This window comes from Emys orbicularis, chromosome 21 (assembly GCF_028017835.1).
Source record: "Emys orbicularis isolate rEmyOrb1 chromosome 21, rEmyOrb1.hap1, whole genome shotgun sequence".
NCBI classification, from domain to species: domain Eukaryota; kingdom Metazoa; phylum Chordata; order Testudines; family Emydidae; genus Emys; species Emys orbicularis.
In genome coordinates, this window is record NC_088703.1 from 3461062 (window position 1) to 3531447 (window position 70386).

At 58.5% G+C, this 70386-nt stretch overlaps 2 protein-coding genes across 2 annotated transcripts; both read right to left on the reverse strand.

The window, feature by feature from the left end:
• Positions 1–19029: 19029 nt before the first annotated feature.
• Positions 19030–48268, reverse strand: LOC135893293 (uncharacterized). The gene is made up of 3 exons (XM_065421091.1): positions 47700–48268; positions 25626–25731; positions 19030–22809 (listed from the first exon to the last, which is right to left on the reverse strand). Exons 1-3 carry the CDS (start codon positions 48266–48268, stop codon positions 21970–21972), a joined length of 1515 nt encoding a protein of 504 aa, XP_065277163.1. The 3' UTR covers positions 19030–21969.
• A 1044-nt stretch (positions 48269–49312) lies between these two features.
• On the reverse strand, positions 49313–49807 carry LOC135893258 (transmembrane protein 229B-like). The gene has a single exon (XM_065421059.1). The coding sequence runs from the start codon at positions 49805–49807 to the stop codon at positions 49313–49315; it is 495 nt and encodes a 164-aa protein (XP_065277131.1).
• Positions 49808–70386: the final 20579 nt, after the last annotated feature.

Below are 70386 nucleotides of genomic sequence, written 5' to 3' on the forward strand. Positions count from 1 at the left end.
GGGGCATCCCTTTGTCCCCCTCACTAGCTAGCTTCTCCCCGTCTGTGGTCGAGATCCTTGTGCAACCAGGCAGACTGCTTTCCTGGAAGGAAATCAAGAAGCAGGTCTACAGCGTGTGGGGCAGTTTGCCACCCTCTCTGATCGCCCTGATACAGCCTGGAGGATGCCCCTGGGTGACTCTCTGTCCCCAGCTCGGGTGATGTACAAACCTCCTCCTACGGCTGCTCTGTCCTGCATAACATGGCAGCAACTTATCGCTGCATGCCCCCGCTCACCCCGGAGGTGTCTGCGCCACGTTCCCTTTCTAGCCGGCTTTCGACACCTACGTTGCTCAGGCCTGATTCCTCTTTTTGTTTATCGCAGCCGCTTTTCAGCCCTTCGCAGATTGAGATACAGAGCTCGCATCTGGCCATTTGCCTGCCTGGTTCCCTTTTTGCTGGGTCAGCCAAACTAGCCATTTCGAAATCTCACCAGAACAGCCCGGCCTCGGGGTATAGGGATGGGACGTGCCAGGCCCGGTTGTGGGTCCATTACCCCTTTTATAAATTGACGTGTAACCTGGACACTTTTTGGTCCGTTAACAATTGTTCGGGTGAACTTTGATGTTGCTGCTTTAGTGAGCCACGTTTAATGTTCACTGAAGCCATGTTGTGCTTTAGTTGACTCCTATCTTTTGGGGGTACAGAGTGTAATTTTAGAGCATTTTTAATCGTTTTGAATGCGATTTTTATGGGAATAAAGGTGTTTTTCATGTCATCTCTTGCTCTCTCTCGTCCCAGCCTCTCTGGCAAACAGGGAACGTCTGATCCACTATCACAGCCCCGTCCTCTCGGCTGTTCCCGAGCACGGGGCAGGGGCAGTGCCTGGCATCTGCCCAGCAAGGCAATTTGGCTCAGAGCAATGTGAGCCGCTCGGTCAGAGGGTCAAGTTTGGGGAAGGAAATCAAAGTACAGGGACGCCCTCTGCTCCTGCCTCACTTGCATGCATTGCACACGCTCCCATCACATTAATACCGGGTGCCACTGTTTGCCTGGCAGCCATCCACCATCCCAGCACCTCCATCTATCTATCTATCTACATACACCGCATCTATCTATCTATCTATCTATCTATCTATCTATCTATCTATCTATCTATCTATCTATCTATCTATCTATCTATCTATCCCCTTACACCCCCTCTATCTATCTATCTATCTATCTATCTATCTATCTATCTATCTATACCCATACACCCCCTCTATCTATCTATCTATCTATCTATCTATCTATCTATCTATCTATCTATACCCATACACCCCCTCTATCTATCTATCTATCTATCTATCTATCTATCTATCTATCTATCTATCTATCTATACCCATACACCCCCTCTATCTATCTATCTATCTATCTATCTATCTATCTATCTATCTATCTATCTATCTATCTATCTATCTATACCCATACACCCCCTCTATCTATCTATCTATCTATCTATCTATCTATCTATCTATCTATCTATCTATCTATCTATACCCATACACCCCCTCTATCTATCTATCTATCTATCTATCTATCTATACCCATACACCCCCTCTATCTATCTATCTATCTATCTATCTATCTATCTATCTATCTATCTATCTATACCCATACACCCCATCTATCTATCTATCTATCTATCTATCTATCTATCTATCTATCTATCTATCTATCTATCCCCATACACCCCCTCTATCTATCTATCTATCTATCTATCTATCTATCTATCCCCATACACCCCATCTATCTATCTATCTATCTATCTATCTATCTATCTATTCTCTAAACACACTCACTTTTCTTTCTTTCTTTCTTTCTTTCTTTCTTTCTTTCTTTCTTTCTTTCTTTCTTTCTTTCTTTCTTTCTTTCTCACTCCCAGACAGCAGGTTTAAAACAAATAAAAGGAAGTATTTCTTCACACAACGCACAGTCAACCTGTGGAACTCCTTGCCAGAGGATGTTGTGAAGGCCAAGACCATAACAGGGTTAAAAAAAGAACTAAATTCATGGAGGATAGGTCCATCAATGGCTATTAGCCAGGATGGGCAGGGATGGTGTCCCTAGCCTCTGTTTGCCAGAAGCTGGGAATGGGCAACGGGGATGGATCATTTGATGATTCCCTGTTCTGTTCATTCCCTCTGGGGCACCTGGCATTGACCACTGTCAGAAAACAGGATCCTGGCTAGATGGACCTTTGGTCTGACCCAGTAGGGCCGTTCTTATGTTCTTATGTTCCCTCTTGCCCCAAATCTCTGTCTCGCCTTCCATGGTGCCAAAGTGAAGTTACTCAGGGGTACCTCAGCCCCCCAGCACTGGGTGAGGCTCAGAAATTCTGGGGATTTGGGCCCAAGCGGCGCCCCCAAAGTCCAGCCCTTTGGGATGGAGGAGCGAGCTGCACAGAGGAGGCCCTGGAGTTTGATGGGGCTCTTTTGCTAGCGACGTGTTCGAGTGGGAAATTTCACCTCCCGAGTGACAAGGCTAACATGCCCGCAGATCCAGCGGTTCTGGGCCACTCTCTTACCTGGCTGGCGAGTTTCACTCTGACTGGGGGGTTTACTTAGGAGTTAAACTCACCTGCCGTCTGGTCACGCTGAGGCCCAGCCAGCTGCAGATGTCTCCAGCCCTGCAGGAATGGCCAGACGGGCCGTGTCAATGGCAGAGGGCCTGTCATGAAGTGGCCATGGTGTGAGTGCTGAAGGACGTGAGATATGGGGCTGTCGGATGGGATGCTTCCCAGACCAGCTGGCAGGGTCCCTGTGGGAATATTGTTTGGAAGACGGTGCCCGAACTGTGCGGGAGCTTTGGAGGTAACAGAACCCAGGAGTTCTGGCTCCCAGCACCTCTCCCCCCTCCACCACCCTGCTCTAACCACTAGCCCCCACTCCCCTCCCAGAGCAGGGATAGAACCCAGGAGCCCTGGCTCCCAGCTCCCCCACTTTCTAACCACTAGACCCCTCCCAGAGCTGGGAACAGAACCCAGGCATCCTGGCTCCTAGTCCCCCTGCTCTAACCACTAGCCCCCACTCCCTTCCCAGCGTCAGCAATGGAACCCAGGCACCCTGACTGCCTGTGGGGCTCGTGTTTACCACCTGCTGACTCTTTCCAGGCCGGAGAAAGTGACGTGACCCTGTGTAAGTCCCCTGTGCAGAAACGTCTGCTGCACACCCCCCCGCGAGCGGCCTCCCCAGCTTCCCCTGTGCAATGGAAAGGGGAAGTGGCCCCCAGCTCTCTCTGCAGCAGCTTGTCACATTCAGTTCCTGTGGTGGCGCAACTGTAGGGGCCGGGCCAGGGCCAGGGCCAGGGCCACGGGGGGGGGGGGGGGGGGGCTTCTGCTTTCCTCCTCTAGGGAGGGAAACTGGGCTTGTCAGCAGACGGTAGGGGTGGGGGGTTGGAGGGGTGAGAGCTGCCTTGGCAAGGGAAGGAGACTGGCTGAGCTGCCGGCCTGTTTCATGCCAGCCCCACGGCACAGCTGGGGAGTGGGGCGGGTGGAGGCGCTCCTTGCTAGAGGATGATCTGCGGTGGGAAACTGCAGCTCCTGGCCTGGCCTGGCCAGGGGGACGGGACACAGGGACCGGCTGGGCCTGGGGGACACACAGAGACTGGCTGGGCCTGGGGGAGACGGGACACAAGGACCGGCTGGGCCAGGGGGACAAACAGAGACCGGCTGGGCCAGGGGGACACGCAGAGACCGGCTGGGCCTGGGGGAGATGGGACACAGGGACCAGCTGGGCTGGGCCAGGGGGACACACGGAGACCGGCTGGGCCTGGGGGAAACGGGACGCAGGGTCTGGCTGGGCCTCGGGGATGGGACGCAGGGATCGTCTGGGCCTGGCGGGACACACTGAGAGCGGCTGGGCCTCAGGGGGATGGGACACAGAGACTAGCTGGGCCAGGGGGAGACGGGACACAGGGACCGGCTGGGCTGGGCCAGGAGGACACACAGAGACTGGCTGGGCCTCAGGGGGATGGGACACAGGGACCGGCTGGGCCAGGGGGAGACGGGACGCAGGGACTGGCTGGGCCTCGGGGACAAGACGCAGGGACCGGCTGGGCCAGGGGGAGACGGGACGCAGGGACTGGCTGGGCCTCGGGGACAGGACGCAGGGATCGGCTGGGCCTGGGGGACACACTGAGACCGGCTGGGCCAGGGGGACACACAGAGACCGGCTGGGCCTCAGGGGGACAACATAGAGTCTAGCTAGCCAAGTGTGTGTGTGGGGGGGGGGGGGCGCTCCCAGCCATCCCCTGGACCCTCTCTGGTTCAGGGTACTTGTCCCACGCCAGCCTGGCTGTAGGGCTCTCCTTTGCAGCATAGAAGAAGGTTGAGCCTTCTGGGGGTGCCTTTAGCCCCCCACCCTGCTCCTGTGCCTATATTGCCTCCCTCTCTCACCCTGGACGCTGCTCAGTGCCATCTCCCACCTCCATGGGGCGCCTCTAGGTCGCCGGTTCGAACCCCATTGGGTGAGACGAGTCTAGCTGGGCTCAGCTTGGCTCCGAGTGTCCCTGCCACGCACAGGGAAAAAAAACTCAATTAGTGATCCCCAAGCAGAGGCGCAAATGGGCCACGGTCACAGACCTCCCCTCTCCTAGCTACTTCCACGGACCGTGGTGTCTGGGTGCCTCGCAATCTGGAAGTGGTTTATCCTCCCACCACCTTGTGGGGCAGGGCAGGGCCACTAACCCCATTGGCTAGGTGGGGAAACTGAGGCACCAAGAGGCGAAAGGTCTCTGTGGCTGGACAGAGCGCTGAACCTGAGCCAGATGACGGGACCCCCATCCTCCCTTCCCCAGTCCCCACTCGCTTCCCAGAGCTGGGGAGAGAACTCAGGACTTGTCACTTGCAGCCCCCCTGGCCTAAGCGCCCGGGAGCCCTCCCCACCCAGAGTGGGCTGAGTCTAACACAAGCCAACGACCGGGAGTTGACGCTGGACAAAGTCAGCCTGGAAATAAGGTGTCTGTTTTTAACGGGGAGGGTAATGAACCACTGACCAGGGGGTTGTGGTGGATTTTTCCACCACCGGCAAGTATTAAATCAAGACGGGTTGTTTTTTCCTAGGCGTTATTCTGGTCTGTGTTCTCCGGAGGTGTGTGTGCGTGTGGGCCCCTCTGGCCTTGTAATCTATAAAAAGCCGGGTCTTGGCTACCACCCGAAACGCTGTCCCCCCCCCCCCCCCCCGCCCCTTTCACCCTGGGGCCGTTCCCACACCGAGGACAGGCTGTGGGGTGTCAAAACCCCAAGAGAAATCCCCTCCTCGCAGGGCCCAGCGGCCGCCCTCCCCGGCCCAGCACTTTGTGGTGTCTATATTTGGCGCTGACTGGTGGTTTTTTTATGTTTCTATTGCAGATCATAGTGTGACGTTCCAGGTAGGAAACTCACGCGACTGTGGGGGTGGGGGGGTGTTACTGCGCCGCCGCCACGGGCGGGGAGGTTGGGGGCACTGGGATGGCTGTGGAGCCAATAGGGGGCAGTTGGGGGGGCCATTGTGTGGGGGGGTGCCCAACCCGCTGGGCTGCCTCACCCTCTGGCACACCCTGGTGGGAGGTCAACGCTGTTCTCCCGTGTGGGGAGGGGAGGGGTGGAGGCTGAGGATGGGGGCGGGGGTAGGGTGACCAGATGTTCCGATTTATTAGGGACAGTCCCGCTATTTGGGGCTTTTTCTTATATAGGCTCCTATTACGCCCCACCCCCGTCCCACTTTGTCACAGTTGCTGTCTGGTCAGCCTCGGTGCGGGTGTGAGAACACATCGGGGCCTTCCGCCCCGAACCTGCAGGAGGACCCCCTTCCCCCCACACACCCACCCCAGCGATGTGACGCACGCAGCCCTGGGCTTCCCCACTCCTGGCCCACTGGGACTGCTGAGTAGGATCCAGCCCCCCCCCGCTGCCGCATTTCCCATTCCCGCTCTCCTGCCCTCCCTCCCACGCAACTCCAGCCGGCCAGCCATAAAAGGCAATTCGAGGAACTGACACCGGCAGAGTCACTGCGTGGGGGGAGGAGGGGGGAGGACCAACGCAGTTCACAGCAAGCGGGGTGCCCTCCCCGCCCCCGCTGCAGAGACAGCATGGCCTCGCCCACACAGGCATGTCAGGACACCTGGGTTCCATTCCTGGCTCTACTGGCTGACCCCTCCAGGCAATTCACTTCTTCTCTGCCTCAGTTTCCCCACCCTTTGTCTCGCTAGACTGTTTGCTCGCTGGGGCGGGAGCTGTGCCTGGGCACCGTCGGGCACGACGGGGGTTCTGATCTCGATAAAAGGCTGCAGCCACAAAGGGAACGTTACCACGGAGTCAAAGTCCAACTGGCTGCGTGGATTTAAGGTTCTGAGGTTCAACCTTCAGAACAGTGGCAAGATCTGGAAGCTATTCTTATTAGCTGCATCTATGCTGCACCCTGCTGAAGTCTGAGCCTCACTCGGCATCATGTGGCAGTGTGTTCCACCGGCTAATTTGCACCGTGTTTAATTAAAAAAGCAGCAGGTCAAAGTCTGTGCTGGTTCAAACCGACGCAGCTCCTCTGACTCCGATTTCCACCAGCAGGGGCCCTGTATTTCTCACGATCAGCCCGTGTTCTTGTGTTACAGCAGGTGGGTAAATCATGAAAGACATTGTGTCTAAATCCCCTAGAGTGGGTTAAAAAGCCCAGGTGTAGCTGCCCAGGGATTGCGGCTCCCTCTGGGGTGGGGCCCAGCAGCTGATTAAAAAGCCGTGCGGCCTGTGCAGTCCAGGGAGTGACTGTTCAGAGCTGAGAGGCAGTCACCTCTGGTGTGGAACGCAGCACCAGGTTAGCGGCAGACAAGTTTAGGACAGGAAGTGAAGGAGAACCCTATATTCCACTTAAAGAGGATGTTGGGCCCAACACGAGACAGCATGTGGCCAGAAGCCAAGCATGCTCCTCTCTCGCCCCACCGGGGAACTGGTTCAGGAGTGATTCTGAAGGCAGAGCGCCCCCCACCCCCGATGGGAGCCACCCACCCTGCTTCCTGCAGGGTGGCGCCCCCCAGGGGCTGGGCTGGGCGCTGCGCTGACTTTGCGGGGAGAGCCCCTCTGTCCAAGCCCAGATGGGGCCTAACCCTGAATTCTAACAGGAGCATCACGCGGGGTTTTCTGAGCGTTACTTAATGTTGTGTCCCACCCGGGCAGGGCTGAGAGGAGCAGGCTGTGGGGAAAGAAAAACAGGCGAGGAGGGGAATGGGAAAGAAAGGAAGTAGACGAGGGAGAGGCCGGCGGGTGCCCAGAAGTGGCTGCAAGCGACTGGCTGCCCATGCCCGTTGCTGGCTCCGAGCCCCTGGCAGGGATGCGGCCTTGTGCCTCCTGCGTCACGGCTACGGACTCCCAGCCGCCTGTGGAATGCGGGCCGGGCGTCAAGGGCAGCTGGAGTGGTGCAGCGCAGAGCTCCTCGGGCAGGCAAACTGCTGGGGCGCTGACGCAGCCGGTGTCCCGCCGGGAGCTGCCGGCCCCAGGGGCCCTCTCTCTCCCCACACGCGCCTGTGTTGGCATGGAGGCCGGGCCCTCAGCTGAACAGAAGCGAGACGCTGGTTGGCGCTTGGGAAGGGACCGATTCACAGGAGGTGGAAACTGAGGCACAGAGAGGGGACGTCCTGGCTCCCAGCCCTCCTGCTCTAACCATTAGGTCCGGCTCCCCTCCCAGAGCCGGGACGAGAACCCAGGAGTCCTGGCTCCCAGCTCCCCAGTTCTCACCACTAGTCCCCACTCCCTGGCGTTAACCCTTTCCTGGCTGTCTCGCGTATTGCACAGGGAGCGAGGGCCCAGCCCAGCAGGATACTGTAGGGCCCGGAAGCTGAGGCGGGGAAGGAGCTAAACCAGCTGGGCAGGGACGCCTGGCCGGTCTCCGGGGCTACAGGCGCCCGTTGCCTGGTTACTGGAGACCGTTGCCCAGTGACACCCGATCTCCATCTCAACCGTCCATCGTAAACCCTCGCGTCAAATAACTGGGTTCCTGGCAAACAGCATGTGTCCTCGGCCACCCCCCCTCGCTCCGCTGCCCCAGCCCTGGGCGTGGTGGAGGCATCTGCTGGGGGCTCAGACCTAAGGAAGAACCAGGCAGGGGCTAGACATGCCCCCCTCCTTCCCCAGAGTGTGCCCCGACTTCTGGGGGCTGGGGAGATCTCGCCCTCGCCCCAGCTGTGCGTTGACCTCTCTGCCCGGCAGCCCGATGGCTTGGCCAGGCGGGGATGGGGGCTCGTGCCCACCTGTAGCCTAGGGCAGGCAGGGGAGGGGAGGGGTCAGGATAGAGTCCAGGACAGCCCTGGGCGGGGGGGTCACCTCTTAGTAGGGAGCTGGGGACATTCCATGGGGAGACATCAGCGCGCCCCAGAAACAGACAGAAAGACAGAGCCCCAGGAACCAGGATCGGGGCAGTAGCTCAGGGGGCAGGAAAAGGGGAAGGGGCCTTTCTCCTCTATGGGGTGCCAGCTCTCATCTGGCCCCAGGGCAGGGGACTGGCTGTCTCAGGGCGGGCGAGGAACGGGACATGGAGCCTTTCCCGTCTAGGGATTGTTGTCCCCCATCCAGCCCCAGGGCGGGGGGTGGGGGAGGGCTGGCTCGGGGCAGGGGGGCAGCAGGCAGCAGCTTTAATCCTCTGGGCCCTGGCTCCTTGCAGTCAGACGTGATCCAGAGCTGGTCCCACTGGAGAGCTGTTTGCCTGGAGGGGTGCAGAAAGCCCCGCCCCCCCGGTAAAGGGCAAGCATGTGCACCCAAAGGCCCCACAGTGCCGAGTTAGTCATCCCTGCATGGCTCAACCGCAGGCTAACCTCATAACGTGCTCCAAGCTCACACCTCCAGCAGCCTCTGCTCCGCTCCCTCCCCTCTGCCCTGAGAGGCCCCACTGGGTGCTTGGCTGCAGTGGGGCTACCTGCACTCCGGAGGATGGGGCAAAGCTGGCACAAGTAACAACAGCAGCAATGCCAGGGCGGCGTGGGGGGCAGGGGCACGGCCTAGCCCTGCCCGCCCCGTGGATCCACTGCTACGGTTACTCCACCTAGCTTTGATCTAGTGAGACACCAGGAGTCCTGATTCCCAGCACACGTCACCGCCCTCCCAGAGCTGGGGATAGAACCCAGGAGTCCTGGCTCCCAGCCCCCTGCTCTAACCACTACACTCCACTCCCCTTCCAGAACCGGGGATAGAACCCAGGAGACCTGGCTCCCAGCACCTCCCCCCAGCCCTGCACTAAATCTCTAGACTCCCTCCCCTCCCAGAGCTGGGGATAGAACCCAGGAGTCCTGGCTCCCAGCCCCCCTCCTCAAATCACTAGACCCCACTCCCCTCCCAGAACCGGGGATAGAACCCAGGAGACCTGGCTCCCAGCACCTCCCCCCAGCCAGGCGCTAAATCTGTAGACCCCCTCCCCTCCAAGAGCTAGGGATAGAACCCAGGAGTCCTGGCTCCTAGCCCCCCCTCCTCAAACCACTAAACCCCACTCTCCTCTCAGAACCGGGGATAGAACCCAGGAGTCCTGCCTGCCAGTCAAGTAGTCTAGTTAGATCGAAGCTAGTTCAAATATGTCTACATCTGGGCTGCAATCACACGCTTTGTAGACCGACCCACCAAGGTTTGACTCCTTCAAACAAGGGGCAGGTGGAAAAGGGCCAGGTTTTGAAAACCCTTCCCTCTGTCCCCACTCTTCTTGCTGCCCTGATCACTGAGCGAATAAGAGCGAGGATTTTATAATTCATTGCTTTCTTCTGATTCGTTTGGGTCTACCTGTATGCTAATGACTAGACTCCAATCTCATGCTTCAGGGCTTCATCCAGTCACCCATGTGGGTCAGGAAGAATTCTCTCCCCACCCCCATGATGCACAATTGGAACCTGGGGGCTTTCTCCCCTTCCTCTAAAGCATCAGAGATCGGCCACAGTTGGAGACAGGACACAGGGCAAGGCGGGCTGGGGGCAGTACAGAGAATTATTTTTCCTAGATGCCTGGCTGGTGGGTCTAGCTCATGCGCTCAGCATCCAACTGATCCCAGCTTTGTAGACAGGAGGGCTCAGATTAGCAGAGGCCTTGGGGGTGCGGTTGTGCTTTCCTCTGCAGGGGCACAGGTCGCCGGCTGGGATATCTTGCTTGAGCAATTCCTTGCCGTTGCAGGGACTTTGGGTGTCTGTCTCTCCTGCTCTCTGCCCGTGGCACAGAATAATTTGATCTCGGGGGGCCTGATATTCTTTGGTGGAACTGAAGTCCCTGGGCCCAACAGAGGGGGATTTGGGTGAAACCCCGAAGCGTGAGATTCGATTCAAGTCAGCGTGCTCCACGCGGCAGCGAATGAGTCAAATGAAAACAAGACAGGAATCTCGCACTAGCCTGCACTGCTCGAATGAGTCAGCCTCAAGAAAGGCAAAGAACAAGGTTACCAGCTGTCACTAAAAACTCAAAACTGCAGAACTGTGCCAAGTGCCGAGTGAGCTGCCAAGGGGGGGTGGGGGGCGTGGAGAGGGGTTGAAATCTAGGGCTGGGGCTACACTGCAGATTTCTGCCGGCGTGGCTGTGTTGGCCAGGGGTGCGCCGAGGCGGATGGAGGATGCCTGATGGAAGCCCCACTTGGAGATGCCGTTAAAACCGCACTGATGTAAGATGTTCACAGGGTCCCAGGACTTTTTAGGGGCCATCACACACGAGAGATGAAGGGGGCTGAGTGGAGACAGCGCTAGTGCAGGGGGGTTGGAGAACCGTCCAATACTCATTACCAACTGCCTTGCGGTGACCTCTGTAGCTTAGGGAGTGTTTCCCTACATAGGGCTGACAGGCAGGGGGATGCAGAGGCTGTTAAGGGGAAAACCCCAGGGTTGATCCAGACAAAGCCACAACAACCCTGCCCCAGACAGTTTACCAACTATATTGACCGAGCAAGGATTGGGTGGGGGGGACTGAGTGGCAGAGAGGGAAAGTGACTTGGCCAAGGTCGCACAGGGAGGCAGTGGCGGGACTAGAAACCAGCCCGCCTGAGCAATACGCCCATGCTGTGACCACAAGGCCAGACTGCATCTTAGCTTAAGTTTCGCTGTTTCCTGGGTCCTGCCTGCATGTTTTCCCCTACAAATAGCTGGCAGACCTGCACCGTTCCCCATCTAAAACCCGGCCTGGTTTGCAGCCTGGTTTTTTTCCCGTCAGCGTGCGTGGGCCCAGCTCTGCACCGCCTTGAGCTTTGGGCTGGCGGAAACACAAATTCAGATCCAAACTTTGTAGCTGGCTCTCGTCTTTAAAACCGGCTAGATCCAGAACCCAGGATCTCGGTCGGGGTCTGTGCAGCGCCTGGCACAATTGGAGCCCCGATCTCGGTCAGGGTCTGTGCAGCGCCTGGCACAACGGGGGCCTGATCTCGGTCGGGGTCTGTGCAGCGCCTGGCACAACGGGGGCCTGATCTCGGTCGGGGTCTGTGCAGCGCCTGGCACGACGGGGGCCTGATCTGGAGCCTGATCTGGAGGGGAGCTGGAAGCTGCCTCCCCCCTTCGCCCCAGGCTGTTTGTGTTCCCAAGGGGTGGGGCTGGGCCGCTGCAGGCTGAACCCAGGGACCCGTGTCTCTCATTTCCAAGAAAGACGCGATAGGCATCTTTCAGGGGCGGGGAGGAGGGAGCGCGGGCGTGAATCACCGTCACGGGCTCCGTGCCAGCGAGACGAGCGCAGCGGGCGGGGTGGGGCAGGCAGCCCGGAGCGATGAAACGTGCCCCGAGCAAGGGCTGAGACTGGTGTGAACTCGCTCCTGGCCTCGCGCCATGGACACCCTCGAGCAGAGATGGAGGCGTTTGGCAGCGCGCAGAAGCAAAGTGGGCCAAGGGTGCCCCCTGCTGGAGGAAAGGGGGCATTGCGCTGCTCTGTCAGGGGTGGTGCCTGGGGGGGTTCATTGACCCTTGTTTGGGGTGTCTGGGGAATGCGTGGCAAGGGCCTGATTTTCTCCTCACACGCATCTCCCTCCTGGTTTACCCCAGGGCGAGGGAAATGGGCCCCGCTGACTCTAGTGGAGTTCCTCCTGACTTACACCGGGGCAGTGCAAGGAGTGATTTGGTTATGTGGGGCTGGGGAAGGAGGGAGGGAGCCGGACTGAGCACCTCCTCCCCCCGCCCCCGCAGCTGAGAAACTCCCGCCTGCGCTGGGGCAGGGAGAAGGGGAGGCCAACCCTAGAGCACAGAGCTGATCTGCTGCCGGGACCTACCCACGCCCCCGTGTGCACACGCACGCTGCACACACGCGGCTGGTCTGCTGCTGGCCCCTATGCACCCCCCCTTCACACACACACACACACACAGGGACCTGCCCCCGTGTGCACACACACACGGCTGGTCTGCCGCTGGCACCTGTGCACACACCCCTTCACACACACACACACACACACATACACACATACACACACAGAGGGACCTGCCCCCGTGTGCACACGCACACTCCACACACATGGCTGGTCTGCTGCTGGCCCCTATGCACCCCCCCTTCACACACACACACACACACACACACACACACACACACACACACACACACACACTGGGACCTGCCCCCATGTGGACACACACGCGGCTGGTCTGCCACTGGCCCCTATGCACACACACACCCTTCACACACACACACACACACACACACTGGGACCTGCCCTTGAGTGCACACACACGCAGCTGGTCTGCCACTGGCCCCTATGCACACCCCCCCTTCACACACACACACACACACACACACACACACACACACACACACACACACACACGTACACGCACACTGGGACCTGCCCTTGAGTGCACACACACGCAGCTGGTCTGCCACTGGCCCCTATGCACACCCCCCCTTCACACACACACACACACACGCACACGCACACGCACACTGGGACCTGCCCCCATGTGGACACACATGCGGCTGGTCTGCCACTGGCCCCTATGCACACACCCCCCCTTCACACACACACACACATGTACACGCACACTGGGACCTGCCCCCCGTGTGCACAAGCACGCTCCACACACACGGCTGGTCTGCTGCTGGCACCTACACACACACACACACACACATCCTTCACACATACACACACACACACGCACCTGATCTCCTGCTAGAACCTACCTACCTACACACACACACACACACACACACACACACAGGGCTGATCTGCTGGAGAGGAGCGGGGCCTAGTGGTTGGAACGAGGGGCGGGGGGAGAACAGAACGGGGAGTCAAGACTTCTGGGTTCTCACCTTGGTTCTACTGAGCGACCTTGGGCAAGTCCCTGCTGCCTCTTTGTGCCTCAGTTTCCTCTCCCAGCCTTTCTGGGAGCTCTTGTGGAGGGGGGGGTGCCTCTCACTCTGTGGCTGTGCCGCACCTGGCACAACGGGGCCCCTTGATGCTAGTATAACAGCAGTCAGACGGCAGAGCACCCCAGCCCTGGATCCTCTGGCCTGGATCAGGTTGGTCCCTGCTGTCTCTTTATCCAGCAGAAGGTCATTTGGGGACCTGGCTTGGACACGGATCAGGTCCGGCATTGCTGGGACTAGCTGCAGGAGTTGCCTGGGCAACGTATTTTTCCCCCCTACCAACCCCCCCCAGCAGAAGGAGCACCAGATTTCCCCCATAGCGGAAAAGGCAGTTCCTTGCTGCATGGGGACGGGGCCAGGGACTGCAGAATCCAGGACAGCCCAGCCCATCCAGCCCGTATCTTGTGGCCGAGGCAGCGCTGGTGTGAGCGAGAGGGACCCTGTCTTGAGCTAAAGACAGAGGGGTGGAGAAGCTGCCCCAACCCTTGGAGAGCTGCTCCAGTGGTCAAGCCCCTTCCCTGTTAAAAAACGTGGACCTGCCCCCGTTTCCAATCTGAACGTATCCCGCTTCAGCTCCCAGCCCCTGGATCTCGTATTGCTGCTGCATGGGTGATTAAAGAGCTCCCAGCTAGCAGAAACCTCCTTCTCTAGGCGGCTTAGCCTGAACGGAATAACCAATAACAAGAGCTAAGCTCAGCTCCTCAAATTATTCAGGGGCCTAACTCCCATTGGCATCTCATCTGGCACTGTTCATCTGCAGAGCCCAAACAAAGCGCTTTGCCAAGGAGGTCGGGGTAGGGATCCTCATTTTAAAGATGGGGAAACTGAGGCCCAGAGCAGGGCTGTGACTTGCCAAGGTCACCCAGGCACAGAACCCCGCTCTGCCGAGTCCCCACGCCGTGCGCAATCCATTAGGCCGCACAGAGGTCCTGTAGCCTCTTGCTGGAAGGCAGGTTTCCCAGCCCTTGAATCACTCCCACTCCCAGGGCTCGTTCCAGAGCCCCTGTCCAGTTTTACAACAGGAGCCCCAGGTGTGGCCCAGGACCCTATTGCGCCAGGCGCTGTACATTTTTATTGCTATTAGGTGTATTACAGTAGCACCTGGGCGCCCCATCATTGGCTAGACCCATTGTGCCAGGTGCAGTATAGTTTTATTGCTATTAGGTGAATTACAGTAGCATCTAAGAGACCCACGCATGGGCCAGGCCCCCATTGTGCCAGGCGCTGTACATTTTCATGGCTATTAGGTGCATTATGGTAGCACCTAGACACCCCACTTATAGGCCCGGCCCCCATTGGGTCAAACCCAGAACACAAAGATGGCCTCTGCCCCAGACAGCTTCCAATGGAAGTACCATCCTCTGGGACCGGGTGCACCAGCCCGGCGACTCAAGCCCTGAAAACTCAAGGCAGCTGGGTTAGGGTTAGGTGCGGGCTGGCAATGTCTCCCACTGCACTCCCCGCTGCAACCTGCAGGGGGCACCCTGCGCTAGCACTTCCACAGGGGCCTGTGAGCAGATGGGTGAAGGGGACTGGGGGAGCAGAAATCGGGATCAACCGTGTGAACGGCTCCAGAATGACGCCCGACTTTGGCTTGCTCCATGCGGCAGAACTCCACCCCACCCCTGCTAAAAACCCCACGCCCGCTGAGGGTGCAAAGCCCAGATCCCACCCCGTCTCCAGCAGGGCGGCTCCAGCTGCCAAGGGTGCAAACAGTGAAGAGGGCCCCTACCCCCCTGTATAAACAGGACAGCTGCTCCCCGCCCCCCAGCTCACCCGCCAGAGAAGCCGCTACATAAGCCCTTTAAAACTGAGCCGTTGTCAGGGGGAGGGGGGGGGACACGCTGATGCGCAGTCCCTAGGAGCCGGCGGTTTTGTTTGGCAGATCCCAGGGACATATGGGGCCCAAACTCATCCCCCCGCCCCCGTTACCAGCTTGCTTGCCCCTAATCTCTGCTGGGGAGATGGGGTCACTGCAGGCCGGTGCAGACTGCCCCCGGCCCCCGCCCTTTTCCAGCAGCCAGGGTCCAGCTGGTGCAGTCCATCAGCTGGCCTGGCTAGGATGATCTGGGGAGGCTGAATGGTGCAGAGGCCTTGGAAATGCTGCTGGGTTTAAAAAACAAAACCAAAAAAACCACCTCTTTAAAATGCATAAATTGAGGGAGGGAGGGAATTTAAGTGCCCTACAGCGGCCTGGTTTTCAAACAAGAAAGGGAAGGGCCCTGTTCCCCCTTCAGCCTGCGCTCACGGCTGTCATCAGGGCAGACCGCTAGAGCAGCGGGGGAAGGCAGGACCCATGGCCCTTGCTTGGATATAAAGGGGTGCTGTTACCCAGTTGCAGTTTTGCCAGGACTTGCTTTGTGTCCGCTAATAACACCCCTTTGATGTGTAGTGAAGGTGGCCCTCGCTCTCCTTGGGGACCGTGGGCCAATCACAGCCCCACTCTGTGCCTCAGTTTCCCCTCTCCTCGTCTCTTTTGACGGTAAGCTCTTGAGGGCAGCGCCTCGTCAGGCCCCCTTTGGTGTGGCCTGTAGGAGCTACCTGAATCCACAGAATAATTGCTCCACCTGTGACTCCCCATCTACCCCCCCGGCGCCCGGTGAGGCTGTGCAGCGCCTGGCGCGCTGGGACACGGTGCGCCGCTGGGGCTCCCGGCAAATACAAACAAGAGCATTCACGCTTTAGTTCACTTTGCACGGCCGTAACTCCCACCCCAAGGGAGGAGGAGCTTGGCGACTCCCTTTGAAGGCGCTGGTCCTGGCCCCAGTCCCACGGGAGGGTGCTCCTAGTCACAGGAACGGCTCCGCGTCCGTTCGCAAGAGCCGCTCAGAACCATCGCAGCCTGCGAGCTTCCCGGGGCAAGGAGTGACATTTCGATATGATCACATGGTGCGCAGCTGGCCGGGGCCCACGGGCAACGACATGTGACTGGAAACCACCCCGCTGCTGCAAGCCTGCCATATCCCCCAGCTGCAGGATGGTTGGCTGTAACCAGGCCCAGCAGGGACTGAACGCAGGCTAGCTGGCCTTGGGGGCCAGTTGACCTGAATGGGCAGGGGAAGGAGGGTGTTGGGAAAGCAAGTCTAGGTGTGGGGTAAGCCCCTAGTTCTCCCTGTGCCTCAGTTTCCCCATTTGTAAAATGGGAATGAGCACAATTTCTTGAGACCTTAGGTAAGAGAAGGGGATTTTAGCTACCCTGTATGGGTTGCTTTTCAGAAAGGCTTGGACAAGGTCCCGCACCTAATGGAAACAAAGAAGTCATGGGATAAGAGGGAAGGTCTTCTTATGGATCAGTAACGGGCTAAAAGCTAGGAAAGGGGTAGGAATAAGTGGTCCGTTTGCACAGTGCAGAGAGGTAAATAGTAGGATCTCCCCACTGATCTGTACTAGGACCTGTGCTGGTCAACATTCATAAGTGATCTGGAAAAGGAGGTGAAGTGGCAACGTTTGCAGCTCAAATAAAATTATTATTCAAGATAGCGAAGGCCAAAGCTGCCTGAGAAGCGTGGCAAAGGGATCTCACACAAGTGGGTGCCAAAACGGCAGATGAAATTCACCGTTGATAAATGTAAAGTAACGCACATTGGAAAACAATCCCAGCTGTACGTACGACGGTGTCTACATTAGCTCTTACCCCTCAAGAAAGACCATGGCGTCACCGTGGATAGTTCTCAGAAAACTTGTGCTCGCTGTGGTCAAAAAGGCTACCAGGCTGCTAGGAACTCATAGGAAAGGGACAGAATATATAATAATGCCACTATACCCCTACTGCACCCACACCTTGAAGACTGTGTCCAGGTCCGGTGAGACCATCGAAGAAAAAAAAAAATGATATAGTGGGACTGGAAAAAGGTTGAGAGAAGGGCAACAAAGAGGGGGAGGGATAGCTCAGTGGTTTGAGCATTGGCCTGCTAAACCCAGGGTTGTGAGTTTAATCCTTGAGGGGGCCACTTGGGGATCTAGGGCAAAATCAGTACTTGGTCCTGCTAGTGAAGGCAGGGGGCTGGACTCTATGACCTTTCAAGGTCCCTTCCAGTTCTAGGAGATGGGATATCTCCATTAGTGTTGTTGTTTTTTTTAAAAAAAAGATGATTAGGGGTCTGGAACAGCTGCCCTACGAGGAGAGGCTACAGAGATCAAGGCTATTCAGCTGGGAAACAAGATGACTAAGGAGGGAAGATGATAGAGGGCTATAAAATAATGGTGTGTGTGTGTGGGGGGGGGGGAGTGCTACTCTGTCACAGTACAAAAACCAGGGTTCACCTAATAGGCAACAGCTTTAATACAAACAAGGGGAAGTAATTTCCCCATACACTGCACAACTAACCCGTGAACTCATTGCCATAGGATGTTGTGATGGCCAAAAGTAGGACTGGGTTTAAAAAAAAAAAAAAAAAAAACCACCACAACCCCGACCCCCCAAAGAAACACTGGAGAAGTTCCTGGAGGATAGGTCCATCAATAGGTATTAGCCAAGATGGTCAGGGACAATCCCCTGCTCAGGGTGACCCATAACCTCCCACCACCAGGAGCGGAAGACAGGGGTGGGTCACGCCCCAATTGCCTTGTTCTGTACACTCCCCCTGAACCCCTGGCAGAGACAGGATATTGGGCAAAACTGGTCTGATCTTTCTTATCTTTCTGTGGCCACATTGCTGGTTGATCACAGAGCAACTTGATTCTAACGCTTGTGCTCTTGGCCAGGATTCTGGCCAAACCAGGGGGCGGGGCAGGGAAGCCGGTTACATCGGAAATAGCATCAGCCAGGCCCGTGGCTAAAGGAGAAGGATCAATAACGCGCGTGTCGGAGACATCGCTTGGAGAGAAAACAGGACTAGCAGGCCTGCTCTAGATTGCGGTGGGGTTGTGAGGATAAGGGGTGGGTAGAGATTGGGATGTACCAGGGCACCGGATGGGTACCCAAGACAAAGAACGCAGCACATTGTGTGTGAGACGGGGCAGCGGCCTCACCCTGTTACAGCCATACTGGGGATTGCTTTAGTCCCACCGTGGACTGAACGGCCACGGTTTTTAAAATCAGGGGAAATTCTAGAACATGGGAGGCCATCCGTCAAAGAAGACACTTTACTCCTGCTTTGAAAACCTCCCCCACTCCGGAATTAAGTCCATTGCTTGTTGGGGGGAGAAAGACATGTGCCCCCAAGAAAGTCTGTTGAAACTAAAATTTCAGGGGGAACCCCCCAAAACAAGATGTTTTTTTTAATCAAAAAGAGGGTTTTCAACATGGGGCCACATCCTCACCGTTAACCCCTAGCACTTCAGAGCAGATCTGAAAGTGCTTTACAAAGGAGGGCAGTATCGGCATCTCCATTGGACAGGTGGGGAAACTGAGGCAGAGTGGTGACTTGCCCTGCCCAAGGGTCACCCAGCAGGGCCAGTGGCAGAACTAGGAGCACACCCCAGGTCTCCAAAGTCCCAGTCCCAGGGCGCCAGCCACCGACAGGGAGTTTCACCGTCTTCACGTACAATGTCTTTGCTCAATCAGAGAGCGCTACGAGAGATTTTAAGCAACAGTGCAGTCGGTGGAACCTAGGAGTCAGGGATTTGCTGAACTTCTAACACGCTTGCTTAAAGTTCAACACGGGCTTGGTGCCAGAAGCTTGAAGTTAAACACGTGCAAGGTCAGGGCCTAGTTTGGTATTATTCTTCCTCTGTAAGTGCTACCGTGATACTAAACAGTCGTTAAAAAACAAAGCCAGCCTTCAGCTTAAAAGATTAAGCAGAGACCCAGATGCACAAAAAGACAGTTTTATTACAGTCAGGAAATAGATACAATCCATAAAAAAAAATAATCACCCATTATATTAATTTTATAGATCTATAAAAAAGCAGAGTGAAACCACTATAAATAAACAAGAAACCAATTTCGCAATAAGTTAGATTCAGCATGATTAGTCAGAGACTTAGGCAGGCGCTGGTCCTGAAATTTCAGCGCGCAGGATAAACAAACTAAAATAAGTTTATGCTCCTCTAAAAAGATTTGGTTCCAAATATCAGAAATAGGATTTTTTAAAAAGACAATAAATAGTTTAAAATATAATTTAAAACAAAAACAAAACACAGATTGAGGCTTTTCAAACTCTAAATTTTTGACGAAGGGCTGGTCTGGGGTGGGGCGGCTATTGACTGGAATAACTCTTGCAGAATTACTCCTTATGTCCCTGCTCCATTTCAGAGCAAATTTTATTCCAGAACTGTTTCATGAGGAAGCCCATGAATTATTCCAGACTAGAGCATCTGCACAGGGAGAAATTCTGTCAATTTCCACCCCCTCACACAAAGTAGCCCTTAGATGCACAGGTCTGATCAGTTGCGTGGAAAACAGACTATTCCCACTGGAGTGGGATCGCCAAATCCACCCCCAAGGCATCTTTGGAAACTCCTTGCCTTAGCTACTAGCCCAGCGACGCTATCCTAGCGGAGGAAGCCTTCTAGCTTTGAAAGATTAGTGGCTTTCTTCAAAAGAACTGAAGAGGTTTAGGTTCCATCCTACCTATAGGGAGGGCCTGTGACATAACACTGCTCCATTCCCAGCCCAGCGAGGAGGGGCAGAGAAGAGCAGATGGATCTGAAACATGAGGGGGTTGGGATGGGGGAAGAAAAATCAGGAGCCCATTTGGGTTTTTAGAATCTGACCCTAAAGCGATTCAGCCCATAAGATCCGGGTCAGCTTCGCTGAAGGTCTCGGCTCCCAAACAAACAGGCAGGTTTTGCCCGTGAGCTCGGATGTTTGAACAGCTTAGCTCAGAGCAGAGGACTTATGAGAAAGAATTGGTCCCTTCCTTGTGTTCGAGCCTGGGCAGGAACAGAGCTACCTGGAGAAATCTGGCCTGGGGTACAGACAGTGGGTATGGTGAACCCCACCTCTGCCTGCCAGACAGCCCCCCGTGCTGGCTAATTTCCTGCCATATTCCACCAACTTGACATGCAAAGAGGCAGCTCTACCTTCTCCCCACAAGGATCCAGACCACTAAGGAGAGATTAGAGGGGCTGGGGGCAGAAATCTGGCAAGCCAGCCAAGTTAGGACAAATTTGGGAGGAGAAATCACTTGCCAAATGGAAGACTCAGGACATGGCCTCCCAACCTGGGATGTCATGAGTGAGGGAGGAGAGGAGGGAACCACATCCTAGTTTACTTCTATCTGGACACCAAAGGGGGGAAGGATCCAATCACCCTCTTCCCCTTGCTGGAACCTAGCACCCCCTGCTGGCAAGATGAGAGCCAGCCTGCCGCCCCAGCCAGGCTGTATGGAGTTTGACCCGCAAGTTTAAGTCACATCAAGCCACATGTGGTGGCAACCAACCCCTCCGAGATATCAATAGCACTTGGGTATTTGAGCCTGAGGGAGAGTAGCACCCAGTGGGCAGACGCCAGCTGCAATGGGTGGCTAGCAAGGCCACACAGCTCATTCAGGACACTCCTAAGGGCTCTCGGGTAGAGGTCACGATCTGTTTAAAACTACAACCCTCCTACCGCCAGCAGCCCGCCCCAAGGGAATGAGAAGCGGAAAGCGGTTTCTTTTCTGTTCCCCACCTCCCCTGCCCCAGGCCGCTCTGAGACAGGAGGCTCGTCAGTTTCAGTTTCAGCACCTCGTCCATTTCACTTCACATCCACGCTCCTGCGCTGGCCCAAAGCCTGGGCACCAGAGGCTCCCCAAAAGCTTACAAAAAGGAGCTACCGGTTCACACCGGCTCCGCAGCTCACAGCAGCGTCCGGCTCCGGTGGAAATACCCACCCGAGAGGCAGAGCAGCAGGAGCGGCGCCAGGGTTTTTGCCGCCCTAGGCGGCAGCGCTCCTCCCCAGAGCATTCGGCGGCGGGGGTCCTTCCGCTCCGCATCTTCGGGGCACTTCGGCGGCGGGTCCCGGAGCGAGTCAAGGACACGCCGCCGAAGACCCAGAGTGGAAGGACCCCCCGCTGCCGAATTTCCGCCGAGGACGGCAAAATGCTCTCCCCGGCGACTGCCTAGTGGAAGCGCCGGCCCTGCAGACAGACAGACAGACAGACGTTACTTTCCTTTTTTTGTTTGTTTTGGAAGACACATGGTCATGCATCCGAGTTTCCAGCAGTGGCCTCTGGGTCAGGAGACCTGACTCAGAATCCACCCACAGACCCAGGCTGCAGAGATGTGGAGGTCAGGAGGTCTCAGGATATCTCGGCCTCCCCCCGTCCCCAAGCAAGAACAGCCCAGACTGTGTTCACCACTGAAAGCTGGGGAGAGGTTTTTCCTCCTTGCACGGTTGTTTACAAGACTCCATCCCCGGTCCCATCCAGCAGCAATATGCACTGGTATAAGCAACGATATGAGGCACGTGGTGATTGGGGAGGAGGGGGGAGGAAGCCCCCCCCCCCCCCTCCTAGGCCTAGTTCTCCTCTCCCCTTCTGCAATACAGGGGTCAGACTCCAATGGGAGTGGAATGGAACCCAGATTTGCACCAGAAGGAGAAGATCTGGCCCATGGGTTATTGATCACATGATCCCAGAGGGGGGCAGGGCCAAGGTTTTTGCCCCAACACACAACCCTGGAACCGATTAACCCCTTCAGCTCTGACCCGATACGGTACCTCCCCACCCCACCGGCCCCAGCCTCTAGGCGGAGAGGCAGCAATTTAAGCGCGAGCCCCAGCAGAGGGGTGGGGGCAGGGCCCACGCTGGAGGTTCGCTGCACACCTGCTAGTCGGAGACGGACAGGCGACTGAAGATGGGGAGCCGGCGCCCGCTGGGCCCCAGTCCCGGTGACTCCGACCCGCTGCTGCCTCCCGATTCCTCCTGATCTGACAGGGAGTCGGAGGAAGGGCTCCTCTGCAGAGACAGCTGCCCGGGGAAGGCGAAGGCATCGTGGGTGGCCGGGCCCCCCCCTGCTCCGTCCTGGCCCAGAGTGATGGTGGCCGGAAAGGCCAAACAGGGGGGCTCCCCGGCGGGGTGGCGGCAGCAGCAGGGCCCGGGGGCGGGCGGCGAGGCGGAGGGCGACAGGGAGGCGCTGCGGGAGAAGGAGGGGGAGCGGCCCCCCAGGCGCGGGGGCTGGCGCTGCTCCTCGGCGTTGTGGATGAAGTGGCAGCGGGAGCCATACGGGCAGAAGCCGGCCGTGTGGAAGGTCCGGCACAGCTCCGTCTTGTACTTGGGGTGGCGACTCAGGCCCCGCAGCTCCCCGGCCCCGTGGGCGAACTGGCACTTGGCCCCGTACTTGCAGACCCCGCTCTCCTCGTAGGTGCGGCACAGCTCCGTCTTGTAGCGGGACGAGGCGGCCCCCGCCCCCTCCCGGCAGCCCTCGATCACGCTGGCCGAGCGCTCTGCCCGGAACGGGATGTGCTGGAGGCTGGTGCGGGGCAGCGCCGGGGCCCAGCCCCACTGGTCGGGGAGAGACCAGAGGGCATCCGAGGCGCCGACTCCATCCTCCAGGGGCTCAGCGCTGCCGGACGGTGCCGCCGGGCCGGCGGAGAAGGCGCGCTGGTATCCCACTGGGCATCTCGCCAGGAGGCCAGGCTCCTCCCCCACGTTCAGCCTCAGGAAGGCCTGTAAGGGCAGAGGAGGGGGGAGTCGGTTAGAGGAGGCAAGCCAGCAGCCCCGTTCGGTCCACACAGAAACCCTGCCCCCCACCAAAAAACAGAACAGACGGCCCCTGGCTGAGCCTCACACGCCAGGCCAAGGGCGGTCCGTACAGCTGCGGCGGTGAATAACAAAGCCAAACCTCAGGCAACGTCCTAAGCATCAGCAGCCAGAAAATTCTGTTGATTGGGGGGGCCCCCCCAACAGTGTGCCACCCACTAGTTTGTGCTTCCTTGGTGAGCTGTGAAGCAGAAGGATGGATGGCCTAGTGGTTAGAGCACAGGCCTGGAAGCAGTGTTAGGACTCCTGGGTTCCATGCCCTGCCCCCCCCCCCCCCCAACTCACACAAGGCAAGCCACTCCCCTCCCTCTCCGTGCTTCTGTTTCTCCACCTTCACAGCAGGGACGCTTTACAGACAGTGGGGGGTCCTCGCAGGGCATGGGAGGAGGTGAGCATGCTGCCCTCTGCTGGATGGAATCAGAAGGGTGCAGCTGTGTTTCCTAGACCCCCTAAGCCGCCGGCAGGGATTTCCAAGGAGATTTGAAATGGGGGGGGGGGGGGTTGGGGTTCTTGCCCCACAGCTGCTCTCAGCAGGCCCTGGTTTGTGGCAGGGAGCCAGCCACACAGAGACCTTAGCAGCCAAACAGTTTAGGGGTCAGATCTGACAGCTCTGGCCGGGGAGCCACACCAGGAGGTCGCGGCGCACTTGCCCCAGCTGATTAAGGCCTGGGAGAGGGAGCTGAGCCATGCGCCTCCGGCTCAGACATCTGCAGGGGCTCCGTCTGGGCTGCCCGGCTCATGCAATTAGCCAATTACCCCGTCTGGGGCCTGCAGGACCGTAGATTGTGGCTCCCGACAGGGCTGGGAAGGCTCATTGACTAGAGGCGCAACAAGGAGCTGCTCCCGCATCCAGGGTGGGTGGGAAGCTTGGACATCTAGGGGACATGTGTGGGGTGGAGGAGGGCTCCCCCACAACAGTGCTCCTAGCTAATGAAGCATTAATGCAGGTACTGGAGTGGAGCAGGGGAGGGTGCCAGACAAGGACTCAGGACACCTGGGTTCTATTCTCAGATCTGCTGCCAGGGCCACTTTGGGCAAGTCCCCCCCCCCATGCCTCAGTTTCCCCAACCATCCTGTAACTAAAATTTGGTTCAGATTTACACCACCTCTCCAGTAGGAGAGCGCCCACCGCTGGAGATGTACTGGTGTAACAGGCCTGAGACGGTGACCTTTTCAGGGGCTGTGCACCGGGGCCTTTAGCCGCTACCATATCGCACGTAATACAAGCAGATCCACCTTTTAGGGAGCGCTCTAGGCAGCCGAGACGGGCACCAGGCCCTTGGGGGGCCAGGGTGTACAGAAGCTGGCTTCTACCAGACGGGCGGCCCGATGCCGGCTCACCTTTCCAGGCATGGCCCCGATTGAAGTCAGTAGGCCCGCTTGCCCCCACGCTGGGCTTAGTCCCGGGTCCCAGCAGGGACATGGTTTGAACAAAGGGGGCCCCACCACGTCAGCCAGTTCCCATGCTCCAGAAACACCAGGACACGCCACCACGGCCCAGGAGGAGAAAGCGGTTCCTACTTTCTCGGCTCCCCCAGGTTGAAACCTTGCAGCGAACACACGTCTGGCCCACACGGCTGAGCTCCTAGCAGGAGCCAGTCCCAGCCTGGCTCTGTCCCCGGAGCCTCTTAATGTTGCTTTGCGCTCCAGTTTCACACTGGGCGTTTAATAAACCACTTGGGTGTTTTATATCCCCCACCCCCACCCCGCCCCAAGCAGAACGCCTGCGGGCTACAAAACTCCACTGCTCGGAGCCGAGGGGCCTGCCTTGGTGGTCTGCTGCACCCCAGAAGCCAGGGGAAAGCCAGAAGGGGTGGGGTGGGTGTGACTCTCTGAAAGCCAGGGTCAGATCCCCAGCAGGTGTCCTATTTGAAGTGAGACCCGCTGAGGGCCCAGCCTCCGGCAGGCAGATTGGGGAGGAAAGAGACCCCCCCCCAAAAAAACCCATCCCAGCTCTGAGCAGCTGCAACAACAGTGCCACAGGTAGGGGGTGCTGGGACAATTTGGGGGAGGCGGAGAGCCATTAATCCAAGCTGCAAACCCTGCACTGAAGCGGGGGGGGGGCACACCCCTGTTTCCAGCACCCATCCAGCTTGAAATCATAGAAGATCAGGGTTGGAAGAGACCTCAGGAGGTATCTAGTCCAACCCCCTGCTCAAAGCAGGACCAATCCCAACTAAATCTCCTTGCTGCCTGGACACCTAGGTGACTTTTTACAAAACTCTGCACCCTTTCTCGCCCCTCATGCTGGGACCAATCCTCCCCCCCCCCGGAAGGAGCAGCCAGCCCAGTGACCCACACCATAAAACCGGCCGCCTGGTCACGTCTTTCCATTGCAGTCCAACCGGGGGAGGGGAAATCGAGGCAAGGCGAGCAAGCGCTTCCAGCCAGCAGTGGAGTTCACAGGGAGGGGGCCTGGAAGAAGAGGCGGGGGGGGGGGGAGAAGAAGCGTGGCACCAACTCACACACGAGCAGCCCCCCCCGAGCAGCCGGGAGCACATGGAGAACCAGATCAGACTACACCGTAACTAAACCAGCGGAGACTTTCTGGGGGGGGGGAACTTTCTTGCTTCAGGGGGCCTGGCCCCCCCAAGCCGGAGATCACCCCCCCCCCCCCGCAGGCCAGGCACTGGAGGGGAGGGGGGGTAACAAAAGCCCATCGGAGCAGCATGGCGGGAAAACAGGAGGGAGGCGCAGAGAACCCCTCCCCCCTCCTGCCCCACCTGGCACAGCGGATCGTCCAGCTCCACAAAGGGGGTGAGCAGATCGGAGGGCATCGTCTCCTCCTCGGGCCCCGGCTCCTGCGGCTCTCGGCGGGGCTGCGCCGGGCTGAGCCCGCGTGGAGGGCTTTTAAAGAGCCAGCCTTTGCAGCCCCGCGCGGCCCTTTAGCTCCGCCCCACCCGGGGAAAGGGGCGGGGCGGATAGCGGGGTGGGCGGGGCTATGGTGAGCCGGGGGTGTGTGTGTGTGTGTGTGTGTGTGTGTGTGGCTGTGTGTTTCACGCAGCAACATTCCCATGCATGGCTGCAGCCACAGTGGAGGCTGAGGCGAGAAGCCAGGACTCCTGGGTTCTTCTCCCAGGGCTGGGCGTGGGGTCTAGTGGTTAGAGCAGGGGGGGCTGGGAGCCAGGACTCCTGGGTTCTTCTCCCAGGGCTGGGCGTGGGGTCTAGTGGTTAGAGCAGGGGGGGCTGGGAGCCAGGACTCCTGGGTTCTCTCCCCAGCTCTGAGAGGGGAGTGGGGTCTAGTGGTTAGAGCAGGGGGGCTGGGAGCCAGAACTCCTGGGTTCTTCTCCCCAGCTCTGGGAGGGGAGTGGGGTCTAGTGGTTAGAGCAGGGGGGCTGGGAGCCAGAACTCCTGGGTTCTCTCCCCAGCTCTGGGAGGGGAGTGAGGTCTAGTGGTTAGAGCAGGGGGGCTGGGAGCCAGAACTCCTGGGTTCTCTCCCCAGCTCTGGGAGGGGAGTGAGGTCTAGTGGTTAGAGCAGGGGGGCTGGGAGCCTGGACCCCTGGGTTCTCTCCCCAGTTGTGGGAGGGGAGTGGGCTGTAGTGGTTAGAGCAGGAGGGTTGGGAGTTAGGACTGCTGAGTTCTCTTCCTGGAGCTGGAGTGTGACCCTTACCATGTCATTTCCCCATTCTGTGCCTCAGTTTGCCCACCTGTAAATGGGGTGGGTCCCTCTCTTTGTAAAGCGTTTCAGGCTTTTGTAAGCTGGCTGGCGTGTCTGTGGACCGCTGCCTTCTTCTGGATGGAACCAGAGCTGTGCCTCTGTGTGCCAGTCCCCCTATACTGCAAATGGAGATTCTCCTTCAGCCAGAACAATGGGGCTGCCTGGACTTGGGGATGGTGTGTTCTAACTCCGCTGTAGCCAGGAAAATTAGCTACCCATACCCCCAGTAGAGAGGGGGCAGCTGTGCGTTACTTCTTAAAAGCTCTCAGAGATCTGTATGGGCCCTACATGTTGTCCTGCCCACATTTAAAGGCACTATTGTCCTCTGCTGGTGTAGATCAGTGTCGCTCCTTTGATATCCATGCCAGGCCGGCTTACCCCAGCTGGGGGTCTGGCCCCAGTGACTCCAATGGAGCTACGGCCGATCAACCCCAGCTGGGGATTTGGCCCCACTGGGTACGTCTACACTGCAAGAGAACGCCCAGGGCTGGCCCGTGTCAGCTGGCGCGGGCCTCGGGGGAGGGGGGGGCTATCAAATCACAGTGTCGACGTTTTTTGGGGTGGAGCTCAGGCTGGGACCCCGGGAGGGGGGTGGGTCCCAGAGCCTGGGCTGCAGCCCGAGTCACAATGTCTACACCGCAATAAAACAGCCCCGGAGCCCAAGTCAGTGGGCACGGGCCAGCCGCGGGCGTCTAATTGCAATGGGAAAATGCCATTGACTCCGGTGGAGCTTTGCCAAGGGCCAGTAAATCAGGTGTTACACCAGGGCAAAGCGGGCACAAAACACTTCCAGGTCAAAGCCAGGTGTCTTTGGTGCCCAATTCCCAGCGGTGCCAGCGATGGCATGAGGGGCAAGGCAGGAGCAAATTGTATCCCAGTGTGCCCTGGGGGCTGAGTGGCCCCTGTCGCTGTTGTCTTTATCCTCCCTGTGTAGCAGAGCTGCGCTATCATAGAATATCAGGGTTGGAAGAGACCTCAGGAGGTATCTAGTCCAACCCTCTGCTCAAAGCAGGACCAATCCCCAGACAGATTTTTACCCCAGTTCCCTAAATGGCCCCCTCAAGGATTGAACTCACAACCCTGGGTTTAGCAGGCCAATGCTCAAACCACTGAGCTATCCCTCCACCCCCCATTGCACAGCTGGGGGAAACTGAGGCACGGCACAGCTAAGTGACTTGCTTAAGGGCACGGAGAGAGTCTGTGGCAGAGCAGCTGATTGAATCTGGGTCTTCTAAGTCCCTGACTGGCACCCCAAAGCCTGGGCCATCCTGCCTCTCTGGCGTTATAAAAGCATGCACAGGGGTTGAGCGTCCTGCATCGAGCCGCTCCCAGCTGGGACATGGAGCGGGGGCTGTTGGGAGGGGAAAGCACACGCATGTGCACACGCATGCACATACACACACCCCAGACTCTTTCTCAAGAGCTCTTTCACCGTGAGCCTGAAAATACAGTTGATGATGCAAACCCCAGTGCCCTCTCCCCTGGCATCGGTGGGCAACGTTTCTAGGCAAAATAATTTATTACAACCCGTCTGTGCCACCGACCCCACATTCCCCCTCCACGTAGCTTCTCCCCCCTCCATCCCCTTCCTTCCCCACCGCTTCCCCTCCTGGCCAACAGCTGCCAGCTCGGGTATTCCCATCCCATGACTCCGCGGCGCCTGGCACCCGCCGTTGTAGAATCGTTCAAGCAACGGTCACAAACAGCACCCAGCCCCGCCCTGCCGCGTCCCCGGTGCAGCTGCTGCTGCAGGGTTGGGAAGAAAGTCCTGGGAGGCAGCGTCATCCAGTGGTTAGAGCAGGGCATTCTGGGAGTCAGGACTCCTGGGTTCTATCCCCAGCTCTGGAAGGGGAGTGGGGTCCAGTGGTTAGAGCAGGGGGGGGCGGGGAGTCAGGACTTCTGGGTTCTACCCCAGCTCTGGAAGGGGAGTGGTGAGGGTCTAGGTGATCTCCTGCTCTAACCACGGGAGCCCACTCCCCTCCCAGAGCTGGGAACAGAACCCAGGAGTCCTGACCCCCACTTACCCCGCCCCCAACTTAAAACTATTCAGCTCAACTTCCTTCCCAGACCCAGAAGGAGAACCCAGGAGACCTGATCCCAGCCCGCCTTGCTCTAACCATGGGGGGATTTTAACCATTAACGTGCTGAGTCCTTTTGTCCTGGGCTTGCCCACCCATAGCCCTCCCCTCCACCCCGCCGGTGGTCCCCTGGGAGTGACTGTGAAGTAGATGCCCCTCTGGCCGGAGCCGGGGCAGAAGGGAGGGGGTGATACCAGTCTGATGGGCCCGTTGGTCTGGATTTGGGGGTGCCAAGTTAGATGGATGGACCCAGTGTCCCTGTCTCCCTTGCCCACCGAACCCAAGCCTCATAGCTAGGGAGTGACCCCCCCCCAAAACCCCAGAGCCTTGCGCAGCTGCTGGCCCCCCTGAAAGCAGTCGGGGCAAGGAGGAGCGAAGAGCCGGCTGAAGGTAAACAGCATGTCATAGTCCCTCTATCTCGCCTGCTCTCCCCCCCGCGAGCCCGTTGGCCGCCAGCTGGGCTGAGCTGATAGCCACAGGAGCGGGCGAACGGGCCGGAGGATGCGCGGCGAGAGCGTGGGGGTATATCTGCCGCTCAGCTTAGCTCAGTTCCAGTCTCGGGGGGGCTGGAGGGGGAGTGTTGCGTGTTTGCACCGCTGGTGTGTGGTTGGTCTGTGGGCCGCGAGGTGCACGCTCCCAGCGCTTGGGATCCACATGTCCAGGCCCCTGAGCATGGTGGGATTTGCACACCGGTGCACTAGCACCAGGGTTCACACTCCTGGCGAGTGCAATGTGCTAAGGCCTAGTCTCAGCACTCCCAGCCACCAACTGCAGCGGGATTTGCACACTCCCAGGCCCTGAGCACGGTAGTGTTTGCACACTATGGCACTAGTGCTGGGGTTTGCCCACCTACAGTACAGGCGGATTTGCACACCAGGTCCCAAGGGCAGGATTTGCATTCCCAGCCATGGAGCGTAGTTGGATTTGCACACCAGCTCACTAGCACCAGGATTTGCACAGACACAGTGCAGATCAATTTGCACTCTGGGTCACTGGTGCCAGGGTTTTCACACCACGTCACTGGTGCCAGGATGTGCAGGCAGATTTGCACACCAACAGGCAGATTTGCACATCTGGCCACTAGCGCCAGGATTTGCACACCCACAGTGCAGGCAGATTTGCACACCAGTTGTCCGGGGCAGGATTTGCACACCCATCATACAGACAGATTTGCACACCTGTTCCCCCCAGGGCAGGATTTGCACATCTGTCGTACAGACAGATTTGCACACCAGTTCTCCAGGGTAGGATTCGCACACCCATCATGCGGACAGATTTGCACACCCGTTATCCAGGGCAGGATTTGCACACCAAGAGGCAGATTTGCACATCTGGTCACTAGTGCCAGGACTCGCACACCCACCGTGCAGGCAGATTTGCACACCAGGTCGCTAGTGCATTCCCAGCCCTGGAGCGTGGCAGGATTGGCACAGCAGGGCACGAGTACCAGGGGTACTGGAACAATGTGTATAGCGAGGGAGCCGAGAGCCATTGAAGCAAACTGTAAACCCTGCGTACAATGGAAACCATTTCAAGCCGGGGGTGTGGGCCTTTTCCCTGCGCACGTCTCCAGCTGTTGGGCAGATGTGGCAGGGCCGCGCCGAGGCTCCGGGGCCAGTGGGTGCGTGGTGGGGGACACGCTCCCAGCCCCTCCATCTCTGGCTCTGAGCCCGGGGAGCTGCAGAGCAGTTAGTGCCAGCCGGGCCCCGGCGCTTCCTGATTAGAGCAGAGGGCTTCCCGGCTCGACCGCAGAACCCAACGGCTTTAGGCCAACCGCTGCCTCTGCGGCACCTGCACCGATAACGCCCCCACAGCCCCTGTTCCCCCGGAGGGGGGATTCCGTGTCCTCCCCTCCCCTCCCCCACCACCCATTCTCCTCCTTGCATCCTCTGCCTGCCCCCCTCCCCCGTCAGGATCAGGTTTAAACTAAACTGAATTAAGAGAGTCCACATGGGACTCAGGGCTCCAGGGTTCTATTGGAGTGAGGGCTAGTGGATAAAAGAAAAGGGGGGGGGGACGCAGCTCTGAGCCAGGACTCCTGGGTTCCGTGTCTAGCTCTGGGAGGGGACTTGGGGTCTAGTGGGTTAGAGTGGGGGCTAGGAACCAGGACTCCTGGGTTCTATCCCCAGCTCTGGGCTGTGAGCATGCCCTGTTCCCTTGTCTGGACTTGAGCCCAGGGAATGGGAGGTCGGCCCTGCAGCGGCTGGGCAGATGTGGCAGGGTCACACGCACCCCACACGTCTCCGGACGCTTCACTGGGGCCATGTGGGTGGGGCTGAGCTGGGATTCTCCCAGGCTTTGCCTTGGGGCTCGGGGCCGTTCCCCCCCATCCCTCTTCATCACCCCAGGCAACAGCAAAGGCTGTGACTCCCTAGGGCCCCCTCCCAGCAGCACTGAAGGCATGTGCTGGCCTGGCTACTAGCCAACAGCTGGCCAGGAGCTCCCTGCCACACATAGGCACCCGCTCTTTTAAAGGGACAGCGCGCCTATTTCATCTCTTCCTCCACTACTGCTTCCAGCTCCTCCTGGAGTGCAGGGTTTTCTCCTTCAGCCTCAGGGAGGAGAGTGGGGTCTAGTGGTTAGAGCAGGGATTGAGAGCCAGGAGTCCTGGGTTCTATTCCCAGCTCAGGGAGGGGAACCTCGTGGTGGGAGCCAGGACTCCTGGGTTCTACACTTGGCTCTGGGAGGGGAGCGTGACCTCTTCCCCTCTCACTCCCTGCAGACCTGGGAACCGAGTCTGACTCTCCAGCCCTGCGGGGCTCAGGCAGGCCGGGAAGGAGGTGACATCAGTTTGCCCACCCCGAACCCTCGCTGCTAATGTTTGGGTGGGGGAGGGGGGATCTGCAGACTCCTGGGCAGACCCCTCTGCACCCCCCCACGCAGTGGGGATAGATTACCCTCCCAGATGGGGGTCCCCCAGGGAGACAGGGAGGGGGGCCTCAGCCAGGCCCTGACTGGAAGGTGGAGCTAGCGCGGTTCCCCTCTTTTTATACCAATCTTGTTTATTCCCACTGCCTGCATCTGTGACCTGGGGTCCCCTGGGCTCTGGGAGGGGCAACTTCCCCCACCCCCACCCCCACCCCACTCTCCTGTCCCTCCCTCTGAAGTACCACTGCCCTACCCATCTGATCCCGCACAGTTACTGACTGCCAGGGCAGAGCGCCCCCTACTGAACCAACCATCCCCCACAGCACAGCGCCCCCTAGTGCCGCACTGGGGCCAGCACGGACTGCCAGGGCAGAGCGCCCCATACTGAACCAGCCATCCCCCACAGCACAGCGCCCCCTAGTGCTGCACTGGGGCCGGCACAGACTGCCAGGGCAGAGCGCCCCCTACTGAACCAACCATCCCCCACAGCACAGCGCCCCCCAGTGCTGCACTGGGGCCAGCACGGACTGCCAGGGCAGAGCGCCCCCTACTGAACCAGCCATCCCCTGCAGCACAGCGCCCCCTAGTGCCGCACTGGGGCCGGCACAGACTGCCAGGGCAGAGCGCCCTCTACTGAACCAGCCATCCCCCACAGCACAGCGCTCCCTAGTGCTGCACTGGGGCCGGCACAGACTGCCAGGGCAGAGCGCCCCCTACTGAACCAGCCATCCCCTGCAGCACAGCGCCCCCTAGTGCCGCACTGGGGCCGGCACAGACTGCCAGGGCAGAGCGCCCCCTACTGAACCAGCCATCCCCTGCAGCACAGCGCCCCCTAGTGCCGCACTGGGGCCGGCACAGACTGCCAGGGCAGAGCGCCCCCTACTGAACCAGCCATTCCCTGCAGCACAGCGCCCCCTAGTGCCGCACTGGGGCCGGCACAGACTGCCAGGGCAGAGCGCCCCCTACTGAACCAGCCATCCCCACAGCACAGCGCCCCCTAGTGCCGCACTGGGGCCAGCACGGACTGCCAGGGCAGAGCGCCCCCTACTGAACCAGCCATCCCCCGCAGCACAGCGCCCCCTAGTGCCGCACTGGGGCCGGCACGGACTGCCAGGGCAGAGCGCCCCCTACTGAACCAGCCATCCCCTGCAGCACAGCGCCCCCTAGTGCCGCACTGGGGCCAGCACGGACTGCCAGGGCAGAGCGCCCCCTACTGAACCAGCCATCCCCTGCAGCACAGCGCCCCCTAGTGCCGCACTGGGGCCAGCACGGACTGCCAGGGCAGAGCGCCCCCTACTGAACCAGCCATCCCCCGCAGCACAGCGCCCCCTAGTGCCGCACTGGGGCCGGCACAGACTGCCAGGGCAGAGCGCCCCCTACTGAACCAGCCATCCCCCGCAGCACAGCGCCCCCTAGTGCCGCACTGGGGCCGGCACAGACTGCCAGGGCAGAGCGCCCCCTACTGAACCAGCCATCCCCCACAGCACAGCGCCCCCTAGTGCCGCACTGGGGCCAGCACGGACTGTCAGGGCAGAGCGCCCCCTACTGAACCAGCCATCCCCCGCAGCACAGCGCCCCCTAGTGCCGCACTGGGGCCGGCACAGACTGCCAGGGCAGAGCGCCCCCTACTGAACCAGCCATCCCCTGCAGCACAGCGCCCCCTAGTGCCGCACTGGGGCCGGCACAGACTGCCAGGGCAGAGCGCCCCCTACTGAACCAGCCATCCCCTGCAGCACAGCGCCCCCTAGTGCCGCACTGGGGCCGGCACAGACTGCCAGGGCAGAGCGCCCCCTACTGAACCAGCCATCCCCCACAGCACAGCGCCCCCTAGTGCCGCACTGGGGCCAGCACGGACTGTCAGGGCAGAGCGCCCCCTACTGAACCAGCCATCCCCTGCAGCACAGCGCCCCCTAGTGCCGCACTGGGGCCAGCACGGACTGCCAGGGCAGAGCGCCCCCTACTGAACCAACCATCCCCTGCAGCACAGCGCCCCCTAGTGCCGCACTGGGGCCAGCACGGACTGCCAGGGCAGAGCGCCCCCTACTGAACCAGCCATCCCCTGCAGCACAGCGCCCCCTAGTGCCGCACTGGGGCCGGCACAGACTGCCAGGGCAGAGCGCCCCCTACTGAACCAGCCATCCCCTGCAGCACAGCGCCCCCTAGTGCCGCACTGGGGCCGGCACAGACTGCCAGGGCAGAGCGCCCCCTACTGAACCAACCATCCGCTGCAGCACAGCGCCCCCTAGTGCCGCACTGGGGCCGGCACAGACTGCCAGGGCAGAGCGCCCCCTACTGAACCAGCCATCCCCTGCAGCACAGCGCCCCCTAGTGCCGAACTGGGGCCGGCACAGACTGCCAGGGCAGAGCGCCCCCTACTGAACCAGCCATCCCCTGCAGCACAGCGCCCCCTAGTGCCGCACTGGGGCCGGCACAGACTGCCAGGGCAGAGCGCCCCCTACTGAACCAGCCATCCCCCACAGCACAGCGCCCCCTAGTGCCGCACTGGGGCCAGCACGGACTGTCAGGGCAGAGCGCCCCCTACTGAACCAGCCATCCCCTGCAGCACAGCGCCCCCTAGTGCCGCACTGGGGCCGGCACAGACTGCCAGGGCAGAGCGCCCTCTACTGAACCAGCCATCCCCCACAGCACAGCGCTCCCTAGTGCTGCACTGGGGCCGGCACAGACTGCCAGGGCAGAGCGCCCCCTACTGAACCAGCCATCCCCTGCAGCACAGCGCCCCCTAGTGCCGCACTGGGGCCGGCACAGACTGCCAGGGCAGAGCGCCCCCTACTGAACCAGCCATCCCCTGCAGCACAGCGCCCCCTAGTGCCGCACTGGGGCCGGCACAGACTGCCAGGGCAGAGCGCCCCCTACTGAACCAGCCATTCCCTGCAGCACAGCGCCCCCTAGTGCCGCACTGGGGCCGGCACAGACTGCCAGGGCAGAGCGCCCCCTACTGAACCAGCCATCCCCACAGCACAGCGCCCCCTAGTGCCGCACTGGGGCCAGCACGGACTGCCAGGGCAGAGCGCCCCCTACTGAACCAGCCATCCCCCGCAGCACAGCGCCCCCTAGTGCCGCACTGGGGCCGGCACGGACTGCCAGGGCAGAGCGCCCCCTACTGAACCAGCCATCCCCTGCAGCACAGCGCCCCCTAGTGCCGCACTGGGGCCAGCACGGACTGCCAGGGCAGAGCGCCCCCTACTGAACCAGCCATCCCCTGCAGCACAGCGCCCCCTAGTGCCGCACTGGGGCCAGCACGGACTGCCAGGGCAGAGCGCCCCCTACTGAACCAGCCATCCCCCGCAGCACAGCGCCCCCTAGTGCCGCACTGGGGCCGGCACAGACTGCCAGGGCAGAGCGCCCCCTACTGAACCAGCCATCCCCCGCAGCACAGCGCCCCCTAGTGCCGCACTGGGGCCGGCACAGACTGCCAGGGCAGAGCGCCCCCTACTGAACCAGCCATCCCCCACAGCACAGCGCCCCCTAGTGCCGCACTGGGGCCAGCACGGACTGTCAGGGCAGAGCGCCCCCTACTGAACCAGCCATCCCCCGCAGCACAGCGCCCCCTAGTGCCGCACTGGGGCCGGCACAGACTGCCAGGGCAGAGCGCCCCCTACTGAACCAGCCATCCCCTGCAGCACAGCGCCCCCTAGTGCCGCACTGGGGCCGGCACAGACTGCCAGGGCAGAGCGCCCCCTACTGAACCAGCCATCCCCTGCAGCACAGCGCCCCCTAGTGCCGCACTGGGGCCGGCACAGACTGCCAGGGCAGAGCGCCCCCTACTGAACCAGCCATCCCCCACAGCACAGCGCCCCCTAGTGCCGCACTGGGGCCAGCACGGACTGTCAGGGCAGAGCGCCCCCTACTGAACCAGCCATCCCCTGCAGCACAGCGCCCCCTAGTGCCGCACTGGGGCCAGCACGGACTGCCAGGGCAGAGCGCCCCCTACTGAACCAACCATCCCCTGCAGCACAGCGCCCCCTAGTGCCGCACTGGGGCCAGCACGGACTGCCAGGGCAGAGCGCCCCCTACTGAACCAGCCATCCCCTGCAGCACAGCGCCCCCTAGTGCCGCACTGGGGCCGGCACAGACTGCCAGGGCAGAGCGCCCCCTACTGAACCAGCCATCCCCTGCAGCACAGCGCCCCCTAGTGCCGCACTGGGGCCGGCACAGACTGCCAGGGCAGAGCGCCCCCTACTGAACCAACCATCCGCTGCAGCACAGCGCCCCCTAGTGCCGCACTGGGGCCGGCACAGACTGCCAGGGCAGAGCGCCCCCTACTGAACCAGCCATCCCCTGCAGCACAGCGCCCCCTAGTGCCGAACTGGGGCCGGCACAGACTGCCAGGGCAGAGCGCCCCCTACTGAACCAGCCATCCCCTGCAGCACAGCGCCCCCTAGTGCCGCACTGGGGCCGGCACAGACTGCCAGGGCAGAGCGCCCCCTACTGAACCAGCCATCCCCCACAGCACAGCGCCCCCTAGTGCCGCACTGGGGCCAGCACGGACTGTCAGGGCAGAGCGCCCCCTACTGAACCAGCCATCCCCTGCAGCACAGCGCCCCCTAGTGCCGCACTGGGGCCAGCACGGACTGCCAGGGCAGAGCGCCCCCTACTGAACCAACCATCCCCTGCAGCACAGCGCCCCCTAGTGCCGCACTGGGGCCAGCACGGACTGCCAGGGCAGAGCGCCCCCTACTGAACCAGCCATCCCCTGCAGCACAGCGCCCCCTAGTGCCGCACTGGGGCCGGCACAGACTGCCAGGGCAGAGCGCCCCCTACTGAACCAACCATCCGCTGCAGCACAGCGCCCCCTAGTGCCGCACTGGGGCCGGCACAGACTGCCAGGGCAGAGCGCCCCCTACTGAACCAGCCATCCCCCACAGCACAGCGCCCCCTAGTGCCGCACTGGGGCCAGCACGGACTGCCAGGGCAGAGCGCCCCCTACTGAACCAGCCATCCCCCACAGCACAGCACCCCCTAGTGCTGCACTGGGGCCGGCACAGACTGCCAGGGTACAGAGTCCCCTACTGAACCAACCATCCCCCACAGCACAGCGCCCCCTAGTGCCGCACTGGGGCCAGCACGGACTGCCAGGGCAGAGCGCCCCCTACTGAACCAACCATCCCCTGCAGCACAGCGCCCCCTAGTGCTGCACTGGGGCCGGCACAGACTGCCAGGGCAGAGCGCCCCCTACTGAACCAGCCATCCCCCACAGTACAGCGCCCCCTAGTGCTGCACTGGGGCCAGCACGGACTGCCAGGGCAGAGCGCCCCCTACTGAACCAGCCATCCCCCGCAGCACAGCGCCCCCTAGTGCCGCACTGGGGCCGGCACAGACTGCCAGGGCAGAGCGCCCCCTACTGAACCAGCCATCCCCCGCAGCACAGCGCCCCCTAGTGCCGCACTGGGGCCGGCACAGACTGCCAGGGCACAGCGCCCCCTACTGAACCAACCATCCCCCACAGCACAGCGCCGCCTAGTGCCACATTGGGGCCGGCACGGACTGCCAGGGCAGAGCGCCCCCTACTGAACCAGCCATCCCCCACAGCACAGCGCCCCCTAGTGCCGCACTGGGGCCGGCACGGACTGCCAGGGCAGAGCGCCCCCTACTGAACCAGCCATCCCCCACAGCACAGCGCCCCCTAGTGCCGCACTGGGGCCGGCACGGACTGCCAGGGCAGAGCGCCCCCTACTGAACCAGCCATCCCCCACAGCACAGCGCCCCCTAGTGCCGCACTGGGGCCGGCACAGACTGCCAGGGCAGAGCGCCCCCTACTGAACCAGCCATCCCCCGCAGCACAGCGCCCCCTAGTGCCGCACTGGGGCCGGCACAGACTGCCAGGGCACAGCGCCCCCTACTGAACCAACCATCCCCCACAGCACAGCGCCCCCTAGTGCTGCACTGGGGCCGGCACAGACTGCCAGGGCAGAGCGCCCCCTACTGAACCAACCATCCCCCACAGCACAGCGCCCCCTAGTGCTGCACTGGGGCCGGCACGGACTGCCAGGGCAGAGCGCCCCCTACTGAACCAGCCATCCCCCACAGCACAGCGCCCCCTAGTGCCGCACTGGGGCCAGCACGGACTGCCAGGGCAGAGCGCCCCCTACTGAACCAGCCATCCCCCACAGCACAGCACCCCCTAGTGCTGCACTGGGGCCGGCACAGACTGCCAGGGTACAGAGTCCCCTACTGAACCAACCATCCCCCACAGCACAGCGCCCCCTAGTGCCGCACTGGGGCCAGCACGGACTGCCAGGGCAGAGCGCCCCCTACTGAACCAACCATCCCCTGCAGCACAGCGCCCCCTAGTGCTGCACTGGGGCCGGCACAGACTGCCAGGGCAGAGCGCCCCCTACTGAACCAGCCATCCCCCACAGTACAGCGCCCCCTAGTGCTGCACTGGGGCCAGCACGGACTGCCAGGGCAGAGCGCCCCCTACTGAACCAGCCATCCCCCGCAGCACAGCGCCCCCTAGTGCCGCACTGGGGCCGGCACAGACTGCCAGGGCAGAGCGCCCCCTACTGAACCAGCCATCCCCCGCAGCACAGCGCCCCCTAGTGCCGCACTGGGGCCGGCACAGACTGCCAGGGCACAGCGCCCCCTACTGAACCAACCATCCCCCACAGCACAGCGCCGCCTAGTGCCACATTGGGGCCGGCACGGACTGCCAGGGCAGAGCGCCCCCTACTGAACCAGCCATCCCCCACAGCACAGCGCCCCCTAGTGCCGCACTGGGGCCGGCACGGACTGCCAGGGCAGAGCGCCCCCTACTGAACCAGCCATCCCCCACAGCACAGCGCCCCCTAGTGCCGCACTGGGGCCGGCACGGACTGCCAGGGCAGAGCGCCCCCTACTGAACCAGCCATCCCCCACAGCACAGCGCCCCCTAGTGCCGCACTGGGGCCGGCACAGACTGCCAGGGCAGAGCGCCCCCTACTGAACCAGCCATCCCCCGCAGCACAGCGCCCCCTAGTGCCGCACTGGGGCCGGCACAGACTGCCAGGGCACAGCGCCCCCTACTGAACCAACCATCCCCCACAGCACAGCGCCCCCTAGTGCTGCACTGGGGCCGGCACAGACTGCCAGGGCAGAGCGCCCCCTACTGAACCAACCATCCCCCACAGCACAGCGCCCCCTAGTGCTGCACTGGGGCCGGCACGGACTGCCAGGGCAGAGCGCCCCCTACTGAACCAGCCATCCCCCACAGCACAGCGCCCCCTAGTGCCGCACTGGGGCCGGCACAGACTGCCAGGGCAGAGCGCCCCCTACTGAACCAGCCATCCCCCACAGCACAGTGCCCCCTAGTGCCGCACTGGGGCCAGCACGGACTGCCAGGACACAGCGCCCTCTACTGAACCAGCCATCCCCCACAGCACAGCGTCCCCTAGTGCCGCACTGGGGCCGGCACGGACTGCCAGGACACAGCACCCCCTATTGAGCCCCCACCCTGCTCTCCTTCAGCCCAGCGCCCCCTAGCATCACATCGAGTCAATGGAGCCGGCACTGACTACAGGTCAGACTAGCCAAGGGGTCCCGTGCCCTGTAATGCACCTGTAACACCCCGGACCTCTGGATTCTTACCCTCTGCAGCCGGCGCTAGACGACCCAGCTGTGTTAGCCAGGGCCCGAGCAGGCTCATCTACCACCCGCCACTAGAGGGCGACAGAAGCCCCACGCGGCACGGCGGGGGATGGGACACATTCCCGCAGGAGGAAACGCCCAACCAGTGAACGGGATGGGCCATGACTGGCAGGACAGCCATTGGCGGCCCCACACCCTGCCTCTCGCCCTAGCTGGAGAACTGACCGGACAGCGGATTTGTCCGTCCTGCAAAAAATTCGAGAGGGTAGTGGGGATTCATCTCAAATTGGGACAAAAGGCCAAAAAATTTTGGGGTAGGATGCGAAGTTTCTTCATCATCATCGTGACAAAGGTTTTAGCCTCCTTACGGCTCAACCGTCACCTGAGTCACACACACACACACACACACACACACAGAGAGCTGATCTGCTGCTGGAATACACACACACACACACACAACTGAAACATACACACACACACACGGCTGATTTGCTGCTGGAATACACACACACACAACTGATCTCCTGCTGAAACATACACACACACACACACACACACACACGGCTGATCTGCTGCTGGAATACACAGACACACAACTGATCTCCTGCTGAAACACACACACACACGGCTGATCTCCTGCTGAAACATACACACACACACACACACACACAGAGGTAAGCGCCGGCTGGGTTTGGTTCCAGCCAATCGAAACCATTTCAAATTTCAATAAGAAAAGAAAATCCAAGTGGGAGGTCTGGCCATTTACAAAACGGGTTTGAACCGTTCCCCCTCCCCGCTCCAAAACCCCCCAAATGCCATTGACATTGAGACACCTTTGCCTCCCAAAAATTAACGGAAAACTGCCGGAGCATCAGATGCTACCGGACTAGGGGGGGGGGCAGTTGCCCCCCAACATCCAATCTTGGTTTCCCCTTCCAGACTTTTCATAGCTCCATAGGCCCCATCATGCCTCCCCTTCGCCGCCCCCCCCCCCCCCAGACAGGTGTCATACAATAATCACATACCATGTTTTAGATCCTGACACGACTTTGCCCCCTCCCCCGATTTCCCTCCCCCTGAATGTTTCTGAAATGACGCCCCGGGAAAACAGTGGACGGAAGTGTTCTGACCGTCCCTGCTTGGGCGTTGCCAGGCGGGCGTGCCCCCAACTCCTCTGTTCCTGGGCGAGGCTCCAGGGACCAGCGGGGGGAGCGAATAAAGCCAAAGCGGCAGAAGACAGACTCAGATGCCCGCGTGGAAGGAGGCGGGGAGGGGCCTGGAGATGAGATTTCTGTCCGGGGCTCAAAGGGGAGGCCGCCCAGTTTGTCTGCTTGGCTGGGGAAATGCCTTTGGTGCACATGGGAACGATACAATAGCCCGCAGGATGGATGGGTGCAGAGGGGGACCCTCCCACCCTTGTCTGTCCAGCACCCTGCGATAATCTCAGGGCTTGTCTAACCCTGGCACTTATTAGCCGCCTGGCTGGGTCGTTCATGCCCGGCGCAACGCGGGATGAATGAGAACTTTGCACTGGTGTGAACGACTTCGGGGGCAGGCAACGGAGGAGCAAACCCCCGTGGGGTTCTTTTGGCCCTGGGGCAAGCCACGTTGCACTAGTGACTTGTGGCGGGGGAGAGTGGGGGGCTAGTTTCCAGATCAGACCCCCCAAGTCACTGCAGTTAGCTCCAGTTATCTACAGTCAAGTTACCCCCATGCAGAGCTGCCCCCACTGGAGGCCTGTCGTGTGTGTACCTGTGTGTGTGGCTGGCCCTGCTGGAGGAATTGTGACCTGGGGGTGGGGATGTGGGGGCGTGTGGGGGGGTGTCCTCCCGGAGACTTTCTGTCTCTGTCCACCCCTGCTGGAGGGCCGGCGTAGGGATGGGTGTGTGTGTGTGTGGGGGGGGGTGGACTCACGCGCTGCCCCCCTGCTGGACTCACGCGCTGTTACCACAATACATATGCCATGCCTGTCCCCTGGGGCTCTGATCTGCCTGCTCCCTCCAAATCCAGACGGTCTGCCCTGGGCTCTGGAAGGGGAGAGACATCTGGGCGTTAGAGCAGGGCGGGCTGGGAGTCAGGACTCCTGGGTTCTCTCGCCGCTGCCCATCCTGGCCACCACAGCAGCCCCATGCTGTTCTCCTGGCGCCGTTCACCTCGCCGGCCCATTGCAGAGAGCCGCCCAGACCAAAACCGAAGCCGAGCCCAGCACCCCCAGCCGTGCAGACCTGGGCTCGGATGAGGCCTGGAGAGCACATGTTGCATTCGCCACCTGACGTGAGCTGAAGCCTGGGGGCTAACCCCTGGGCGCCATCACTCACTGCTAAAATACGGCAGCGGCGCCCTCCGCTGGCAAGCAGCAGGAGTGTCCCTCCTCCGGCTGCAGGGCCAGTAAACAGCCTCAGTGGGGGATTGCCCCTGTAGCCCCCCCCCCCCACTGGCTGCATCTGGCTTTGGTTACAATTATTCCCTCAGCCCCCCCACCCCAAACCAGGGTTACTTTAGAACTGCATCCCATGGCGGGGAGGGGGTTGGGCGTCAGGACTCCTGGGTTCTATCCCCGGCTCTGGGAGGGGAGTGGGATCTAGTGGTTAGAGCAGGGGGGCTGGGAGCCAGGACTCCTGGGTTCTCTCCCCATCTCTGGGAGGGGAGTGGGGTCTAGTGGTTAGAGCAGGGGGGCTGGGAGCCAGGACTGCTGAGTTCTCTCCCCAGCTCTGGGAGGGGAGTGGTGTCCAGTGGTTAGAGGGGGAGGGCTGGGAATCAGGACTCCTGGGTTCAATGTGAAAGAAGAGAGTGTGGGTTAGTGGTCAGCGCAGTGAGTCAGGGTGCCTGGGTTCTCTTGGCTCACGTGAGGCTGAGTTAGAGAAGGAAACCGACAGCCCGGACTCCTGGGTTCTGTTTCCCGTTCTGACGCTGTGTGATTGGTGATGACTCATTTCCCCCATCTGAACAATGGGAAGAATTCCTTCCCTTTGTCCAGAGCAGCGCTGCGAGGGGTCACATGTGTCCAGTACACCGCACGCCTGAAATACCGAAATACACATGGCAAAGGACACGCATTTGAGGGCCGAATGCACACGCTCCCTTCTTGACAGCAATGCTCCGGTGTGGGAACGGGGGAACTCTCCCAGCCCGGCTTGGAGCAGGGACCCACTCGCCCGCCCCTGCCCAGTCCCCCATCACCTTGAAGTTGACAATCCAGGGGAAGGCGAAATTCACACACGGCTAGAAGAGCTGAAGATGGGCATGAGAGCTTTACAAGGCTGGGAGTCAGGACTCTATTCCTAGCTCTGGGAGGGAAGTGGGGTCTAGTGGTTAGAGCAGGGGGGCACTAGGGGCCCCCAGGACTCCTGGGTTCTATTCCTAGCTCTACTACCCCACCTGCTATGTGACCTTGGGCGAGTCACTTCCCCTCTTTGTGCCTCGGTTTCCCCTTTCAGTGCCTAAGTAGACTTCAAGGAGTGGCTGTCTCTCAGTATGTGTCTGTGCAGCGCCCGGCACAATGGGACCCTGATCTCAGTCGGGGTCTCTGCAGCGCCTGGGCATAATGGGGACCCTGATCTCAGTTAGGGTCTGCACAACGGGGGCCCTGATTTTGATCCATCCTGTGCAGTGCCTGACACAAGGGGGGCCCTGATCTTGGTCCGGGGCTGTAGTTATAATTACAAAACCACTTCTATCTCTAGCATCACTGTCCCACCACTCAGGCCAGCAGACGTGAATTTCCTATTACAAATAGGGATTTTTTTTTTCCTTTCCACTTCAGGCCCCCTCTTAAAGAGATGGAGAAAAGCAGCAGGGGGAGAATCTCTCCCCCAGGAGTAAAGATTTACATATAAAGCACAGGGGGAAGGGGGAACCCTTAGAACAGTGGGAGAGGATGTTTGTGGCTATGAATGTCCCCCCCATCCCCCTAAAATCCAGGCCCGCCAACCTCTTTCTGGATAAAGCAGCGTCCCCTGCAGCCGCAGGCTTCTTCCCAGCTAATGTGGCGGAAAGTGCCTTTGAAGGGAAAGTTTCCCACTCTCTGGGTTTTATTTCGAAGGCGGAGGAGGCCGGGATTTTAAAGGGGGGGTGGATTTGGGCTTTACAAAAGGGCTGAGGGGACGGGGTCTTGCTAAGCAGCCGAAACAGCAACAAAGACCGGGAGCCCTTCTGGGGGCAGCTACTGCTCTGAGCCCCGAGGATCCGGCTTCCCGGGAGAGGGGCTGCAGGTGGGGAAGACACCAGTTCCCCGCCCCCCGTGCAGCATGTTGCTGATCAATGGGCTGCTATTGGGGGTCTGGCCTGAGCCACATTCTCCCTCCGTTTCCCCCCCTCCACCCCAGAGCGCCAGGACCGCAGCAAAACACGTGGGGGCCGGATCCTCAGCTGGTGTAGACTGACGCTGCTCCGCTGACGTGCGGGCGAGGGGCTCTGAGCTGGGACTCCTCAGACCTAGGGACTCTTCCCAGCTTTTCCACTGGACTGCTGGGTGACAAGTCGCGTCGCCGCTCGGTGCCTCAGTTTCCCCTCCCCCCCATTTCGACTGGAAGCTCTCCGGGGGCAGAGACGGCCTCTCGCTCTGTGGCTGTGCATCCCCACCCCCAGCACAATGGGACCTGGATTTCAGCTGCGGCTTCTAGGTCCTACTGTAATACACCTAAGAAATAATACTAAGTTAAATGGAGCAACTTTGATTTATCCAGCCGGGGATCTGGCCCATTGACTCCAAAGGAGCGAGGCCATTTTACACCAGCCGGGGATCTGGCCCCTCTGACACCCGAATGGAGCGAGGCCAGTTTACGCCGGCTGGGGATCTGGTTGGCGCAGTCGTCCGGTTTAGCTAAGGGGAGACAGTGGCCCGTCTCGGCCGAATCTTAGCCCCAAGCAGGCAGAGGGAAAAGTTCTGGCTCATGAGATTTCTGAGCCCGTCGCTGGGGAACGGATCCCCCAGAGGCAGGAACGGGTGGGCTGGCTGGTCCGACCGCCCCCTAATGTCTCAACTAGAGTGACCAGACAGCAAGTGTGAAAAATCGGGACGGGGGTGGGGGGTAATAGGAGACTATATAAGAAAAAGACCCAAAAATCAGGACTGTCCCTATAAAATCAGGACATCTGGTCACCCTATTAGCTGGCGTCTGTATGATAAAAACATTCTGCAGAACCGGCTACAGCGTATTGCTAATTGGTTCGCTGCTGCCCTCTGCTGGATGGAATTGGGACTGTTGTCTGTGGGTCACAGGCCCCTACCCTGCCAGCAGCTGCTGGGCGAGTCGCCAGTTGCTGAGGGGGCGTTGGGAGCAGGGGGGGTTGGGGTCTATCCCTGATGTTGCCAGGCTGGAAAGCAGCGTGCGATATGGAGACACTTGGGCTGTTAGGGAGCTGGGGGTCTGGGCAACTGGGCAAACGTCTGCTCCGGCCACAAGGAAGGTACAAGATGCAGAGAGCCCCAGAGGTACACGCAGCAAGACACCCAAAGAGAGACTCACACAAAGCCCTGCATCCACCCAGATCGACACATAACCAGATCCACACCCACACAGAGACACTGCCACAAAGCCACACACACTTCCAGCTCAACAGACACACACACAAGGGCACAACGAGAGTGACACAAAACCACACACACATACACCCAGCTAAACAGACCCATGCAAACAGAAACACAAGGGCACAAGGGCACAAAGAAAGAGAGACTCACACAAAACCAGACACATACACCCAGCTAAACAGATACACAAACACAAGGACACAAAGAGAGAGAGACACTCACACAGACGCATACACAACACAAACACAAGGACACACCGAGAGATACACACACAAAGACACACCCAAAACCACAAACACAAGGACACACACACATGCACACACACAAAGACGCACACACAACCACAAATACAAGGACACACACACGCACACACACAAAGACGCATCCAAAACCACAAACACAAGGACTCCCAGAGAGACACACACACAACCACAAACACAAGGACTCACAGAGAGACACACAAAAATGCATACACAACCACAAACACAAGGACTCAGAGAGAGACACACACAGACAAAGATGCACACACAACCACAAATACAAGGACACACACACGCACACACACAAAGATGCACACACAGCCACAAACACAAGGACTCACAGAGAGAGAGACACACAAAAATGATTACACAACCACAAACACAAGGACTCAGAGAGAGAGACACACACAAAGACGCACACACAACCACAAACACAAGGACTCACAGAGAGAGACACACACAAAGACGCACACACAACCACAAACACAAGGACACACACACACAGACACACACAAAGACGCACACACAACCACAAACACAAGGACACAGAGAGAGACACTCACAAAGATGCACACACAACCACAAACATGACACAGAGAGAGACACACACAGAAAAACACACGCAATCAGAGAGGCAAATCAATTCTGGACGCGTTTCTGGAAGAGATGCTTGAGTCAAACCCCAGCTATTGGGCCCCTGACAGGGGAAAGTGGGGGGAACCGAGAGGCCTCGCGCTATAAAGGAGGCCGATTGGTCCCTTCTTGTCTTAAATGCGATGATTCCCACGCACGCACGCCTGCCCGCCTCTGACAGAGCATGGTGCTGTCCCCATCGCAGCTTACCCTCCCTGCTGATAATACTAATCCTCCCTAGCTTTTATTGCTGCTAGATCTCAAAGCCCTCTGCAGAGGAGTGTCATTAATCCTGTTTTACAGATGGGGAAACTGAGGCACGGGGCCTTGCCTGAGCAAACTGGGACTAGAACCCCGGCTACCGCTTCACCCAGTAGGCCGCGCCACTCATGCATTTAGCTCCACACCCGGTTGCTGGGCTTCAGTCATTATCTGGCTCTACCGGAGCGGGAGCCCCCTGTGCCCTAAAAGCGGGTCGCTTCCCTTACGCCAGGGCCGCCGTTTCGGTCCCTGCGAAGCCAGGTCGTGTGCGCCAGCTCGCTGCAAAGGCGTGTTTGCACCTGTCTTTGGGGAGCCCCGTCCTGTCTCAGCGGAGAGGCCACGGGCCAGATCTGGAGACACCACTTTGCACTGTGGAGGGGGTGAGCTGCCCTGTCTCTGAATGGGGTGCGGAGTGAGATCGGGTCTATGGAGCGGGGCGTGGTGGAGAGCCCTGTTCTCCACACAGCTCGGGGGGGAGCTTTCATGGACAAGCTCAGCTGGTGACAGCAGGGGAATGGGAAATCAGGACTCCTGGGTTCCATTCCTGGCTCCGCAACGGTCTGACCCTCCCCATGCCTCAGTTTCCCCACCTGTAAGATGGGGTCAATAATTCTGACCTAACGTCCCAGGACGAGCTGTCGGGATTAAATTAATGGATGGGCATAAAGGGCTTTGGGATCTTCAGGGGACGGGCTCGCGGAAAGGACAAAGTATCATTAAAGGGACGTACACTGTGACTCACGCTGATACCAGGGCTGGGTACAGGCACGGACACCTGTAAGCTGTCGCATCCTGTTTTTCCCAGCTGAACTGCCAGGTCGCCTCATCAGATAAACAAATTATGAAACATAATCATTGGGTGAAAGAGGAAAGAACAGTTCATGTTTATTAGGTGTATTATGGCAGCACCTGGGAGCCCCAGGCAGGCATGAAAAATGCTCCAAAAACCTGCTCCCCGCTCCTGGACGTAGGATTGGAGTAGGAGGATCAGACCAATGGGCCCATCGAGCCCAGTGTCCCGTCCCCCCTGCTCCGCGGCAGCCCAACGGGCCCATCGAGCCCGGTGTCCCGTCCCCCCTGCTCCGCGGCAGCCCAACGGGCCCATCGAGCCCGGTGTCCCGTCCCCCCTGCTCCGCGGCAGCCCAACGGGCCCATCGAGCCCGGTGTCCCGTCCCCCCTGCTCCGCGTCAGCCCAACGGGCCCATCGAGCCCGGTGTCCCGTCCCCCCTGCTCCGCAGTAGCCCAACGGGCCCATCGAGCCCGGTGTCCCATCCCCTGGCTTCAGCAGCTGCATCCGTACAGGCAAAGGGGCTGAGGGTAGCGATGGTGGAAGAGGCAGGGTAGGCGGCCTACACAAATCACACATGGGCTCCGTGCCTCAGTTTCCCCAGCTGTGACAGCGGCTTGGAGGGGGCTCATTCCTGCCATACCTTGCTTGAGCTGTGCAGGTCCAACTCAGGACAAAATCCTCTTATTGCCCAATGCCTTCCGGGCTCGGCTGGGTCGAAGGTGTGCCCGCCCTCACGCCATCTGCCGCCCCGATGGGCTGCGCCCTGCACGGTGGGCATGGCTTGGTTCACTGCAAACACCCGGACAAATTCCATGTAGGTTGGGGGATTGCAAAAGGGCGGTTACCAGAACCAGCCTCACCCCTCTCCCAAAAGCTCTGGGTCATCGGGGCTCAGATCACGAGCTGTCCCAGCCTTGACCTAACCCGAGGCAGGGCGGCCTTCTCTCTCTGTAAAGCACTGGCAGGGTCTCAGGAGCCGAGGTTTTTATTCCCTGGTCTGCTGCAGTCTCCCTGTGTGACCTTTGCATCTCTCTGTGCCGTGGTTCCTCCAGTAGGGGCTGTGGGGATGGGACCCCTGCCTTGGTCTCTTGAATCTGGAAGCACTTTGGGGATGGCACTGTCTCTCGCTCTGTACCACACCTGGCACACTGGGGGGCCCTGAACTTGGTCAGGGTCTGGGCAGCGCCCGGCGCGACAGGGCTCTGATCTCGGTCGCTGTGTGTCTGGGCAGCGCCGAGCATGATGGGGCCCCGATCTCGGTTGCTGTGTGTCCGGGCAGCGCCCGGCGCGACGTGGGCCCCGATCTCGGTCGCTGTGTGTCCGGGCAGCGCCCAGCGCGACGGGGCCCCAATCTCGGTCGCTGTGTGTCTGGGCAGCGCCGAGCATGATGGGGCCCCGATCTCGGTTGCTGTGTGTCCGGGCAGCGCCCGGCGCGACGTGGGCTCCAATCTCGGTCGCTGTGTGTCCGGGCAGCGCCCAGCGCGACGGGGCCCCAATCTCGGTCGCTGTGTGTCCAGGAAGCGCTGGGGCCCCGATCTCGGTCGCTGTGTGTCCGGGCAGCGCCGGGCGCGATGGGGCCCCGATCTCGGTCGCTGTGTGTCCGGGCAGCGCCGGGCGCGACGGGGCCCCGATCTCGGCCGGGGTCCGGGCAGCACCTGGCACAATGGAGTGCCCTTCTCCGTCAGGGCCCCCAGCTGCCACCATAACGCAACTAACCGATCAGGGCCCATCCCTGCTCCCCTTAGCTGGCTTCCCACCTCCCTGCCAACTTGGGCTGCCTTCAAAGGGGGTCATTTGTCTCTCTTATCCACCCAGTTCTTCCCAGCCACAAATTCCTCCCGTGACTGGGTGGGTGGGACTACCACCGCCTGTTTACCCTGTCAATCTGCTGCAGATCCTGTTTGGGAGCTCCTTACCCGTCTGTGCGCTCTGCCCCGGGGCCTGCTGCTGGGGTGTGTGTGTGTGGGTGGGGGGGCGCATGGAGGAATTGGTTTTCAGGGTGGGGCCAGGGTCAGAAGAAGATTGAGGAAGCGCGTTAATTACTGATCGGTCACTCGGCAATAATAGAGAAACAAAAGAACTTTTTAATGACAGGCTGTGTCCCCAGCACCTGAGCGAATAGCACCGCGGCCGATCCCTGCTTTGGGAAGTAGCTTTGGCCCCACAGAGCCATGATCATGAGAAACCACTAGCAGCAAAAGGGGACCCCAGCTGCCAGCAGCGACTAGGGTGACCAGAGAGCAAGTGTGAAAAATCAGGATGGGGGTGGGGGGGTGTAATAGGAGCCTGTATAAGAAAAAGACCCAAAAATCGGGACTGTCCATATAAAATCGGGACATCTGGTCACCCTAGCAGCGACACCTGAGAAGAGCAGTTTCCTCCCCCTCCCGAGAGAGGGGGTGGCAAAGATTAATTAGTCCAAGAGTCCTTTATGCAGCCCTGGGGGGAACAGAGCCTCCCCCCTGAGATTTCCACCCCCTAAAGAGGGTCTTCCCACCTGGTGTGGAGCACAGTCCTCCGCCATGTATGGGGCTGATGGGGGGCGTGGCTGGAGCTCACTGCGCTGTGGCTATTCTCTGCCCCCCAGGGCCCATAGGGGGCAGAGAGCCATTCAGAGCAGCCCCAAGGTTGCTCCATCCCTTTTGATACCCGGGACCAGTTTGCTGCCTTCCTAAACTGCGTCCGGCAGCTCCGGGAGCTGCAGCAGGACAGTCCGGAGAGGGGCGGGCGGCCCAGCCCGCGCCGTGCTCAGGCATCCTTGCGGGGTGCGAAGCGGCCGGCAGGGGGGGCCGCGGGGCTGGGCCCCTCCAGCCGCAGCCGCAGGGTGTTCCCGATGATCAGCTTCTCCAGCACCAGGGAGCCCAGGAACCAGAAGAGGGCGTACTCCAGCGTCACCAGCCCCATGAAGTGGTAGCGGAAGTGGCTGTAGTCCCAGGGGCAGGCGTCGAACCGGCGCAGGAGGTAGCCGGTGGCGAACTCCCACAGGTAGATCCAGAGGGTGTAACACAGGCAGCGGCTCAGCAGGGGGCAGTGGCCCCGCAGCAGCAGGTACATCCGCTCCAGCACCAGGCTGGACGTGCCGTAGATGAACAGGGCCCAGACGCTGGTGACGCCCTGGAACTTCCAGTCCCGCTCGGCCACGAAGGCCCAGGTGGCTGTGAACATCACCTCGCAGAAGTAGCCATGGATGGCGTAGATGTACCAGCGGGTCAGGGGGCTCAGGGGCTCGGCCCGGCCACCCATGGCGCAGGATCTGTGGGCAGTGGCATATGGGGGAGGCGCATTAGTGGGGTGGCACCGCTGGGAAAGGCAATGGAGGGACGTATGGGCTGGAGGGGCTCGGATCCTAGGAACCTACACAGAGCTGGAGTGCTCCAGAGACAGTGAGTGGGAGCTAGGAGTTAGAGCGGGGGCTGGGGGCGTTCAGGACTCCTGGGTTCCATTCCCAACTCTGAGAAGGGAGAGGGGCCTAATGGTTAGAGCAGAGGGCTTGAGAGCCAGGACTCCTGGGTTCTATCCCTAGCTCTGGGAAGGGAGTGGGGTCTAGTGGTTAGAGCAGAGGGCTTGAGAGCCAGAACTCCTGGGTTCTCTCCCTAGCTCTGGGAGGGGAGTGGGGTCTAGTGGTTAGAGCGGGGGGCGGGGGCTGGGAGCAGGACTCCTGGGTTCTCTCCCCAGCTTTGGGAGGGGAGTGGGGTCTAGTGACTAGAGCAGGGGGGCTGGGAGCCAGGACTCCTGGGTTCTGTTCTCCACTCCAGGAGGGGAAGGGGCTTTCGTGATGACAAGTGAGGGGATGGGGGTTCTGTTCCCGGTTGCAGGAAGGGAATAGGGTGGCTAGTGCGTAGGACGGGGTGTCAGCACTCCCAAGCCTGGGAAGGGAGTGGGGTCTAGTAGTTAGAGCCGATAACCTCATCATCTGGATTCCTAGGTCCAATTCTCAGCTCCGCCACTGACACCCTGGGCATGTCCCTTCCATGCACCCTGCCTCAGTTTCCCCAGCGGTAAAAGGAGGGCAGCAGCACTGTGCTATCGCCTTGCAGAGCCTGGGTTAGCCGCCCTGGCAAAGCGCCCTGGGTGGCTGGCGCTAGAGCCTGCCACGCTGCTTCCAGCCTCGCCCGTCTTCCACGCCGCTCTTAGCAGGCCCGTTGGGCCACGCGCAGTCTCAGGCTGCTAGCAAAAGGGGGGGGCAGAGCAGGGAAGCAGTTGCAAGCAAAATACATTTGGAGCAAGGGAAGGGTTAAAGCAACACCCCAGCTTGGCAGCTGTGTGGGCAGGTACCAGGGCCGTGCCAACCTCAGCAGGGGGTTAGCTAGGGGTAGGGATGTGGGTGATGCTTCCTGGGGGTACCCGAGCTTGCAAGGCACTTCGCTACCTCCTGGCATCAGCAAGAGGAAGCTGAGGTCAGTCCTCCACCACTACCAGCGTCTGCCACACAAGCTCTGCCTTCCGGCTTTGCTCTCCCTTTGCGGGTTCACCGTCGGCAAATGCCAAACCCCGTCCCCCACTCCCAAGTCCTCCAGGCACCTCCCTACATCGCCCAGCTCCTGGTCCACTCACCAAATTCCCAACTCTCAAGGCGCAGGACACCCCCAGCGTACCTGTTCCGCCTTGGACCACGGCTCCGCTCCAGCCCCGGCACTTAGATTTGCTTGTAGAGAAAGCGAGGATCCGTTTATTCACCAAAGAGCAGAGATTCAAAGGGCAGCCAGCAGAAGAACTGGAAACAAAGGGGAAACACAGAAAGAAAAAAATAAATAAATCACAACACGCATCCTAGACCCCGCCCACCCTATGATCTAGACATCAGCTGCCCCGAAGGGCTCGTCCGCACCTGAAACACTACAGCTGCGCCGCTGCCGTGTAGACACAACTGACGCCGGAATTCTTAGCGCTGTCTACGCCAGGGCTTAGGTCGGCTTAACTAGATCACTTGGGGGTGTGTGTGTGTGTGTGTGTAATTTTTCACACCCCTGAGCGCCACAGCTGGCTCGATGTACTTTTCTCATGTAGACCAGCCCATCCACATGTCCGCTGCGTGACCCAGATGGACTCGGAGAGCTACACTTGCAGATGTAAAGCACTTTGAGTTAAACCAGCCTTTGGAGAGCGCAGTAGGGAAAGCGCTGCAGTCTGTCCACACTGACAGCTGCAAGGACACTGGCGTGGCCACATTAGCAGCTCTTGCAACGGCCACAGAGAGCAGTGCATTGTGGTAGCTATCCCAGCATGCAAGTGGCTGCAACGTGCTTTTCAAGTGGGGGGGGGGTGGAATGTGACAGGGAGTGTGTTGTGTGTATGTGGGGGGAGAGAGAGTGGGTTTGTAGGGGGCTGAGAGCAGGTCTTGTAAGTTCAGACAGCAGCAGACCTCCCCCCCCCCCCCCCCGCCTCTCTCTCTCTCACACACACAGCATTCCACAGTAATGGGTGCTTTGTCTCCGAGCAGATAAGCAGCCGGCTGTCAGAAACGGAGCTTTCAAAGGGCATTTCCGCATTCCTGCAGCGATTCCAAAACAATGACAAGAGTGGCCACTTGCCTTAAGGGGATTATGGGACATTTCCGGAGGCCGATCAGAGCGCAGTAATGCAACACCTCACCCACACTGACACCCGTGCATTGTAGCCAAGGCGCATCAAACGTTATTCCACTCGCCGAGGTGGAGTGCCAGCAGCGCTGTAGCCCCGGAGTCAGAGCGCTCTACGTGCCTTGCCAGTGTGGACGGGGAGTGAGCTAGGGTGCCCGGGGCTGCTTTAATGCGCTGCAACTCGCAAGTGTAGCCAAGCCCTGAATCTTTCCCTGGCGGAGGGTAAGGGGGCGGAGCGCTTGTTTTGTGAATGGAGGATCACCGCCACGCCCCTGATCCGCCCCCTACGGGGTATGGGGGGCAGAGAATAGCCACACACAGCGCAGTGCGCTCCGGCCAGGCCCCTGCGGCCCTTATTACCCCTTCCACACCAGCCTAGGGGACTGCTGAGGGGCCTGTTCCTACCCCACCGCAGGGCCGAGGTGGGGTCTGAGCGGGAATCAGGCCCATTGACTTCAACCAGCAGCGAGAGAGAGCAGAGGAGCAAACACGGGGTCTTCCCCCATCCCCGGTCCACGAGGCACATCCCCAGCGGGGCTGGCCCCGGCACCACCATATACAACAACAAAACCTCCGGACGTGGCTTATTGCTTAACTGCCTGGAACCTGAAGCCAACTCCAATTGTTGCCAGGCGGGCGGATCTGCCCGAGCGACCACGTGACTCGCAGTGCCCAGCGTCCCGTAAGGATACCGGATGAGCTGCTCATATCGGGCGGCGGTGGCCAGGACGAGCCGAAAGAGACAGTCTTCGCCCCCAGCAAAATCCTGAGGGGGGTTGTGTTTTAATTACCTGCCCGGCTAATCTCCACCCGGAATTCTGTCAGCGCGTGTTCAACTAATCCCGGGCGGGCACCGCTGAGAGGCGGCAGAGGAAAAACCAGCTCCTCCAGCAGGTGCCAAAAGAGGTCATGGCGTTTAAAGGTCGGATCGGCGAGTCTGACTCCTGGGTAACCTCTTGATTTGAAGCCCTCAAGAGAAGGAAAATCCACCACTGCCCTGGGGAGTTGGTTCCCTTGGTTAGTCCCCTGCGCGGTTAAAAAAAATCAGTGCCCGGTTTCCAGTTTGAATTTGTCCAGCTTTAAACTTCTTATTCGGCCTTTCTCCTCTAGATTAAAAGATACTATTAGTACCTGGTGTCTTCTTCCTGCGAAGATCTTAAACCAGTGGTTCTCCACCTATTGACCATTGTGGGCTGCACATGAAGCTCTCTCTGTGTAACATGGCTGTGGCCACACAAGATAGATACTGCCTTATGGCCCTGAGGATGTCCTATGGGCTGCAGCTGCGTTGACTGGCCTGCAAGCAGCCCGTGGGCCAAGAACCACGGTCTTAGGCACCGTGATCAAGTCACCTTGCCGGCTTCTTTCAGAGGGGACGTTTGCACCACACACGAAGTCCTGGCGCTGCCTCAGGGTTGAGCCCAAGCCCCCTTCCGTCCACAGTGCACACAGGACCCATGCCCTAGGACCTGCTGGGGATGGTGGGGGTCAGAGCCCAGGTCCTGCTTAGACGCGGATCCAAGCCGTTATTTTGCACTGCGGACACAAGCCGCTGCCCCGCGGCAGAAGAGCTGCGTAGTGCCGTACGGACGCGTTACAACGGCTGTGAGATCCCGGATCCAACGGCTGTAAACGCAGTGCGGACGCTCCCGAGCGGGCTTGGAAAACCCCACGCCCACAAGCCCGGGTCCCGCAGATCCAGGTTTACAATGCCGTGTAGACAGACCTCGATGAGCTCTTTAATATATCCATGGCACGCAGCGCCGCATAGTAGCCGCAGGTGTGGGAGGCAGCTCCAGATTTTCCGCTGGTCTCCTTTGCCTTTTGGTAGGACGGCCACAGCTCCTTCCCCTTTGCCCGCATCTCCTTTACAAGACGGGAATAAACATGCAGTTATTCCCTAGCTGGGCTTCCGCCATCCAATCTAGGACTTTCCTGGCCGAGTAGTGGTAGGTGGAACCAGCCCTGTCTGGTTGCAAAGGTGGGCTAGCGGGAAGAGTAGCGTATTCAAAACACGCTGGGGATTTAGGGGTGGGTGGGTTGAGGGGCTGTGCACTCTGGGAAGCAGCGTCAGAGTTTTTCACACCGCTGAGCGACGTGGTTAAGCCGACCTAAATGAATCATGGAGTCACAGCATCTTCCAAGCCGCTTTCCTCCCCAAAGGAGAAAGATTCCAGCATCCAAATTCCATCCTGTCTTCTCAAAATCCCCAAGGCCTCTACAAAGGTCCACCGAGCATGCGTTTCTTCTGCACATCACATCTTAAATCCTTGCACCGCTTCACCATCCATCAGCTGCCATGCTCTGCCCCAGAGGCGGAAGCATTTTGTTGAATCATGAGGCTTTGTGTCCTGGGCCCTCGCAGGACAGCCTGTTCATAAGTTCACCCGTCACCCCGAAATCTCCCAAGCTTGATCTCCGTCTGCAGGGGAATATTCTGTGTTTTGTGTTGATCCAAATCCCACCTTTCCTCATTCGCTCTGCAGCATCGCTCCTCGTACCTAAGCTAAAAGATCCCAGCAGCGCCCAAAAATCCTGTGGGGTTTGCTCATCAAGTGGGTTACTCCCAGAACAATTGTAATGGGAAAGTGGGGACAGGGACGTGCTGAACCTGGGACATATGAAGGTGACAGCTTGGAGGTGCTGTTCGACCCAGCCTGCTGAGTCCAGGGGCAGATAAGGGGTCAGCTTGGGAGTGCTGATTGACCCGGTTCTCTCAGACGCGCTCTGTTAATGTGTGTGTGTTCGTCTGATTCTGGGGCTGGAGGAACCCAGCCCTGGGGAACCGAGCGCCTGCAGGATGGCTCCATTGGGAGGAAACCTGCAGCAGGGAGAAGCAGAGCTCCGCATGAGGACACAAGTGACACACGCAGTACATTGAGAGAAATACAGAACCACCCCCCCAAAAAGAGTAACCCTAATAAATGAGCATACCCCAAAGTAACGGGCAAAAATGGTAACAGCTGTATAGTATATCTTTATTGCTATTAGGTGTATTATGGTAACACCCAAGCGCCCCAGTCATAGGCCAGGCCCCCACTGTGCCAGGCGCTGCACATTTTTATTGCTATTAGATATATTACGGTAGCGCCCAGGCACTCATCACGGCCCAGGTCCCTATGGTGCTAGGCGCTGTACATTCACAGGACAAACAGTCCCTGCCCCAAGGAGCGGACAATCATTAGGTCTGGCTTATTGCTGGATACACGGTTCCAAACAGGAATTAAGCTGCTTCCAATGGGGATTAATTAACGTGGAATGAGATACCAGGAAAACTTTCGTGTCTGGGTGCAAGGTAGCTTATCCTGGGAAAACTCAAGGGAATCCAAACTCACTTTCAAGGGCAGACTAGCCTTTAGCCTCAGTGTGGGCAATTTTTAGATGAAAACTGGATTTTTTCCCAAAAAGATCTGCCCTGGTTCAAACAGGAATTGCTTTGGGGAAGTACCCTGGCCTGGGTTAGACATAGGCTGGACAGAATTCCACTTTTATTTCTTGTATAATTTCAACAGATACTATTGGTGGCTATTTTAAAGCCTTTTTTCAATTGTTATCAATTTAAATGTTCACAGTTGTGGGAAATTATGGGGCGGGGGGGGGGAAATCAGACAATGGGATGGGGGGCAGGAGGATAGTCCATCAATGGCCACCGTCGGAAGACAGGATACTGGGCTAGATGGACCTTTGGTCTGACCCGGTACGGCCGTTCTTACGGCAGACTTATTTAATGACAGCAGAGGTTGAGATTCAAAAAGTTAAAAGCTTTACGAGCATTAAAACACCAGCTGTCAACGTCACAAGCCCAAAATATATTCAGTTCTCACGCAGCATTCTTCTTTCTTTGCCATCCTGTCCATTTCGATTGTGATCGCTAGACATATTTTTTCATTGGTTTGGGCACGTGCGGCGAAATCGACCTGCACCGACGTTTGCCAATAAAAAAAAGGGAATCCTTCCACGCCTTGTTAGACACGAGGTCAGACCAGAGGATCACAGCCATTTCTCCTGGCCTTGGAAATTTGAAAATACCAGCCAGCCTGAATTAAAGGCTTAACACCTTTTTATGTTTCATTATGGGTGGGGCATGCGGAGAGGATCAAAACGCCCCCCTCCCATCTCACAGCTGCCATAGGAGGTAGTTAAGCCTCATCAAACCCATTCTACTGATGGGGAAACTGAGGCACTGAGCAGGAAAGGGACTTATAATGGCTCAAAGAGGCAAGCTGCAAATTGAGAGAGTGTCAGAGGAAAGGGCCTATAGAAAGGCTGGGGCGCGGGAGGGGAATATTAGGAATCTCACATGGTCTAGCAAAACGTCTGAGCTGTACAGGAAACGTAATTCAAGGATCATTGATTTTGCTGTGATCTGAGCAGGAAAAAGGGTGTTAAAGGAGAGAAATCACATCACTGCAGGGTGCCTTCAGGAGAAGTCAAGCTGCTCCTATACGATGGCTGGGTGGGAGAAGCCCAGGGCTGGGAGACAGGACTCCTGGGTTCTATTCCCACTTCTCGACAAGGAGAGCATCTGGTATTAGCAGCAGGAGGGGCTGGTGACAGGACTCCTGGGTTCTATCCCCAGCTCTGGGAGAGGAGGGGAGTCTAGTGGTTAGGGCTGGGAGTCAGGACTTCTGGGTTCTATCCCCAGCTCTACCTTGGACTCAGTAGGTGGCTCTGGGGAAGTCACGTTGCTGCTTTCTCTTTCTGCCTCAGTTTCCCCCTCTGTACATTACAGGTACTCCTTCCCCTCACCCCTGCTGGTAGGCCACGCTCATTAGCATCCGTGTAGCACTTTGGGTCTCCTTGACGGCAGGTGCCGGGAGGGCGGATTAACGCCAGCAGCTACACGGCCCTATGCGAGCAAGGAGCTCAGTCAGTTCTCTCCATTCCAGCCTTTCTGTGCAGGCCACGCGGGAGTGCAGGTTCCCGCCAGCTCAGCGTCGTTGCTTCGTTGGGTGCGATGCCTCGGGGGCCTCAAACTCCCAGCCCGCATCTCACAGCAGGGGCAAGGAGGGAGCCCCATGCCCTGCCCTCCCGGATCCTGCCTCTGGGCGAGAGGGAAGCTCCGTCCTTTAGAGCCCTTTCAGCGCTTGTCTCCTCTGCTGCGACTGCTGTCGAGGGGCCGGGTGGTGCCCACGCAGCAGGGGTCAGGACTCTCAGAGCTGGATTGAGAACCCTCCAATTCATCGCATGAGGAGCCATTGAAACCGCTGTCCGTCTGGGGCTGGATGGAAACCGTCACCCTCTAGAGGGGAATGGCTCCATCCCTCATTAGCCAGCCAGTCCTCTGCTCCAGGATTGGGTCAGAACCAACAGCCTCTGGAGGGGAATGGCCCCATGTCTTATTCTGATCCCAGCCCAGATGAGCTCAGCTGCCTGGAGCTGAGAGTGGGGGAAGGTGCGGGGTGGCAAGGGATACCAAGGCCAGAATTTCTTAGGACATGGGCACAGGAGAGGTGCCCCGAGAAAGTCCAGCCACTAGATTCAGACCCCCGAGCAAGGAACAGACACTTTGGAAGCAAGAGATCTTGCCACCGGTCCTTCACATTCAAGCGTGTGCAGTAACGTCGCCAGCCCCACTGAGTCTGTTTGTCGGGCAGAGGGGAGGGTTGGGCACAGGTGAAAACCAGCCAAATCTCCCCTTCTGCCCCGCCTTGCATTCTCTGGCTTTCAAGACTTTTCTCTAGCGGCCTCTGATTCCGGCTACCTCCGTTTTGGAGGGGCGCTGAGCAGCCACCCCCTCCAGTGGGCGCCCTTGGGGGCTCAGGGCCCAAGATGGGCAGCCCAAATCACTGACCCACACTGGGAAGCTTTGGCCCAAAGGAGCATCCAAGCTGGGGAGTGGATTTTCCCCTTCTAACGTCCCTTTTCTCGGGGGACCTCGCAGCACTTTGCAAAGAGCCCCTGCCCCTCTGTGCCCCCTTAAGAACATAAGAACGGCCGTACCGGGTCAGACCAAAGGTCCATCTAGCCCAGTATCCTGTCTACCGACAGTGGCCAATGCCAGGTGCCCCAGAGGGAGTGGACCAACAGGCAATGATCAAGTGATCTCTCTCCTACCATCCATCTCCATCCTCTGACAAACAGAGGCTAGGGACACCATTCCTTACCCATCCTGGCTAATAGCCATTAATGGACTTAACCACCATGAATTTATCCAGTTCTCTTTTAAACGCTGTTATAGTCCTAGCCTTCACAACCTCCTCAGGCAAGGAGTTCCACAAGTTGACTGTGCGCTGTGTGAAGAACTTCCTTGTATTTGTTTTAAACCTGCTGCCTATTAATTTCATTTGGTGACCCCTAGTTCTTGGATTATGGGAATAAGTAAATAACTTTTCCTTATCCACTTTCTCCACATCACTCATGATTTTATATACCTCTATCATATCCCCCCCTAGTCTCCTCTTTTCCAAGCTGAAGAGTCCTAGCCTCTTTAATCTCTCCTCATATGGGATTCCAAACCCCTAATCATTTTAGTTGCCCTTTTCTGAACCTTTTCTAGTGCCAGTATATCTTTTTTGAGATGAGGAGACCACATCTGTACGCAGTATTCGAGATGTGGGCATACCATCGATTCATATAAGGGCAATAACATATTCTCAGTCTTATTCTCTATCCCCTTTTTAATGATCCCTAACATCCTGTTTGCTTTTTTTACCGCCTCTGCACACTGCGCGGACATCTTCAGAGAACTATCCACGATGACTCCAAGATCTTTTTCCTGACTTCTTGTAGCTAAATTAGGCCCCATCATATTGTACGTATAGTTGGGGTTATTTTTTCCAATGTGCATTACTTTACATTTATCCACATTAAATTTCATTTGCCATTTTGTTGCCCAATCACTTAGTTTTGTGAGAGCTTTTTGAAGTTCATCACAGTCTGCTTTGGTCTTAACTATCTTGAGCAGTTTAGTATCATCTGCAAACTTTGCCACCTCACTGTTTACCCCTTTCTCCAGATCATTTATAAATAAGTTGAATAGGATTGGTCCGAGGACTGACCCTTGGGGAACACCACTGGTTACCCTTCCGCCTGGCGGGGCACAGCCCCCTGCCCCTCGGTGCCCCCTTGCGCCTGGCGGGGCACAGCCCCCTGCCCCTCGGTGCCCCCCTTGCGCCTGGCGGGGCACAGCCCCCTGCCCCTCGGTGCCCCCCTTGCGCCTGGCGGGGCACAGCCCCCTGCCCCTCGGCTGCCCCCTTCCGCCTGGCGGGGCACAGCCCCCTGCCCCTCGGCTGCCCCCTTCCGCCTGGCGGGGCACAGCCCCCTGCCCCTCGGCTGCCCCCTTCCGCCTGGCGGGGCACAGCCCTGCTCACCGTGCCCGGTGCCTGGCTGGCTGGCGCGCGGGGCGGGGGTCCGGCTCGGCTCCCTGCTCTGAACCTGCCGCTCACCTGTCAGCGCGCGCTTGCCGCTTTAAGAGACTCCACACCGGCCGGCTCGGCGTCATCGCTAAGCCCCGCCCAGGGCGTCCCCGCGCCCCGCCTCCGCCGCGATCTTGGGAGAAGCAGGGAGCCGGCGCGTGTGTGTGCGCGCGCGCGTGCTGGGTCTGCGCCTGCCTCCCTCCCTACCTGCTGCGCCCTGCTCAGCCCCGGCTCCCCCCTCTGTTTGCTCAGCCCCCCCCTTCTCTGTCTGTCTTCTCAGCCCCCCCTTCTTATTCCCCTTTCTCAGCCCCCCTTCCTCTGTCTGTCTTCTCAGCCCCCCTTTCTCAGCCCCCCTTCTTATCCCCCTTTCTCAGCCCCCCCTTCTCTGTCTTCTCAGCCCCCCCTTCTTATCCCCCTTTCTCAGCCCCCCCTTCTCTGTCTTCTCAGCCCCCCTTCTTATCCCCCTTTCTCAGCCCCCCCTTCTCTGTCTTCTCAGCCCCCCCTTCTTATCCCCCTTTCTCAGCCCCCCCTTCTCTGTCTGTCTTCTCAGCCCCCCCTTTCTCAGCCCCCCTTCTTATCCCCCTTTCTCAGCCCCCCTTCTTATCCCCCTTTCTCAGCCCCCCCTTCTCTGTCTGTCTTCTCAGCCCCCCCTTTCTCAGCCCCCCTTCTTATCCCCCTTTCTCAGCCCCCCCTTCTCTGTCTGTCTTCTCAGCCCCCCTTCTTATCCCCCTTTCTCAGCCCCCCTTCCTCTGTCTGTCTTCTCAGCCCCCCCTTCTTATCCCCCTTTCTCAGCCCCCCCTTCTCTGTCTTCTCAGCCCCCCCTTCTTATTCCCCTTTCTCAGCCCCCCTTCCTCTGTCTGTCTTCTCAGCCCCCCCTTTCTCAGCCCCCCTTCTTATCCCCCTTTCTCAGCCCCCCTTTCTCTGTCTTCTCAGCCCCCCCTTCTTATCCCCCTTTCTCAGCCCCCCTTTCTCTGTCTTCTCAGCCCCCCCTTCTTATCCCCCTTTCTCAGCCCCCCTTTCTCTGTCTGTCTTCTCAGCCCCCCCTTCTATCCCCCTTTCTCAGCCTGTCTTCTCAGCCCCCCTTCCTCTGTCTGTCTTCTCAGCCCCCCCGCTTCTCAGCCCCCCTTCTTATCCCCCTTTCTCAGCCCCCCTTCCTCTGTCTGTCTTCTCAGCCCCCCTTCTTATCCCCCTTTCTCAGCCTGTCTTCTCAGCCCCCCTTCCTGTCTGTCTTCTCAGCCCCCCCGCTTCTCAGCCCCCCTTCTTATCCCCCTTTCTCAGCCCCCCTTCCTCTGTCTGTCTTCTCAGCCCCCCTTCTTATCCCCCTTTCTCAGCCTGTCTTCTCAGCTCCCCTTTCTCTGTCTTCTCAGCCCCCCCTTTCTCAGCCCCCCCTTCTCAGCCCCCTTTCTCTGTTTTCTTAGCCCCCCTTCTTATCCCCCCTTTCTCAGCCCCTCCTTTCCAGTCTCCCCTTTCTCAGCCCCCCCTTTCTCTGTCCTCCTTTCTTTCTTTCTTCTCATCCCTTTTTCTTTCTTTCTTTCCCATTGCCATAATTCATGACCACATACATCTTGGCAGGGATATTAAACCTCCTGCTTTAGGGCTTAAACCAATCTTTAGAGACAAGGCTGAGCCCTTCATAGGGGTGGGAGGTCCGGTTATCCCGTGTCTGTTCGTGAAGGGTCCTTGCCCCTTCCTCTGTTGCATCTGGGGGCTGGGCGCCGTCAGAGACGGGATACCGGGCTAGATGGGCCTGGGCGCTGCTCCCATGTACACACCAAGTCAACATTCTCGCTCCCTCTAGACTCTTTGTTGTCACCGCGGGGATCGGTTGAGAGCCCTTGTGCGCTGAGCCGGCCCCAGGGTAAGTGGGTGCTGTTTGCCTGGGGGTAGGAAAGGGTCCTTAGGTTTTATTCTGAAGGAAATACAATTTGGAGAGAGAACATTCAAGGGGCTTCCCACGGAAGCCGCTGGGGCGCTCAGTCCACGCCTGACGTCCGCACTCTGCATTCCAGCCTCGTGCTGCAGCCATAGGCCAGGCTGTCCCCACATGTTCCTGGGTGACCCACATGGGCAGCACCCTCCGCATGACGCTCTGTCCCCCTCTAGTGGCCACAGACAGCCTGCTACAGACCAGGCTGCCAAGCTGGGTCTTCCAGATTAACTATTAATCATGTTTATTATGGTAGTGCCTAAGGACCAGCCAATAGCGGGGCCCCGTTGTGGGAGACGCTGTGCATTTTTATTGCTCTTCGGTGTATTATGGTAGCACCTAGAAACCCTGTGCATAGACTAGGCCCCAATTGTGCTAGGTGCTGTACATTTTTCTTGCTCTTGGGTGAATTACGGTAGCAGCTAGGCCCCTCCCCAGTCATGCACCAGGCGCTGTACGCACAGGGTAGCAGATGGTTCCTGCCCTGTATGATCCAAATAGACCAGACGCACCCAGAAAGGGGGCAAACCCATCAGAGAGACCAACAGGAGGGCAGCAAATGGCATGTTAGGGCCACAATTGTTTTTTTTTGGGTGGAGTTCTGAGGGGATCAGTGACAGAGAAGGAAAAAGGAGGGAGGGCCAGGGGGGAAGGGAAGGAGGTGGGGCAAGCCGCCAAGTAGCACAGGGCAGAGGGAGCCTGATCCAAACTGCTGGGAACTCTCTGAAATTTCAGGTGCGCAGAGATCCCAGTGTTGGGTGGGCCGGGAGACTTGGTGTCAGGAACCAGGGTCTGCAGCAGAGCCGGTCTCCAGGCTACCTAACAAGCGCAGCTGGCCAGTAGTGGCCACCTGGTTGGCTACCCCGCCTGTCTGGTGGGAATCAGCAGCCTGGCCCTACACCCAGTCTCAGCTGTTCAGTGGCTGCTCAAAGCATTTGCTCCTGGTCACCAGGTCCTGACCCTCCAATTCCTGACTTTGGCTCTGACTCCAGTTCTGAGCCTGGGCTCCCATTTCTGGCTACTGACTCCTGCTCCAACCGCTGGGCATGACTGCCCACAACCCAGTCCCTGAGATTCTGGCCGGCTCCTCTCTGCAGCCCCCAGGGAGGTGGCAAGGCATCACCTGGGTTTCAGCACCCCCAGAGTGCGTGCGGGGTCTTCCCTGCATTGGTCTAGCTCCAGGGGGCTGCTAGGTGGCCCGGTCCCGGTCCCGTTTTACCCCCTCCCTCCCAGTGTGACAACTGCATTAGCTGCTTCTGCCTCATCCCCACGGCTGACAGCTTATGCAGGGCAGCGGCTTTATACGTGCACCAGTGCTAGTGCTTTAAACCCGCTTGACATGGCTGTAAAGAACACCAGGCAGGGGAGAGCCGTGGCCGTGTGATTCACTCAGGATGGGGCTACTCGCTGGTGGAGCGGGGGTGGGGTCCCTTGGGTCCATTTGCCAGCAGTATCCCTTCCTAAGGTCACAGAGATGCATGAGATGGCACCTCTGCTGTGTCTCTCCTTTAGCTGTGATGCCGTGCAGAAGCGTTGGCCGGAGCTAGTGGATGGTCAATATTCGGGGCCTTGCTGGACTGTTTCCCGTGCGAGGAGGATCTAAAGATATGAGTCAGGTCTATTCCTTGCTGCAAGCCTGTTTATTTACAAGGGACCCACCCATGGTCCTGCTTCCTTGAATGCAGAAGGAACAGACAACAACAGGCAATTTCCTCACTCCCAGTTTCCACACCTGCCTCTCCAGCTCATCTTGTGCCCCAAGGAGCTCTCTTCCCTCTTGGACGATGCTCACAACTGCTTATCTTGCTGGCTACTGGCTCACATGCAGCTGCAATGAATCAACCCGCACACCCCATCCCTTGTTTTTGCAGTCAGTCTCAGGGAAACTCCTCTGCCCAAATGGAATAGCGCCACTTATCTTTGCCATGTGGCCGATTGCTTTGGGTGGTGGCTTCTATAATTTCCGGCTATCTCACTCCATAAAGGGGCTTAATTGCTCCTTCCATTTAACCTGAAAGAAGCATGGTTAGTGTGCCCATCAGCTTTAACTAGTGTCTGTGATTGTCCGTAGATCAAAGTCCCCCTTTTATGGCAGCCATTCAGACCTTTCAGCATAACAGAAGTCCCCCCCGGGGGATCCAGGAGAAGAACTCAGATGAAGTATGGGATACCAGGAAAGGAATTGGGGGAGTTTGTGAGTCTGACCCCTCCAAGTCCCAGAATTCCAGTAAGTATCCCACAGAGTTGTGTGAGAGAAATCCCAGAATGTATTGAGCCTGGTGGCAGAACATTGCACCCTGGGAAATCTATGCTGTTATTTCAAAATAATGCAGAGCTGTGTGGCTGCAATGACTCACAAGGGACGTCGCCGAAGCTTGGCTTACCAAAGCGGTGGGGATGCACTGTTTCGGTAACGTTATACCGGTATAACAACAGCGGAAAAACCTAGAGCCGAAAAACTTTCCCTTGCAGATAAGCCCTCAGCCCCATGTGCAGGCCGCATGCCAGTGATATTTCCAGTTGAACAGGAGGCGGTAACACGCTGTCTTGCTGGAGAAGCAGTTTAAACTTTTTCTGAGCTGAAAGCCTCTGACATGGTAAGACCCTCTAAGCAAATAGGCCCCGGCAAAGGGGCCCTGTCACAGACTCACAGGTCATGTCCACTCTTGGCCCTGTACGGTCCCTGGGAGGAACCCCCTTTAGTGTGACAGCCCTTCTTGGGGGTCCACTCTCTCTCGGGGGTTAAGCCCCTCCGCCTCCTGGAACCGCACCTCTCTGAGCCTTAGCACGCCTGCCTCTCGCCGTGGGCCCCCTCAGGGAGTCCACACACTCTGGACTCCCGGGGCTTCCACTTCCAGAGGGAATAATGCAACCCTGATCTCTAGCCCAGAGCGACTCTCAGCCAGCGTAAAACAGGAGGGTTTATTGAGCATAGGAAACTCTCAGGGCCCTCAGGCCTGGCCTCCCTCAGCACAGTACATCTAAGTCTCCCCTGCATCTAGGTGGGCTCTGCCTGCTCTCTCTCTCCAGTCCCGAGCCCCCCTGCTTCCCAGCTGGCATCTGATATCACCTCCCCCAAGCCCCGCCTCTGTCCATTGTCTTCTCTCCAGGTAAACAGGGTCGCCTGGGCCTCCTCTCCTCTCAGCCGTCCTTTGTCCCTCTCTGGCTGGAGCTGGCTGGTCAGGTCACTGGGGTCCTCTCTCCGCAGCCTATTGTCCTCCCACTGGCCTGAAACGGCTGTGACTTCCGAGCTGAGCCTCCCGGTCACCAGTCGCTGGGGTATCCATTCTCCAGGTCACTGGCCGGGGTCCCAAGTTCCCTCGCTGGTCCTCTGTAACACCAAACTCCCTCTCCCATCACCTCGTTAAACCAGTAACACTCAGGGACACAGAGTCCCACCCCCTCTGCATGCAAACAATTGAAAAAACCAAGAAACCCCCCCACTTCATCACAGGCCCTAAGGAAAGAGTCCAGTAGATGGAGACATCTGCTCAGTGCGGAAAGCCAAAAAGGTTAGAAAACTGCAGGCACTGATGAGAATTTGCCCCAGCATCTGGGGGTCTCTCTGCTTGGTGGCCTGGGCTTACTATGCACTTCTCCTGGTGCGCAGGGAGCCCAGCTCCAGGGGTGGGGTTAGCTGAGGCCCTGGTAGCGTGGGTCACAGAGTCAACACCCCATTGAGATGCAAGGTGCAGTTTACTCCTCTCAGAACAATGGGCTCAGGCTCTCTGCAGACTCAGGCAGCATCACTGAGTCAATGACACGTTGTCACGTTTTCAAGCTTTTCTTCACAGACATGGGGGCTACAAACGAACTAAAAAAAAAAGCTGAAATTCTGATGTCGTCATGTGACTCCAGAAGGCTGATCCCTCGTCACAGGCAGAGGTGGATGGGAAACAGTGTTTCCATCCTGAAAAAGTTTTCAAGATATCGAAAAACAAAATTTCCATCCCAAACTGGCCTGAAAAATCAGACTCTCAAATTTTCACCAGCCAAAAATCTGAAATAAACACTCAGGGTGGGTCAAGCAAAACATTCCGCTGAGATTAGTGAGCAACATTTTGTTTCAGTTTTGACCATTTTAAAGAAACAACCACCATACTTAGCTTACATTTTGAAACAAAAAGCCATTTTGAATCGGGATGTTGCCTTTAGAAGAATCACAAAACACAAGTTTTTGACAATTTTGCAACTTTGTTTTTGTTCAGCAAAAAAGGAGGTGGGCCGGGAAGTGGTTTGAAAAATGTATGAAAACCGTAACTTTCCCGTGAAAAGCTTCGGTTTCGACAAATCGGCATTTTCAGATGAAAAAATGTTTATCACCAAATTCTCCACCACCTGTAGTCATGGGATCCAGGTACCTTAGCCCAGCCCTGCATCCAATTCTATGAAATTCCCCCCTGTATAGAAGACCAGGGGAAGGACGTCAGACCCTCTGCTATTGTATCTTTCCCCGCTAGAGGGCCTAGTAGACCCGCTGTCAGCAAAAAGCCTGGAGACTTTTCCAGGGGCTGCTTGTTTCGCTGAGTTTCTTGTGGGGGGAAACTAATCTAAAAATAGATTTATACACACACACCCCACTCCTCTCCTGCAGCCACAGTGGTGTGAAAATTCAGATCTGACACATACACACAACACCACCTACACACACACAGCGTCTAGTCTATACATACACCAAAGACACACACACAGTGTCTAGCCTATACATACGCCAAAGACACAAACACCGAGTGTCTAGCCTATATGTACACCAAAGACACACACACACACACAGTGTCTAGCCTATTCATACACCAAAGACACACACACACAGTGTCTAGCCTATACATACACCAAATACACACACACACACAGTGTCTAGCCTATATGTACACCAAAGACACACACACACACTCAGTGTCTAGCCTACACATACACCAAACACACACACACTTTGTCTAGCCTATACATACACCAAAGACACACACACACACACACACACACAATGTCTAGCCTATACATATACCAAAGAGAGAGACACACACACACATAGAGTGTCTAGCCTATACATACACCAAAGACACAAACACAGAGTGTCTAGCCTATATGTACACCAAAGACACACACACACACACACACAGTGTGTAGCCTATACATACGCCAAAGACACACACACAGCATTTGGCTTATACATACACCAAACACACACACACACAGCATCTAGACTATATATTCATCAGACTCACACACAGCATCATCTGTAAACACACACACACAAAATGTTTAGGGCCTAGGCTATATAGTCACGAGACACATACACACAGCACCACCTACAAACACACACACAGCGTGTAGGTTGTACACACACACACACACTCACACACACACTTAAACTCACATGTAGACCCCATGTATCTCGCATACCCACAACATGCACACGCCTCCTGCGGTGGATGGAGCTTCTCAGCCCAGGCTCATCAGCGTAGTATCTGCGTCCCCCGCAGCCCTGCATTAGGCAACGTGACTGACACCTGTTACGTGCAGTTCATTTTCTCCCTCATCCTCTCCCCAGTGGCCATGTAGACTATATAGTGTACACACACACACACACACACCCCTTGACACACACAGCAGGTCTCAATTGCTCCAGCAGGGAGCAGCAGGTACACCTCCCCACTATATAACCTAGCCCCCCAACACATATGTGCACACCCCATTTAGCCTGCACGCTCGCACAGCAGGGGGACACACACACATTCACTGTATAATCTAGACGCACTCATACCCTGAACACATACACACACGCACACACAACCATACACACATACCATTTACCCAACACACGTATCCTCCACACACACAACCACAACACCTCTCCCCGTGCACTGTGCAGTATACATACACTCACCCACCCACCACACACACACACTGTCCCTGCCTCTCGCCTGAGCCCTTATGGTATTCGCTATGGCGTCTTTTCCTGCTGCCCGCGGGTTCGTTCGAAAGGACTGGGGGCCTTGGATCATTAAGATGCAACAACTGGGCCTAATTCAGGCTTGGTTCATTTTCCCCCTTGTTTAGCGGAGGCATCATGGAGGTGACTCCAGGAGAACAGGAGTGTGCTCTGTGTGCGTGAGTGTAAGGGGAAAGCCGGGGGGTGCGGGTGGGGGGAGAAAGAAAGAAAGAAAGTCACTGGAGTCACTCTAGATTCACTGTGGTGTGTACGTGGGATCGAACTCAAAATCACTGGAGTGATTCCGGATCTGACGCCCATGTGTAAATGGGCTCTTCCATCTAGTGAAGAAAGGCAGAACACAAACCAATGGGTGGAAGCTGAACCCAGACACATTCCAGTTGGACATAAGGCCCGAATGTTTAACGGTGAGGGTGATTTAACCAGCAGAACCAACTTCCGAGGGAAGTGATGCATTCGCCTTCTCTTGAGATCTTCGGGTGGAGACTGGCTGCCTTCCTAGAAGAGAAAGGATCATAGACATGCCAGGCTGGAAGGGACCTCGAGAAGCCATCACGTCCAGCCCCCTGCGCTGAGTAACCCTAGACCAGCCCTGACAGGTGTTTGTCAAACCTGTTCTTAAAAACCTCCAGTGACGGGGATCCCACCACCTCCCTTGGACACCTGTTCCAGAGCTTCCCTCCCCTGAGAGTTAGAAAGTTTGTCCTAATATCTCACCTAAATCTCCCTTGCTGCAGATTACACCCGTTACATCTTGTCCTGCCGTCAGTGGACATGGAGAACAGCTGACCCCCGTCCTCTCTATAACAGCCCTTAATGGATTTGACGACTGTTCTCAGGTCCCCCCTCAGTCTGCTTTGCTCCAGACTAAACAGGCCCCGGTTTTTTAACCTCTCCTCCTAGGGCAGGTTTGCTGAACCTTGGATCCTTTTTGTTGCTCTCCTCTGGCCTCTCTCCAATTTGCCCACATCTCTCCTAAAGCGCGGCGCCTAGAACTGGACACCGTCCTCGAGCTGTGGCTTCCACAGTGCCGAGTAGAGCGGGACAATTACCTCCCGTGTCTTGCGTACGACGCGCCTGTTAATACCCCCCAGAGTGACATTCTGTTAAAACGGCATCACATTGTTGGCTCATATTTTTTGTCATCCACACTAGCCTCCCCAGTTCCTGTCCCGCGGGGCTACCCCCTGGCCAGTTATTCCCCATTTTGCCGTTGTGCATTTGATTTTTTCCTTCCTAAGCGAAGTACTTTGCACTTGATGCTCTAGCCAGCCCCCAGTTATGTAGCAGGCCCAGCTCAGAGTGACGCTCACTGGATTGTGCTATCTGGGTTGGACTCGATGGGCCGTACACGCTACGAAGCTGAAATGACGGCAGAATCGGGCCCACTGTCCAATTTCGGCCCGTGCCGCCTGTTGTTCGGACAGGAACAGAGCTTCGTTAGCGAGACAAGTGTCTCTTTCCCGCGGCTTCCCAGCCGGGGTTGTAGGTCACAAACTCACAAAGCCGGGGCCCAAAATAATCCATTTATTTATATGTCTCTTTCAGCTCTTCTTATTATTCATGTTGTAACGGACTTTTTTTTTTTTTTCCATACCAAAATTGGAAATGCCGAACGCTCCTCATTTCGGACATTCTCCCTTTTCCGTCTCAGTTTTCCCAGGCTCCGGCTTTGACCCATTTAAAGCGAACAGCAGGTATCTAGCAGCGTAACTAGCTACCTGCCCCACACATCTGTCGGGGGTTCACGTGATGCCCCCTCTGCTTTAGAAGTCACCCGCTAAGGGGAAGATGTTCTTGCGGGCAAGGCACAAGGATAAAATTTCGGATTCGGTGCGACCCGAGCTGCACAGGTCGGGAGTGGGACAGAAGTGGGTGATGTTTTTCAGGCCAATAGTTCATTTGCTGGAAATTGCCGTTTCAGTCAAGCCGAAACGATTGGTGAATTTGACACAGAGTCACAAACTGGTGCCACTGTCCCTTCCCCTGGCCCCCCAAGCAAGCCCTGGTAGCCACCCTGCTCTCAGCCCGAGACTGCCGGCACTCCTAGAAAACTGACCCCAGAAGGTTGTACAGGTGATGTCCCAGTCACCCTGGGGGTGACATCACGGCCTCCGTACATGCCATGGCCGCCACCCCCGGAGTGATGTCATTCCTGCCACACGTGAGGTCATGTCCCCCCCCCCCCCGAGTGATGACGTGCTCTCTGTGACATCATGGTCGTCCACCTCGTGCCCTCTGCATGGGACGTCACCGTCACTCCTGTGACATCACACCCTCTGGGCGTGGCCATCCCATGGGACCCCGTGTGACAGCGTATCCTCAGCCCCACAGTCTCACTGCTCTGCATTCGCTCCTCAAAGGACGTGATGGTGACCCTGACATGGCCCCAGAGTGATGCCATCACCTGGTCATGTGACATCACGCCCCCAGTGACATCACCCCTCCACATATGACGTCACAGCCACCCTGATGTGATGTCACACCCACCTCATGTGATGCCACGCACAAGCTGGTGTGACATCACAGCCTCCGAACGTGATGTCACAGTCACCCAGCGTGAGGTCACACCCTCTACATGGGACATCATGGTTGTCCCTGGTGATGTCAGTAGGTCGTGGAGGTAAATGGGTCTTTCAGTCGCATACACCCCCCTCTGCCCTCAGCCCGGGCCTGGCTGCTCCCTCTCCTCCGCCTGTGGGCTGGTTGCACTGGGCTGCCAAGAGGCTGATGGGTGAGTGGCTCACCGAGCTAACTGGAGAGACCCAGGAAATGAAACATTCATTTACAGCTATCGGGACGGATCTTGGCAGGGGGTGGGGGAGTGTTGGGGATAAAAAGGACACACACACACTCACAATCATTTGCACCCGCACACACACAATCTCTCTCTGTCTCTCACTCACTCACTCATCTCCAGACTGTTGCCCCTTCACGACCCCAGCCGCTAGTCACATTTCAGAGCCCTGGGGATGTGCCGCTGGAAATAGAAAGGGACGGAGTCT

Bases quoted from the DNA above. Each gene is read 5' to 3' on its own strand.
- LOC135893293 (XM_065421091.1), bottom strand. From the start codon at position 48,268: ATGGTGGCAGCTGGGGGCCCTGACGGAGAAGGGCACTCCATTGTGCCA. The intron at 25,732-47,699 runs GTACAGAGCGAG...ACGCGGGCTCAG, and splicing joins CCCCCAGTGTGCCAGGTGTG to CCCGGCGCAGCCCCGCCGAG. The intron at 22,810-25,625 runs GTGGGGCAGGAG...CTGCCCTTACAG, and splicing joins TGGACGATCCGCTGTGCCAG to GCCTTCCTGAGGCTGAACGT.
- LOC135893258 (XM_065421059.1), bottom strand. From the start codon at position 49,807: ATGGGTGGCCGGGCCGAGCCCCTGAGCCCCCTGACCCGCTGGTACATC.